Source organism: Mirounga leonina, unplaced genomic scaffold (assembly GCF_011800145.1).
Source record: "Mirounga leonina isolate KUSES-001 unplaced genomic scaffold, KU_Mleo_1.0 Mir_151, whole genome shotgun sequence".
Lineage (NCBI taxonomy): Eukaryota > Metazoa > Chordata > Mammalia > Carnivora > Phocidae > Mirounga > Mirounga leonina.
This window is the reverse complement of record NW_023270377.1, coordinates 29,151,261-29,223,349: the sequence shown is the minus strand read 5'-3', so window position 1 is coordinate 29,223,349 and position 72,089 is coordinate 29,151,261.

Here is a 72,089-nt window from a genome sequence, read left to right as displayed (position 1 = left end):
TACATTGAGGATGGTGCCTTATTTTGTGACTGAATTGAGAAGGCAGAATTCTAAAGTCCCCACCTCAGACCTACTCACCTCCTTTCTCCACTATCCCTGGAGGCAATGAATCTCTGTTAAATGCAAAGTCAAAGAAGGACCAACTGGTAGTGCTGGTGGCCACCATACTGTAGGGTGAGGGGTCTGAACAAAGAGCCACCAACTCATCTACCAGAGTCCTCTGGTAATTAGTCAGCTTCCACTGAGCCTGGGGTGAGCCACAGGAGTGACTCTGATTGGGTCCTCAGCTGGCAACCAGTCCTGCATTGATTCCCAGCAGCAGGAAAGTTGTCCCTTGTCATTTCTCTCTTCCCAGCAGTGCATACTGTGGACATTCCAGAACTGATTGGAACACAATAGGAGTAATAACACTACTAGGAATCTATTCCCAAGAAGTGCTTTCTAGATTTCTCTGTTTCAAATGGAGCACAGACCTCAAATGTAAAAGAATTTGGGGGAAAAAGCAATGAATGGGCCGAGAGCATTTTTAGGATTTACATAAGTATAATTAATATTTCTGCCCATGCATGTCTAGCAGGGTAGAATCCTGAAAGCCATTAAATAGTGGTAGTAACAGTAATATGAGCAAGCTGCCTGAATTTGAAAAACTTCAAAATGTCTTCAAAGAAGTTCTTAAGAGACAATTGACTTGAGTATGTTCTGCATAAAAATACCCTCCTGCGGACACCTGTGAAATGTTGAGGCTAATTGGGGCTTCTGATGCTGATTGTGAAGGAGTCTGGGGGTTGCTGTTTTTCCTCCATCAAATTCCATCTCTTTTTCTACTACTCCCTTTCATTGGGGCTGTTAGTGTATCAGATGTAAAGAGTATTAAATGGAAGCGTGCTTTTGTGTGGAAGTCATTACAGTGAACACCTGTTCACTGTTGAGTTTAATTGGACTACAGCTGGTGCTGATTGTGAGTGAAGGGGGGCTGCTCCTCTCGCCCGCCGAGGAGTTCACTGTCGGTGGTAACAGTGGGGAAGTCAACGCTAGGAAGTTGAACATGCCCATGCGAGAGCCAAGTACCCTGTGTCCTGTATGGCTAGTTGCCTCTGAGGTATCCTATGGTAAATTTAGCCAGACGAGAAGTAAAAAAAGGTATCTGTATCTCCGGTCTACTTTCTTATATCAGCTCAGCTCCATACATGAAAATTCAGGGACATATGGGGGAAGTGACTGATATAAATTTAGCATAATTATTTACAAAGGAAACAAAGAAATGGGAAGTTTGTTCAGAGTGATAGTCTTAGCAATATTAGCTGCTCGCCTATGTCCAGAGATAACAGGCGTTGAACACACATACAAATAGGAAGCCAATAACAAGTCAGGGGTAGGCAAATAGTGGCAAATTCAGATTACATTCCTGATTGAAGCAGAGAAAAACACCCTGTCTGTAGCCTTTAATAGTAATAATAAGTTCAAGGTGTTGACTTAAAAAGAACAGATGCTGACTTGCAGATTTGGGTAGTTTAGATGTAATTCACATTACTTATTCATTTAATATCAAAATGCATTGAAACAATAAAACACTGAGTCTACTTTATAAAGGCCTTTGCTTCATATTCATATTTATATTCATATTGTTAACTTCCATGTTTCTGAGGATGACCTCTGTGCCCCAGGGATGGTAATGATCTCCTAGAAACTATGAAATGTCCATGCTGAATCTATACATTCAGTGCAATCCCTACCAAAATACCAACACCATTTTTCACAGAACTAGAACAAACAATTCTAAAATGTGTAAGGAACCACAAAAGATCCTGAATAGCCAAAGCAATCTTGAAAAAGAAAAGTGAAGTTAGAGGCATCACAATTCTGGACTTCAAGTTATATTACAAAGCTGAAGTAATCAAAACAGTAGGGTACTGACACAAAAACAGACAGATCAATGGAACAGAATATAAAACCCAGAAATAAGCCCACAATTATATGGTCAATTAATCTTTAACAAAGCAGATTTCCTAGATCCAATGGGAAAAAGTCTCCTTAACAAATGGTGTTGGGAAAACTGGACAGCCACATACAAAAGAATGAAACTGGACCACTTTCTTAAGCCATACAAAAAAATAAATTCAAACTGGCTTAAAGATCTAAATGTGAGACTTGAAACCATAAAAATCCTAGAAGAGACCACAGGCAATAACTTCTCTGACATTGGCTGCAGCAACTTTTTTCTAGATAGGTCCCCTGAGGCACGGGAAACAAAAGCAAAAATAAACTACTGGGACTCCATCAAAATAAAAAGCTTTTGCACAGTGAAGGAAACAATCAGCAAAACTAAAAGGCAAACTTTGGAATGGAAGAAGATATTTTCAAATGACATATCTGATAAAGGGTTAGTATCCAAAATATATAAAGAACTTATAAAGCTCAATACCCCAAAAAAATCCAGTTAAAAAATGGGCAAAAGACATGACTAGACATTTTTTCAAAGAAGATACACAGGACGCCAACGGACACATGAAAAGATGCTCAACATCACTGATCCCCAGGGAAATGCAAATCAAAACTACAATGAGATATCGCCTCACACCTGTCAGAATGTTTAAAATCAACAACATAAGAAACAACAGTGTTGGCAAGAATGTGGAGAAAAAGGAACCCTATTGCACTGTTGGTGAGAATGCAAGCTGATACAGCCACTCTGGAAAACAGTATGGAGCTTCCTCAAAAAGTTAAAAATAGAGCTACCCTATAATCCAGCAATCACACTACTGGCTATTTAACCAGAGAATACAAAAACACTAATTTACCCCCCTATGTTTATAGCAGCATTATTTACATCAGCCAAATTATGGAAATGGCCCAAGTATCCATTGACTGATGAATGGATAAAGACAATGTGGTATGTATATACGATGGAATATTATGCAGCCATTAAAAAGAATGAAATCTTGCCTCTTGCAATGACATGGATGGAACTGGAGAGTATAATGCTAAGCGAAAGAAGTTAGTCAGAGGAAGACAGATACCATATGATTTCACTCATATGTGGAATTTAAGAAACAAAACAAATGGGCAAAGGAAAAAAGAGAGACAAACCAAGAAACAGACTCTTAACTATAGAGAACAAACTAATGGTTAGCAGAGGGGAAATGGGTGGGGGAAAGGGTGAAACAGATGATGGGGTTAAGGAGTACACTTACCGTGAGGAGCACTGGGTGATGTGTGGAATTCTTGAATCACTCTACCTGGAAATAATATAACATTGTATGCTAACTAACTGAAATTAAAATAAAAACTTAAAAAAATGAAACCTCCACACTAAAGCAAATCTGCTGATAGTTGTTTGTGCTGTTCAGTGGGGCTCATCCCTCTTTGTATGAACTAACAGGTACTGGGGGGCATGACCCACCTTTGGGGAGGTGAAACAGAATTGCTCCTGAGAGTAATGAGTCAGATGAGTGGTTGTATTTAAAAACTATTCCAGGAATCCATTTTTTGTTGTTTTGATATTTACACAATCCCTTTCCCCGTAGGATAAGAAAGCCCACTTGACCCTTTCTGCTTGCTGAGACAGATCCATGTCGCCACCCTCAGCCTGGGAGGGAAAACGAGGCTGAGAGTTTCCCTAGACCCCAAATCAGGGCAAGGAAAAAATACTTTACGTGTAAAAAAAAAACCACGTAAAATATTAACATCTCTTATGTCAAGTTCAACAGCCCCCCACCCCCAATCGCAGCTGCCTTGGTCCTCGAGATCCAGCTTCCCCGTGAACTTAACGAGGCCTCGTTGGAGTCAGAATCCAGCCCCACTCTGCCATTCTCTATCTGTGCGGTCTTGGATTAGTCACTCCACCCCTGTGGGTAGGATCAAATGAAAAAAACTCTGCAAAAATGCTTTGTCAACTGTGAAGAGCCTTACAAATATAGAGACGTTTATGACTCACGGGGCAGTTTTTCAGTCCAACTGAAAACAGATTTTTCTGCGTGAGAAACTGTTCCTGTGAAAGGCAACAGTGAGAGATTTAAGGGCGGGAAGCGTTTGCTCTCTCCTCTGTTCTCTTTTTGACTACTTTTGATGAATGATTCCTTTCAAGCCAACACCAAATACAGCATTACGGCTGATCAATAGATGGTCTTCCCCAATTGTTTGCTTTTGTTCTCTACTCTTCAGCCGAATATTACAGTTGTGCTTTTTGGGGAGACACACGCACACGCACGCACATGCACACACATCCTGTTCCCCAGCAGAGATGGTAAGCAGTTTGAGTTCGTATAAATGAGGTCACAGATTCTTCCTTGTATTTTGGTGTGGTCTTTCCATAGCTATGCTAATGCCCACCAACATCCTGAGTCGTTGGAAAACATGAGATGTCCTCCATCAGATGATGTGAGTGGATCCTGGTGTTCAGCAGAAAGGTCCTGAGGGCTTATCCACCTAACACCTTCAACCCTGGGCTGACTCAGAAGCCACTCGGGTATCATCCAAAGACTGGCCTGTGCTGGCTCAACTGTTTTTGCCTTTATGGGATCAGGCCAGAAAGAAAGTGATTGAGGGACATTTTCCTGAATTAAGAAATAGAGCCACACTCGGAGCATTTCCAAACTGGGACTCAAACTATAACACATGCAGTGACCCAGGCCTTAATGAAAATGCACATTCAACGGACCGCTGCTCGGAGCAAAGGCAGAAACTTGACTTGTGGGATGCATGGAGAGCACGTCGGCATCTGCCAAGAGCAGCACAATAAGGCCCCAGCCTACTTTTGGTTGGGGGGAGCATGCCTGCACCACCTTCAGGAGACTGTCCCAAATAGGGAACTAAATGAGAGCTGAGACCACCAGTGGGCCCAGGGCCACCCCACCATGGCAGCACCCAAGAAAATGCCTGCAGGATGTTGGACATTTAGACCCAGGCTGTGTGCCACGGAAGACACCAAGTCTCCAGGTTGGTATATCACGTCGGAGGTCAACCCTATCTGTAGAAAGTTAAAGACACCTCACTTTTGGCCACTGGACGTCACAAGCCTGGGGGAGTTCCCGGGGCCACACACTTGACACTTGCATGTTTCTATCTCCCCTCTCCCAGAACCACGGCCTGCAGTTAGCCCTGCCCATCCTGCTCGCCACGCCACTCCCACATAGCTGGTTCCAGCCCTCTTCCCCACTCCCCCCCACCCCCACTGAAGGCTGCACTCTTCCCTGACTTGGCAGAGCAGCCTGATGTCCCTCAGCCGGCGCCGCCTCTCTCTCCGTCACCACCAGCACGGCGATCTTTCTGGGCTGCCTGGCTCATCTGCTCTGCGCGCCTGGTCGGATTGCACACAGGGAAGGGGTGAGCCCGCATGCCTCCCGTGGCTCCCTCCCCGAGCAGAACCACATGTTCCCTCCCCAGCTGCTTGGCTTCACTCAACTAATTTGAAACAGTGATCTCGACACCAGAAAAATGCTCTAATCCTGCTCTGTGGCCCAGGCCGCTCCACCCATGGGAGGGAACTGCTCAGGGGCGGCAAAAAATTATCTACTTGATTTGCTCATTAGTCACAGCCTGTCCTGGGTTTGGTGGCTTGGTCTGTGTCCTGAGGGAGGTGACACTCTGGCAGGAAGACCTGCACACTTCTGTCATCTCCCTGCTCCAGCTGGCCCATCAAGCCAGTCTCCCACACCTTGTCCTGGGTTCTTCGTGTTTCCTCCTAAGCAAAAGGGAACTTTCACTCATTCTCTGAGATCAGTGGTGCTCGCATGTGATGTGCATTGGGAGATTTCGTTGGAAATGCAGGTTCTGGGGCTCCGGATCTAGAGATTCTAATTTAGTCGTCGGGGGCGAGTCCCAGGGATCTGCATTTTTTTAATTATTATTATTTTTTTTTTTGACAGAGAGAGACACAGCGAGAGTAGGAACACAAGCAGGGGGAGTGGGAGAGGGAGAAGCAGACTCCCCGCGGAGCGGGAAGCCCGATGCGGGGCTCGATCCCAAGACCCTGGGATCACGACCTGAGCCGAAGGCAGACGCTTAACCATCTGAGCCACCCAGGTGCCCCAGGGATCTGCATTTTTAATAGGTACCTACCCCAGGTGATTCCAGGACCTGCGTGTGGTCCATTCCAGTGTGATGATCCAAGACCACATCTTGAGAAACCACAGAAATTGGGAGCACCAGGAGGCCAGGGACCAGGGACCAGGGCCTGTGTCTTGTTTGCCACCATTCCCCCAGCGTCTGGCTGTGCCCAGTAGGTGCACAGCAAGCACCCATGCCGGATGAATGATGGAGTGATGGCAGCAAGAGAAATAGCCTGCTTCCCTGACAGCAGTGAGTATTGGGCCTGTCATCCTGAAATAATCTAGGAGCATGTAGATGGAGCAACAGAGTTTATACCATTGAACTTGGCACTTCCTTTTGGGAGGACTATGCATTAAAAGCATGATAGAGAAGGTTAACAAGTTGTTATTTACATGAAAGGAAATTTGGTATCTTGAGGCAGCATGCAATACATGAATGGCCAGGTTGTGATGTTTTCTCATGAAAGAGCCCTACCTGGGCACCAAAATGCAAGTGTGCGAGCCAGGTGTACATGAAATGATGCAAAATGAATGAAGCAGAGCCCCACACAGTCTGTTCCCCCAGTGCGAGCGTGTGCACAGACGAAGCTCGAATGTGCACATGGAGGGTTATGAGTGGTTAGCAGTTAATGTTCCTTTGGTTCTTTTTATGTGCAAAACAGCTCAAATTCATATGAACTAAATAAAAGCAAATGAGGCCGCTGCCACGTGGCTGGCCTAGAGCTCCTGGTAAACATCTGAAGAGACTGATGGCAAGAGGCAGAAAGCTGCGCTCGGAGTAAAAACATCTGAGACATGCATTGGTTCTGACAGACGGAGGAAATCATTCCCAGATGCCTGGATGTGGTCCTCCCCAGGTTCCTCCATCACGCTGCACCGGCAGAATCTGGACTGGGCTGGGGTCCTCCGTCCCCACCATCCCCTCCTGCCGGCATCCTCTCCACGACCCAGGGTCCCCTTGACCTAGTCGCAAGGGAACAACACAAGGCCTCTGTCCCCCAGAGGAGCTCCCATGCCCAGCCCTTCCCAGCCTGGCCCTTCCCAGGGTCCCTCAGACAAGCAGCTAGAGAAAGGAACAGGGAGAGAGTACTCGTAAGGGGTACCCTAACCTGACCACTTAGACCCTCCATGTTCCAAGCTGTTCTCTCCCCCACCACCTCCACTTTGGTCATTCTTCCCCAAATGTCTGTGGTTAAACAAGGTGACCTTACCAGAGGCGAACTGTCAGGGGGCTGTCTTGCTGTTGACCCCAGAGAAAGGCTGGCCAAAAAGGTACAGTCAGGGGAGTAAAGCAGGAAAAGCAAAGAGCAAGTGGTTTCTAGAAGACCAGACAGCCAGATCAAGCCAAACAGCATTAGCTTCAGCATCTCTCCCCAAAGCCAAAGAGAAAAGGAGCCAAAGGAACAGTGAATTTAAGCACCATCGCTTTGGCACGAGCGCTTTAGAAAACAAAACCAAAATGTAACAACATCTCAAAGCCAAAGGTCTGCTCACAGCACTAGGATTGACAGCATAGGAATAAAGTACCAGGCTTTCTCTTTTAGAATGAGGAGAGGGTAGAATGCTTCCAACATTGTCCCACAGGTCTCACGGTGATTCCTTTTAAGCATTCCTGGAGCAGAACAGTGAGGCAGCATGGAGGTACTGGACGCAGAGACCTGGCAGGTGCATCCGTGGACCACGGAAGAACAAAGACACAGGACGCTCTCACTCACCCCTGGGCCTCGGGCCTCGGCTTTCCCTCCGCCTACGCGGTGAGGTTGCTTTGCGGTTGCGGATTCTAGACTTTCTGCCATGCTTCGAAGGGGCTATCCTGCTCAACAAAATCCTATCCAACTTTTGAATGTCTCACTACACAGTCGTGTAGGAGAAAAACCTATTTATAATGTAGCTGAGCCTGGACCCTAACTTGGATTTACATATAGACATCCAGCATTTTTTGCATGGTTTTAGTATTCGCTGAATTCTGAAAATGCACTTAGCATGTAAATCTAGGGGAGATTGTACTATTTTTTTTTTGAGCTGAAATTCATATAACATAAATGAGCCATCTTCAAGTGTACAAATCCGCACACTAATGGTATAAATGTATGTTCACATTGTTGTCCCATAGAGTTGTATGATATCGTGATTTGTAATGAGAAATATATTTATATTTTTGGTCTTCCTCCCCACAGAGCTCCAAAAACCACTGGAATTTCCTAAGCAATTGACAGCAACAATGGTGTAATGTTAATGAGGTGACTTTGGGGCTGCACCTAGGTTAAGGGCAGGTTACCAGGAGAACCAACCATGTGATTAGAGTGTTGGAACTTTCAGTCCCACCCCCTGACCTCCAGGAGGGGAAAGAGGCTTGAGGTTGAATCAATTGCCAATGGCCAAAGATTTAATCAAGCATGCCTCTGAAATGAAGCCTCCATAAAAACCCAAAAAGATGGGGTTCAGAGAGCTTCCTGGCTGGTGAGCACATGGAGATTCAGGGAGAATGGCATGCTTTTTCAGAGGACAGGAAACTCCACACCCTCTTCCATTCTTTGCCCTCTGCATCTCTTCCAGCTGGCTATTCCTGAGTTATATATCCTTTTATAATAGGCCAGTCATATAGTAAGTAAAATATTTCTCCGAATTCTGTGAGCTGCTCCAGCAAATTAATTGAACCCAAGGAGGGGGTCGTGGAAGCTGCAGATTTACAACCAGTCTGTCAAAAGTACAGATAGCAACCTGGATGGGGACTATCATCTGACGTTCAAGGAGGGAGACAGCGGAACCTCCAGTCTCTAGCTGGTTGGTCCGAAACACAGGTGATAACCTGGACTTGTGCAGAGCATTGGAAGGTAGGGGGCAGGGGGAGGGTGCCGGGGGGGATAATCTTGTAGGACCAAACTCTTAACTTGTGGTGTCTAAGACTATCTCAGGTAGATAGGCATCAGAGTTGAATTTCAGACACTGGTAAGTGTCAGAAAATTCTTCATTGGTGTGGGGAAGCCCACAGGCACACACACACTGAATTGGGTCCAGGAACCCAAAAAGAAGTTCTTAAAGATTTTAGTCACCTCAAAAGAGAATTCCATATGCATTAAGCAGTCACTTTCTAATAGGACAAAGGCAGAGAACCTGGATAGACATTTTCCCAAAGAAGGCATGTTGATGGCCAACGGACACATGAAACAGACACTCATCATGAGGGAAATGCTAACTGAAACCACAATGAGATATCACTTCAAACCAGGCAGAATATCTATTATCAAAAGACAAGACATAACAAGCATCGGAGATAAAGGAACCCTCGTGCAGTGTTGGTGGGAATGTAAATGGTGCAGCCACTGTGGAAATCATTATGCAGTTTCCTCAAAAAGTTAAAAGGAGAAATATTACATGATCCTGTAATTCCACTTCTGGGTACTTACCTGAGGAAAATGAAAACACTAATTGGAAGAGATACATGCCTCCCCATGTTTATTGCAGCATTGTTCACAACAGCCAAGATAGGGAATGACCCAGTGTCCATCAATAGATGAATGGATAAAGAAGATGGGTATGTATACATACACAATGAAATATTACTCAGCCATAAAAAAGTATGAAATCTTGCCATTTGTGACAACATGAATGGACCTACAGGGTATTATGCTAAGTGAATAAGTCGGACAGAGAAAGACAAATACCATATGATTTCACTTGTATGTGGAAGCTAAAAAAAAAAAAAAAAGAAACAAATTCATAAATACAAAGAACAAACAACTAGTAGTCAGAGGGACATTGTCAGGGGGGAGGAAGGGAGAAGTAGGTGAAGGGGATTAAGAGGTACAAACTTCCAGTTATAAAATACGTAAGTCACAGGGATGAAAAGTACAACATCAAAAATACAGTCAATAGGGGCGCCTGGGTGGCTCAGTTGGTTAAGCCACTGCCTTCGGCTCAGGTCATGATCCTGGAGTCCCGGGATCGAGTCCCACGTCGGGTTCCCTGCTCAGCAGGGAGTCTGCTTCTCTCTCTGACCCTCCCCCCTTTCATGCTCTCTATCTCATTCTCTCTCTCAAATAAATAAATAAAATCTTTAAAAAAAATTAAAAAAAAATACAGTCAATAATATTGCAATAACTTTGCATGGTGACAGATGGTAACCACACTTAATGTGGTAAGCATTCAGTAATGTATCGTTGAATCACATCAGTGAAATGCCATCACTCTGCATGTGTGGAAACGAGATGACATTTGATACCAGAAGTACTGGCCAGGACTGAGTTGTTTACACATACGTGTTTTCCAGTAGAGCTCTGTGGTTTCCATACCTATAGCTTAAAAGTTACATGTGTAGTGGCCTTGAAATAATCGAGTACTAAATCCCGGCTAACATCCAGGGTGAGGGGTGAGGGTCTGGACCACACAGAATGGGACATAACATTGATTTTGCTCAGTCTTGGAGATATTTGCAGGGAGCCTCCTCCTAGAAGTAGTTCTCGTCCACCTGGGTAAGAACCCTCTCGCTAGCACACTATCTAGAGTGAAGCTGGTCACAGATGATAAAGCGGCAGAGAATTTTGAGAGGGTCAGCCTCCTTAAATGTCAGCTACATATCTGCAGAGCTGTAAAGTAGACAGGGAAGGATGGATGGAACTGTAAAATAGTTGATGAAAACACTATTCTTAAAATATCATCCTACTCACTAAATTCATAATAATGGTTGCCTCTGGGGTGTGGGGGAGGAAAATTTGACCAACTTTCTAATTGTTTTTTCCTTTATTTCCAAAAAAATTACAGAAAATTGATTAGCATGTTGATATTTGTCAATTCTAGGAAGTGAGAATAAGGATGTTGGTTATATATTCTCTGTAAACTGTATTTTTTTTCCTCAAAAAATACAGCAACTCTAGGCAAAAACTGAGAATTCTCAGAAGTTTATATAAAACCCTTAAATGTGACCAAGCTAGCCCAAACTAATGAAGATCACAGCAAAATAGATAGATGGGAGCAGCATGTTAGGAGAGTAGAGAAGGCCAAATCTGAGGCATTTCCCAGGATTCCTGCAGTTTGGAGAAAGTTTCTAGCAGTTCATCCATCATACAGGATGATGGGCCTTAACACCAGAGCCACATGCAATAGTAATTTTGTTTGTTGTGTTTATAACATTTAAACTACTGTTTTCCATTCTGTGTCTAGCTGGGTTGGTCATCTCAATTTTTTATGTTCTCTAAATGGCATCCTGAACTAAAAGAACTTTTCCAGGCATTGCTTAACATAAATCGGAGACCAGGTGGAACCCAACTGTCATTTCAGCTAAGAGTCTGACACCTGAGAGAGCCAATCAGTAAGATGCTTGTGGTAAATTAAAGATAACCACAAGTCCTTTGCTTCTGCTCCCGTCAAAAACGTGGAGTGTATTTCCTGGCCCTGGAACCTGAGCTGGCCGTCACTTGCTTAACCAATAGAATTCAGAGGCAGTGTTATTCTAGAACTTCCGAGGCTAGGTCATAGCAGCCTTGCAGCCCCCACCCTGACTCTTAGAACACTGGATCCGAGACAAGTCAGCTGCCATGACAGTCTGCCTCCTCTGGGACTGCTGTCCTGTGAGGTAGCACAGGTAGGTGAGCAAAGATGGCACCATGACTGGCCAATGCAACGTGCTTCCATGTGTCTCGGGCACCGGACACACATGGAAGTGAAGAAGCCATCTCGGACATGTCATCCCCAGCAGATGTGACATGGAGAAAAACTGGGAAGCCGGCTGACAGCTGAAATCACAGCCTCAGATATATGAACCCAGCTGAACTGGTCAAAAAGTTCCCAGCCATGTGAGCGATCCCAGTCATCACAGAACAGAGATGAGCTATTCTCACTGGGCCTTATCCTAATCCCTGACCCCCCAAAAATCCTAAGCATTATAATGTCATTTACTGCCACTTTGCCCCAGGGTTGTTTTTTCCTCAGAAACTGATAATCAGGGGCACGCCTGGGTGGCTCAGTCAGTTAAGCAGCTGCCTTTGGTTTAGGTCATGATCCCAGGGTCCTGGAATCAAGCCCTGCATCCGTCTCCGTGCTCAGCGGAGAACCTGCTTCTCCCTCTCCCTCTACTTGTGCTATCTCCCTGTCAAATAAATAAATAAAATCTTTAAAAAACAAAAAAAGAAATTGATAGCCAGAATACTACTTCTAGCTGAACAGTACCTCAAAGTCCTGGATGGACAGGAAATCATGGAGACCTTAAATACCCAACCCAAATCCAACATGAAAATAGATGTTTTCTTGACTTGCAGATGGTTACAGACTTTTGCTATTTATTTGTATCTTGTCTTAATGTGTTTATTTTATTTATGTATCTGAGGACAATGGCCAAAGTTTGTCCCAAGGACAGGTGTTCCTTGGGGTGAAGGAGAGCAGGAAAACTCCATGATAGAAAGAAAGAAATAAAGAATGAGAGAAAGAGAGAAAGGAAGAAAGAAAGAAAGAAAGAAAGAAAGAAAGAAAGAAAGAAAGAAAGAAAGAAAGAAAGAAAGAAAGAAAGAAAGAAAGAGAAAGGAAGGAAGGAAGGAAGAAAGAAAGAAAGAAGAAAGAAAAAAGAAAGAAAGAAGAAAGAAAGAAAGAGAAGAAAGAAAGAAAGAAAGAAGAAAGAAAGAAAGAAAGAAAGAAAGAAAGAAAGAAAGAAAGAAAGAAAGAAAGAAAGAAAGAAAGAAAGAAAAAAAGAAAGAAAGAAGAAAGGAAGAAAGAGGGAAATGCTGGTAAATCAAAGGATTTTATTCTTGCAAGATTTCTCAAAGCTATTAGCCCATAAATGTTCATTGTGGATGGGGCGCCTGGGTGGCTTAGATGGTTAAGTGTCTGCCTTCAGCTCAGGTCATGATCCCGGGGTCCTGGGATCGAGTCCCGCATCGGGCTCCCTGCTCTGCGGGAAGCCTGCTTCTCCCTCTGCCACTCCCCCTGTTCATGCTCGCTCGCTCTCTCTCTCTGTGTATCTCTGTGTCTCAAATGAATAAATAAAATCTTTTAAAAAAATGTTCATTGTGGATCACCAAGACAAAAACAGAGGATGAAGCATTTCCCCAAGTCTATTTGATCATGAAAAAGCATTTTTGGTCTCACGCACCGCCTTGCAGGATTCGTGTTTCGCGGAACACCCCTCAGGCCATAGCGACCGAGCCACTTGTCCATACCACTGTTGCCGTCTTGGTTTACAGCTGTTCAGTGGACAGTGTGCATGTGTCCTGGAAATACAGCACACAGCAGGGTGCTCTGGGACTCGCACACATAACATGAGGCTTTGAGAAAGAAGCCCAAAGACAATGCAGAGATGGCATACAGTGAGGCCCCATCCACGTTACACCCCACCTCTCTTCTGATTTGGCCCCACTGCCATACTGATGGTTATATATATATTTTACCAACCCCTCTGGGAATATAAAGAATGGGAGGAAAAACAAAATGAACAATAGTGGAAATGATCATGCCGCCCACTCTGTCATTGCTTAAAAAAAAAAAAATCATTTTGCCTTTGATTCTGGGAAGCACATGCCTGAGAATATTCCCCAAGCTCCTCACTTAACCCTAATGGAACTGTCCCTTTTATGCCACCAAATGAGCTTCGTGATTAGTCATGCCTGCTTCAGCTGGCAGGTACCCAAGCAGGGCCTGAGGCTGGTCCAAGTGTTTCTTCCACCAATTTGAGCTGTCAAATCCACTCATTTTCCTAGGTTAGTATAGCAGTTCAATCATTCTCAAAAGAGACATTTCCTAAGGGCCAAGGGTCACATGCTCCCTAGAATCACATCCGAGTTGGGCTCAGCGCTGCTCTAACACATGCTGGCTGGCCATGTTTCTCCAGGTTCCTCATTCCCAGGATTTAGATAAGCATGAGGAATGCTCCAACACTAGACATCAACTTTATAATTTGGGAGTTTCCATTTTAAATTTGGAGTGTTTTTTTTTTCATGGTTCAAGCCTCATATTTTACTTCCCCCCCTTCCTATTACAGGACTCAGGATATTGGGTTGTGACTACCCATCTACACATTTGTATGTTCCAGTAGAGCGCCACACTAGAAACCCTCTTGTTTACCCCAATATGCCCAGCACCTAGCAGAGCGCTACCATTTGGCTGCCTCACCCTGGGTATCTCATCTGTTTTCAGGCATAAAGAGGAAAAAGGAGCAAAGATAAGGAGAAAAAAAGGTATGCGCCAGCTAAGTTCACCCCCTTTTATCAGGAAAAAAAAATACTGTCAATTCTAAAATATCCACCCAGTAAGCTACCCTTACAGCAGCTCGTTGGCGAAAGCTGAGTCACTTAGCCATCCCCTGAGTAATGGAATCCATGTTGGAAAGGGGGAGATTTTTAACTAGGCACATGGTTGCCCCAAACAAAATAGGGTTCCTTAGTAAGGAAGAAGGACAGAATAGATGTTGGATCATTAACCGCAGTGCTTGACATTGATCAAAATGAAAAGACCAGTCTGTTTTTATTCATAGAAATAAATAAAGTTTTAAAAAGATGTGTTTGGGCATTTCTAACCACAGGTGAAGACATGACTTAATTTTGTTTACATAAGAACCTACAGAGAAATTCTCTTACTCCTCTGGCCAGTGGAAGTATCCAGTGGGGGAGGGAGAGTTCTTTTTCAATAAATCACTCAGCTGTCAGAAATTGAGCACCGCCCCTCCTCCTTTGGCTTCCTTCATGAATCACCAGACCACATTCCCTTCCATTTATTTGCATGTGTTGTGTTGCAAATTAACTTTTAAAAGACACTTTTTTCCCAAAGAAAATTTAAAGGATAGAGTCCCCCCACAGCCACCACCCAGGATAATGAACTATAGCTGCTGTCATCCCAAACACTTAATGACAGTGTTCGATGTGTGTGTGGACAGCCGAAGCTCCCTTCAAAGTTGCCTCTCTGAATGGGCTTCAAGATGTTTTGACTATTATCTGTTACAAAGAAACTCACTATTAATTGCATATTGTCATAGCTCTTAGTTCAACATAACTGTTAGCCCAACAAAGCATTCTCTCCTCAGGAGAAGGGGATGGGGACCTGGCCTAATCTTTTCCCACTGGTTAAGTGGTTCCTCCTAGTCCCTCTCAGCTCTCTGCCTTTAGTTTTCTTGGAGAAAATCAAGGGAAGGCTCTATTCATCTCTGTGCATGACCTCAACTCTTTTCCAGCCAGATGTCAGGACGACTCTCCATCATCCCAGAATCCACCAGGAAAATGCGACCACAGGAGCAGTATCTCTCAACAAGGTTCATGAAGGACAACCAGGGACGCAGAGGCATTAGGGCTACAGAAGTCTCAAGTAGCTCAGGCAGTGGGGGTGGCTGCTTCCTGGCACCTCTCCCATCTCCCATCCACCTTTATGTGTGATCTGATGCTGGAGAAAATGTAGTTTAGTAGGAGGCTGATGGGTATGGAGGTCAGGAAGGGAAGGGGCAAAAGTAGGATGGAAATGTTGAAAATTCTTAGTTGGAGGGATGTTAACTATTATTTATCCCCAAGAAGAGAGCAGTAATATCATTACTGTGCCAGGTTTGGGAGCTTCACTCCATCTTGGACAAATCCAGAGAGTTGAACCAACTGTACCCATAATCCATTCCTTACATGCTCCCATGGATTGATCTTTTAAAAAGATCCTCCCTCTCATGCTCTCTGTCTCTCATTCTCTCTGTCTCAAATAAATAAATAAAATCTTTAAAAAAAAAAAAAGAAATCTGTAAACAAAGAATCATTGAACTGAGACTCAGGTGATCCCGGACCTAGTAGCTTTATAGGTCCCAGTGTCCCTACCTAATAAATAAGAAAGGCATTTTCTGCTCTAATGTTCTATAAGTCAGTGACAGTCTAAACCATTGCCATCCAGTTGAATTTTCTGTAGGAATGGAAATGTTCTATAATTTGTTCTACCCAATAGAGTAACCATTAGTCACATGCCACTATTAAGTACTTGAAATGTGATTAGTGCAACTGAGGAACTAAATTTGGAATTTTATTTAGTTTTAAATTAATTTTAATTTTATATTTAAGTAGCTACATGTGGCTAGTGGCTACTATATTAGACAGCACAGGTGTAAACCACTGTGCACAACTCTACATGATACCTCAGGGTACTGCTACTTAACACCATCAAAGACGTTACTATGCAGGCTTGAACTGCACAAATTCTTCTTGTCTAGCCTATCACACCTACCTGGCCTGAATTCAACCCATTAGAATTATAAGAATCAGACTGGAGATGACCAATCAAAAATCAAAACCTACTGATGAATCTGAAAGTATGACCTCATACGTCTCCAATCCCCTTGCCCTGGTCCTCAAAGTTGTCACCCCACTGAGGGCAGGAATGACGTCATGATCATCATCCTATCTCTCATAACATCTAGAATCATGCCTGGCACTAAGCAAATGCTCATTAACATTTGCTGAATTAATTTACCAGGATTGCCAATGGGAAAGAGCATTTTAGCTATAGACTTGAACTCTAATGACCAACAACTGCACTCCCAAAAGCCTATCAGCCCATCCAAGGTGATCAGTCATAAAACCTCAGTCAATATTCAATAACAAACACATCTTAAATACCTGCTATGTGTCTAAACCTAAGCCTTTTACCATTTACTCAGGACCCAGGATACGGAATACTGAAGACAAAGTTCCTCCCTTCAAAGAAATCAGTTTAATGGTAAACAAAGAAACACACAATCAACTCTAATTCTAGAAGCCACTGACTCCAATAGAAGTGCATGAAAGAAGGCATACAATATCTCTTCATTTTCACAAGTTTAAGAATCTCTGGTCTTACCACAAGAAAAAAAAATTGTAACTATGTACAGAGACAGATATTTGCTAGACTTACTGTAGTGATCACTTAACAATGCATACAAATATCGAATCATTATTTTGTATACTTGAAACTAATTTAATGTTATATGCCAATCATACCTCAATAAAGGTATGATTAGGTACGATAAGGTATGAAAGGTATGATAAAGCTACTAGGTCTGGGATCACCTGGATTGGACATCGTGGTGGACATAGGGTTACACCTCCATCAATGAAGGACTTGTTGCCCCAGTACTAAATGCCATTGCAGACAGTCTCCATGTAACAGTCCCTCCTCATAGTCCTCATCAAATGACTGGACAATGCATAAGTATAGAGGCCCAGCCATCTAGTATCAGTTCTAGGTAAGTCTAAGAGCCATTTAGCTGCAGAGACTAACCAGAGTTCAGCTGAGACTGCCCTATGGCAGCATGGAAGCTTGATTTCTCCTTGCATACACATCTTTGTTCCACTCCCCTCCCAAGGGCCTCCCTTAATAAACCTCTTGCATGCTAAACTCAACCTCAGAGCCTCCTTTCCAAGGAAACCAACCTGCAAAAATTAGTAGAACCAGTGGTAAGAGAAAGCAGGGGATTCATTAGGGGCCTGGGTGGTACATCATTTCCCGCCTGGCTGGCAAAAAGACCCCGTCACTCACTGGCAGGATTTGGGGCACTGCTAACCCCTGGCACAACAGAGCAGTCCAGTCCCATTATAAAAACAGCCGCTGGGGGTGTATTAAGATGGAAACCAGTGGAAGGGGATCAGGTGTTTGAGAAATATGGTGGTAATAGTAATTATAAGGCCAATGTTGGCTATTATAAGACTTCACTGATACCCTGAAAAAATATAAGAAAAAAGCTGAGAGGACTAATCCCAACTGAAATCTAAGCATGAAAGCCAGAAGACCTCCTTGGTAGCAAATAAAAAGAACCTCATCTCATGTAGGGCAATGGCAGAAAAGGCTGAAGGCCAGAAACAGAACACAATGGTCAGAAGAGCTGAGCCCAAACTATAAATTTCCAGCCAAGGAAGATCTGTTCTGTCAAGGTCAGGGCTGTGGGTAGGATAAAATTTAAACCCTGACACAGAGGTGGGAATGGCCGAGTTATTTCCTCTCCCCTCCCCTTACCACAAACTTTGAATCCACGGATTCCCTAAACTTTCTGAGCCTACAGAAGTGGCCCACCCTTCCCAATAAGAAACAGTACTCCATCAGTGATTGGAGATTATGAGGGTCTTCACTCCTGCAAAGCCACAAATGTCCCACTCAAGATCTGCCCCCACTTCCCTTACTGATCACTAATCTTACAACTAGGTTTAGTTAAGTCATAACATAACTTTGCTGAGGACATGCCATGCCTGATAAGGAAAAAGCAGCTATACTTTTGTGTGTGTATATGTGTATGTGTGTTTTAAGGAGGCTCCATGCCCAGCATGGAGCCCTATATGGGGCTTGAACTCACAACCCTGAGATCAAGGCCTGAGTTGAAATCAAGAGTCGGATGCTCAACCAACTGAGCCACCCAGATGCTCCAAAGGAGCTATATTTTTAAGGAGCTCCAAGACCTAGCTAGCATGCACCAGCAAAAGCTGGGAGAGTATTCATGGAACTGTATTCTGGAGGTTCTTAATCAAGAAAATTGGCATATAAGATTGGATAAATAAGAGTTTGTCAATTTGAGATCCTCTCCCAGGATGAAAGATTTAACATGTTGGCAAGAACCCTGGAAGATGGTGTAAGCTTACAATGAGATGGCAGCTGGAAGAATGCAAAAAGCAATGCTCACATTAAGTGAGATTGAAATGCCAGAACTTCCAAGGCTGGTGGTGGAAGAAGGAAGTAGAAGACTCAGAAAAGTGGAGATGCTAGAATGGCTATACTAAGAAAGGCTGGAAAATCTACAAGATGATTATGTTCCCAGGGAAGACTCCAAAGAATGTACTAGTAGGAGGGTCACCAGTATCCCTAAGAACTGCAGTGGTAGCTCTCCTCTCTAGGCCTAGGCTAACAGTAGGAAAGGTCATGGTAGCATTAGACCCACTGATAATAAGGGGATGAAAGGACTCCAAAACAAGAGGGGCAAGTTGGCAACGCATAACCCTTAGGAGCTAGGTGAATTCATTTGTCATAATGAGCAGCAAGATTGCAGGGAGGCAGAGAGAGGGGATAGCCCTGCAAAGAGTTTCTGCTGATGGTTCATAAAACATGAAGCATCAGGGGCAAAAAAGACAGGCAGCCAACAAGGGTACTACTCAACTTGTACCAACTAAAGAAATCACACAGATGATTAGGAGACCAGGGGCAGTTATTTTAATATCATAATCTCTTGCCCAGTGTTATGACCCAGAGCCCAATGACTGAAAAAGAGGCCAGGTCCCCAAGGAAAACACCCCACAATACCACAGCAAGTACACACTCTTCTGATTCCGCCTCCCCTACCCCAGCCCTGTTCTTCAAAATGATCTTCTGCCACTTGGTCAGGTAACTATTCAGGTTAGAGAAGGGGGCATACCCAAACATTTTGAAGACTATTGAACGTAGGATCCAGATTGACAATGATACCCAGAGGCCTGTTATAGTAGGGGCCTGTGGAAACTAGGTAACAAATGGAATCTTGGCCAAAGTTGAACTCAAGAGTGGGTCCACTGAGTCTGCAAACTCATCTGGTGGTCATTTCTTCAGCTCCCAAATGTATAATCAGCACAGACATCCTCAGTGATGAGCACCACCCCTACCTTACATTTTGGGACTGAGAGATATGAGCTGTCGTAGTGGATAAACTTCTACCTGCCACCTCCCAGATAAGAAAATAAAATAAAATAAAAAGGGATATGCCAAAAAATGGGACCTCTCCTAAAGATCTAAAACTGCACTATCTTATTCTTATCCCTAAACACTTGTGGTTACTGAGGACTTAAAATGTTGTTAGTGCAACTAAGAGACTGAATTTTTTATTTTATTTCATTTTAATTAATAAAATTTTAAAACATACTCAAATCAGTTATTGGAAAATGTTTAAATATGTTTGGAAAAACTTGAGTATATGAGTCTACTTTTTCAACTGTAAATTTTATGAAACCTAAATATAGATCAAGTATTTCTGATGAAACCTTAACATCTGAATTGGAATGTACTGTAAATATAAAATACTCTTAGTAACAAAAAAGGACTGTAAAATATCTCAATGGTATTTTGTTTATTACATATTAAAATATTGTTAATAGATTGAGTTAAATAAAATATATTGCTCAAATTAATCTCACTGCCTTTTTTAATGTGGCTATTAAACATTTTTAAATTACATATGGCTCATATCATTTACACAGTGGAAAGCACTGGTCTAAACGATGCAGAGACTGTGGTTCCAATTATATCTCCATTTAACTCAGCAGTCTGGCTCCTGCAAAAAACAGACAGATCCTAGGGTTCTACAGACTACCACAAACTCAACAGGTAGAGACCCCAAATGCAGCCATCATGTCAGGTGTGATTTCTTTTCTAGAGGAGATTAATGGTGCCTTACATCCGTGTTATGCGACACTTGATTTGACAAATGTGTTCCTTCCCATCCCTATCAGAAGAGAGGCTCGGAGATAGTTCCCTTCACATGAAAGGGACAACAGTACACATTTCCAGCTTTGCCTCAATGGACTCTGAACTGGGTTCAAATTCCCCATGTCCCCCGACCCCTTGCCTTTAGCAAGAAGTTAACCTCCCCAAGCCTCACATTTTTTTCCTACATGTAGAGTTGGATTTATTATGGCCACCTCATAGGGTTGCTATGATGACCAACATGGGTTCATACGTACAGAGTGCCCGGCATAGAGTAAGCAGTCAGTAACCATAGGTCTCTCTTCCCCTCAGCATCCAGAGAGAAAAACCTCGGATGATAAGACACCTAGGATACATAAGTTCAGATCAGTAGACTATTACCTCCATGTTGTTGTGATACATACTGGTAGGTTCAGGGAAGGCTGCTTGCTTAGCCTATCCACAGGAATATATATTAGTGGCTCTCGACACTGGTTGCAACTGAGGCCACATAATGGAATTATCTTGGAGAGGTTTTTTTTTTTTTTAAGATTTTATTCATTTATTTGATGGAGAGAGAGAGAGCACAAGCAGGGGGAGTGGCAGGGGGCGAGGGAGAAGCAGGCTCCCCGGCTGAGCAAGGAGCCCCACGCAGGACTCGATCTGAGGACCCTGGGATCATGACCTGAGCCAAAGGCAGACGCTTAAGCAACTGAGCCACCCAGGCTCCCCTATCTTGGAGAGTTTTAATTCAGTTACTGGAAAAATTTTAAATATGTTTGGAACAACTGGTCTGGATAATATTCATGTATTTATTCATGTATGTTTTTAAGTTCCCCCAGGAGATTCTAATATGCTGCCAGGGTTTAAAGCCACTTTTCTATCTTGTCTTCAGTCTTGGATAAGTGATCTCCCCTCCTGGTCGCCTTTTTAAATTAAAACTGAATGCTCATCAGCCATAGGTAAAGATTAATGAGATAATGGCATCTGGTATGTTTGAGATCCTTGATAGGGGAGAGGAGCTGCAAGATACAATTAGGGCCATTGTCATTATTAGTGCTTAAGTTTAAAGGAAGGAATTAGAAGAAGGCAGACCCGTGCTTCTACTGTTCTGCCTTCCCTACCTACTCCTGGATTTATCATTCTGAGTGTGTTGTGGTGTTCACAGCCCGAAGAAGGTCCTAAAGCCTATTCATGTGGGAGGCCAGCCCAGGCCAGGTGTAAGCTGGAGTCTGATGCTGTTTGCCATTAAATGCACCAACCTCAGCGTCAGCGTATTTGCAACACATTTTGAGATTGGGTCAGGCGGCCAGGAGCTGATGATGGATTTATTTATTTATTTATTTATTTTGCTTACTGGCAAATTTGAGATTTGTAGGGTTCTCAAGCAGCCACTGTAAAATGGTCACATTACAGAGAACAGGCACCCGTGGAGAGGGAAAAAAATAAATTCTGGATCTGACAGCCGGTGTGGTCAGCTCATCCCCTCCAGATTTCCCTGTCCCGTGGTGGAGTGAGGCACCCGTGTTTGTCATTGGCCTGCCGACTGAGACATTGGCAAGGGGCCACCTCTGCAGTGAGCAGCAAATCAACTTCCCACTTTATGTTAATTGTTCAGCTGAGTTATCACAGCTGCCTGGCACCCCAGAGGGGTGTGGTCACTCCCAGGGCCTAGAATGACAGAGCACATTCTACCTTTCATTGCCAAGTCCTCCTCACTAAGCCCACGGATAGGGTTCGGGAAGGGAGCAAGACCTTCAAGGGCAAGGACCAACCTCCCACTGTTAATGTATGGTTAACATATGTTGCCCCCACTTTGGGGAAATGTTTAAGTCTCATTATTTCTAATCTCTATATGTTTTCACTGAAAATAGAAAATGCTACCAATTTTCACTAGAATCAGAAAATCTTGGCATAGGAAGCACCTGAGAGGTGAACTAGTCACACCTCCCATTGAACATCTTTCATGCCACCCTTTACCCCCCGTGAGACATCTGCCTGTCCCTGCTGGATGGTCCCCTGTGATGGGGGACTCCACTGATTGTCCAACGCCCATCCCCAAACTACCTCAAGTGAACGTCTTTACTGCAGCTCTGGAAGATAATGCACCAAAACCCTGTTCAGGGTCCTAGGGAGTGAAGGCAGACATTGAGTAGCCTGACTCTAGCAGGAGGACGCAGAGTGGCAAACGTAGGGTCCACCATACCTGGAACCCTTCAGCACTCGTACTTTTCAGTGAGCTGGAAAGTCACCTTGGAGTGCAGAGTAGCTAGCCCTTTGCTTTCTTCTTTTCCTAGGCACTTCTCTTACCCTCTTTTCTTGTTAACATTTGCAAATCTTTTTTTCTCCTCCCCCTCATCTGGCAGCCACTGCCAGTCAAATAGCATTAAAGCCTTTGAGGGCACCTGAACCCACAGTCCATCCTGCAGAGGCACCTTCTCCAAGCCCTGAGATGACACCACGTGCCCTCCGCTGAAGAGTATCTATAAAGACCACGAAGTTTGGCGCGACCAGGGCTAGACTCCAAATCTAAGCCTACCCACTTACAGCTTCAAGCCCTTGGGAAATGATTTAACCTCTTGCACCTCAATTTTCTCATCTGCAAAGGGAGGTTAATACTGATCTTTAAGAAGTTGGGAAAATGGGGGCGCCTGGGTGCTCAGATGGTTATCTGTCTTCAGCTCAGGTCATGATCTCAGGGTTGTGAGATCGAGCCCTGTGTCGGGCTGCCTGCTCAGTGGAGAGTCTGCTTCTCCCTCTCCCTCTGCCCCCCTGCCACCCCCCACCTGCTGGTGTGTGCACACATGTATACTCTCTCTCTCTCTCAAATAAATAAATATATAAGTCTTTTTTAAAAAGATTGAGAAAATGAAAAAAAAAAAGTATATGCAGAAAACAATACCATTTAATCACATTCACAAACCCAGGAAGAAAAAGCCTCCTAAGTAAGATGGAAAAATATTTTGACAAAATGTAACACCCATTCACCCATTCATAAAAAAAAAAGTACAATGACAAAAGAAAACATAGCGAAATATACATATATATTTTAAATGAACACCATTCATGATAAAGCGTAAAGGCAAACTAGGAATAGAAGTGGGTTTCTCTAACTGACAAAAGGTACCTGTAAAACATCTATAGGAAACACTGTCCTCAAGGGTGAAACGGTAAAAGCATGCCCATTATTACCGAGGTTATACAACACTGTGTTGGGAGTCTCAGCCAGAGCACTAAGGCAAGAAAAAGAATAAATACCTGAGTGAGAGAGGAAGAAATTTAACTGTCATCATTTGGTTAATATAATTGTCTACATAAAAACCCTCAAAAGATGTTATACATAAATTACTGAGATTTATTTATTGAAATAATTTATGTATTAAAATTATTAAAACAAGAAAATTTAACAGTGTTTCTGGACACACAAATCAAAATGCAAAAATCATTGTATTTCTTCATATCCAGAACAGAGAAAAAAATAGTTTGAATTTTAAATACCATTTAGGGGCGCCTGGGTGGCTCAGTCATTGGGCGTCTGCCTTCGGCTCAGGTCATGATCCCGGGGTCCTGGGATCGAGCCCCACATCGGGCTCCCTGCTTCACGGGGGGACTGCTTCTCCCTCTCCCACTCCCCCCGCTTGTGTTCCCTGTCTCTCGCTGTCTGTCCCTGTCAAATAAATAAAAATCTTTTAAAAAAATAAATAAATATCATTTAAAATAGAAGCAAATACACAAAGTATTTAGAAATAGATGTAGGTGTTCTTCATCCTCCTCCTGGGTTTGTTCATGGCCCCACCCATCTTACTCTGCAGCCGCAAGTCATGGAAGGTTCTGCGTAATTCCACCCACACACTGCAATTTGCTAATCATGGCCACGAGCTATGCTTGAGAAGGGACAAGAGAGACACATATTCACCATATCATGTTTCTGCTTCCTGGTTCCATTTCTCTATCATTCAGCTCTCTCTCCTCTCAGGTTGACACTATTTGAGCTCAACACAAGACCCAAGGTTTGGCCTGGCAAATTCTAGCAGGAAGGGAGGCCGGCAAGGTGGTTAAGAATAAGAATCAAACCCCCAAGGAAATTGGGTGCAGGCTGAAAAAATTAAAAAGAATATTAGACAAACGTGGATCCAATTTCCAGATTTGCCTTTTACCACCTCTGCAACCTAGGGCAATCTCTATAATGCCTCCTCCAAGACATAACGGAAGCGATACCTCCTAGTGCTTGACTCAAAGTAAATGTTCAATAAACATTAGCAATGAGGATGGTGCCCCCTAGGGGTTAAAAGTGGTGCAGACATGGCTTAAAAATAGATTCCATATCTAGAAATCGAAACTGAACCAATGAGATACTATTTTTTTTTATCTACTGCCACTGACAGACACTAATAAATGTCTAATTCCTAGTATTGCTGAGAAGAGGTCCTTTTGGACCTCCTTTGGACCTAGGAAAGCTGAGGGGACTCCATTTTAGAAAGGCTCCATCTCTGCTGTTTTGTGCCAGGCCCCATTTATTCATGGTCCACATTTTGCCTCTGAATAAGCCAAAGAAGCTATATTCCCACTTCAAGAAGGAAGCAGGAAAGTGAATCATTCTGCGAGGTTTGTTCTAGGCCCCAGATACTGGATAACAGCTAAGAAGAGCCAGATCGTGTTCCAGGACATCAGCTCCAAACAAACCTCGGCTGGCACTGACATCAATATCACCTACCTTTGGCAATTTATGGAATAACACCTATTGTTCACCGACACTCTCCTTTGATCGGACCCTACCCTGGATTCCTGAAGGAACGTGTACCCTAGACCCTTTCCCAATATAAAGCCCCGGCCCTAAGCAATGACGAGACTCGCTCTCCTTTCTTTTCTGAGTCTCCCAGACCCTCTGACTGCTCTTCTCTGTCACTCACCCCATTCAATAAACTCTGCTCTCACTTCCTCCGGCTCTCATTTGATTTCTATCCTGCAGGAAGCCACGGGCCCTCCTGGCTGGTCCTGTGGGACCCTCCCCTGGGTTCTTGGACGCAGCCTGTCTGCATAGCCTTCATACAAGGATAGGACCATACATTGATGCAAACTTTCGGAAGCAAATTAAGGCAACTCCTATTAATGACCTTCAAAGCATACATATCCTTTCACTTACAAGAAGGTACCTAAGGAAATAATTATGGACATGTGCCAAGACATACACCCAAGTATGTTAACAGCAACATTGTAAATAACTAGCAAAAACTGAAGAGAAGGGCGTCTAAATATCCAACAATGGGAATTAAAGAAGGGATGACAGGGGCGCCTGGGTGGCTCAGTTGGTTAAGCGACTGCCTTCGGCTCAGGTCATGATCCTGGAGTCCCGGGATCGAGTCCCGCATCGGGCTCCCTGCTCGGCAGGGAGTCTGCTTCTCCCTCTGACCCTCCTCCCTCTCATGCTCTCTGTCTCTCATTCTCTCTGTCTCAAAAAAAAAAAAAAAAATCTTATAAAAAAAAAATAAAAAATAAAGAAGGGATGACAGAATCCTCTGCAGTCATTGGCAATTAGGTCATAAGAACATCCACGAGACAAGGCTCACAACATATTTTAAAGTTTAAGAAGCTGGCTTCAGAACAGAGGGGAATTTTTAATATTCTATATAACAAAGATGCTGTAGATTTACTAAAATATATGAGCAGTCATCTCTGGGCAGTTGGGAAGAATAGCTACAATAATCTCTTGGTCAATAAATGTGATTTACATATTTTGAAATGGTGCCTTGAAAGAACTTAATGCCATTTTTCAGAATGGCTGAGCAACTTTTGGGAATAACTAAGAGGATAGGAAGGCTTTTCTTAGCACCCTGCTGCCAACCCGCTCCCTGGGGGCCTGCACCCTCCAAGCCTCTTCTCACCCCAGCGCGGGGCTCAGGCTCACGCCCACCTTTCCTTCTCTGCTTGCATTCCAGGCAGTCTAGAAGAAGGTCTTCTCTCTGTGAAGACGGATTCCGAGGAATGTGTATGCAACAACTCATGAAAATGCTTATAAAAAATTTTTTTTTTCAAATATGAGTGTACTTTATCAAATACAGCAAAGCAGGAAAGCATTATTTTTGGAAACAGATGGAATGTAATGAAACAAAATGAAAAACGTAGACTGTAGTGGTCAAAAACAAAAATGTTCCCATCTCTGTGCCCCCATGCCCTGTGACAACGTTTGCCAAGGAGGGAATATTTTTTTTCAGTCTCAGAAAATATCATTGGTGGGCAGAGTGACTTGTCTCAAGCGAGAGACTGGACTCCAAGCCCTAGGTCTGCACTCCAGCTAGAGAGGAGTTGGAGGCTTTTCTGTTATGTGGATCATCTTTGCTTAATGCCTTCTTGCTACACTCCCTGTTTTGGAGAAACTAAAGATGTTAAGCTGAAAAGAGTTGTAATTTATTTCCCTCTTTGTGCTTTTCGGTATTTTCCAAATTTTCTATAGTGGATATGAATTGCCTATGTGACCAGGTCATGACTCTCACTTTGAGGAGAGCCGTGAAGTCACACGGCTACCTCCACAGCACCATCTCAAGTGTCCCGGAAAGAGCTCCTGAGCCTCCTGAAGTCGCCAGAAACGCTTTGAACTAAGGATAGGAACATTCATTTCAATGAGATAAAGCTTAAGATGCAAAGTTCTGGACCAGAGGTGAGGGGGGACAAGTCTCCATTTTCACACCGTGGTGTAAACATCAAGGATCTTAGTGGGGTGCTCTGGGAGGGGGCTTTTCCATCGAGGGGTCCACTATTTAGTAGCTTAGTCCTCCTTCCTAAGTCCTGCCCCACAGACAACCCTCGGGGTCCCGTGGGTTGATTCCCTTGTCCCCTGTCTCCCCGCCGTCAGTCCCCCGCTGGGCGCCCGATGCCCTGCGCTCACAGGAATGGCGCTAGTATTCAGCACAGCTCTCTTAACTCCAACAAAGGCATCACCTGGATTCCCTCTGCGGCAGAGCCTCCGCAAGGAACCAAAGCCTTGGACTCACCTGGGTCCTCTTGGACCTTAACGTCCCACAGGAGCGACCCCAAATCTTCTTTGGGGAGCTGGCTGTTTATAGCTTCCTAGCCCTCTCTGATCCGCACATGAGATGCAGTCACGCCCCCATTCCCAGAAGAGGAGGAGAAGGAGGCAGGGAATGGGCTGAGTCAGGAAATCAGGATTTCCTGCTTGAAACAGGCCTCGACTGCAGGTGTGCGACCTACGTCAGAACCACCCTTTACCTTACTTTGCTCCAATCTGAAGGGGACTCCCAGACCTCCCGGGCCGGACTCACTGCCCAGGTCTGAGCACCAGCCTGGCCTCCCGGGTTGTTTCCAGAGCCACCCAGGGGACAGGCGTGGAAGCCGCAGAGACCTGGCATCAAATCCCAGCTGCACCCCCTTCTCGTCCAGGCCCCCCTGGCCAAGCCCTTCCCACTCACGGAGGCTCCTGTTCCTCACCTGGAGGGCGGGGACCACGGGAGAAGACAGTCACACGCTTCGCTCCATACACCCCAGCTGTGCTTTATGAATTAGTTCACCGCCTTATTTCCACCCACATGCAGATGTGCTTACAGCCCTTACTGTAATGAATCAAAGACCAAGAACCTACTGACTATTGGTTATATTTCTCATCTGTTTTCCCCTCAGCTCCACGGAGCCACAATAAACAAACAAACAAACAAACAAACAAATAAATAAATAACAAGCAACCAGGGACCTCACATAAGAGGGAAAAACTTAATCTCAGTTTTGTGTGTCTCTGTTCACAGAGGAAAAACGAATAAAGGAATACAAAGACATCAATTTTCCTACTTTTTAAAATTTTAGAAGGGCACCTAAAACTTACATTAGGTACACAAACAAGACTATACTATTTTTATAATAATGTCTTCTGTATGACAATATATTTTGATTATAGCCACTTAAGGATGAAAGGGGAAAGAAATCCACAGGAAGGAGGGACAAACGCCTAGAACAAAGAGATGGAGCCACAGATGGGGCCGGGCTGACCCTGCGGAGTCCCAGAGATACCCAAGAAAAAATGTGAGGGGTGGAGTCACTGAGAAAGAGGAGAAGCTTTGAGAAGGAAGAGAATGACAGAAAAGACAAACATGGCCCCCTGCCCACCCACGACCTCTGGCCACCTCGCCTCACCACGCGCTAAATCAGGGGGCCCTCGGGCCAGCGACGCCAGGACCCGCCCAAGTCCTTTGCGATGGAGGAGCAGCGCCATCTTGTGGGTCATTGAGTTACTGGCGCTGAAGATCTTTGGAGTCCCGTTGCTTTTTTACTACCAGGGACACACTTTTCTTTTCAGCAATTAAGAAAGAGGAATCTGAAGCGTCTTCGTTTTAGAAAACTTGGTGAGGATCAAACAGAATTAAGGAAAGGGCTGGCGATTTCCCTCACCAGCCTCATTCACCTGCTGCATCTACCACATCCAACAGAGAGGGTCGCCTGTAGCAATCCCAACCGCACACCCAACAGGATAAAAAGTGTTCATACTTGGGCAGAAAGAAGTTGGGGCAACCACTGGATTCATGCCCCAGAAGATGGTATTCATTTCAAAGACGGATTCAGATCTAGCCATACCTCCATGGCTTCTGGTGTTGCTGAAAACCGTCCTAGAAATGTACCTTCTTTGTGGCTTTATTTATTATACGGAAATTTTGGAAACAGACTAAAGGGACAATGGGAGTGAAGTGATCAAGTAAAGAGCCATGTCACCAATCAGTGGAATGGCACAGAGTCATTAAGAATGAAACTATCAAGCCATTTGCTTCTAATCTGTGTACTTTTCTGTGTTGATATGTTCTACTTACTTTAAACGGATTAATTTTAAAATGATGCTGTGGAATATTTAATGGAATAGGCAAATATTCTGGGTGCTATGTTAAATTTTTAAAATGCAAATCTGGGGTGCCTGGCTGGTTCAGTCGATAGGGCATGTGACTCTTAATCTCAGGGTCATGAGTTTGAGCCCCCTGTTGGGTGTAGAGATTACTTAAAAATAAATAAATAAATAAATCTTACCTAACAAAAATTTTCTTTAAAAATTACCAATCTGTATTATATACTTGAATCCACACTATATCATATACTGTATTATATACCTGAATGTTGCTAAGAGAGCAGATCTTAAATGTTCTCGCCACAAAAAAGAAGTCGTACTGCTATACTTGTCATCATTTGCAGTATATAAATGTATGAAATCAATGTGTTGTACATGATATTATGTCAATTATTATCTCAATAAAGCTGGAAAAAATACACATCTGAATATGTCATGTTACGGATTTTTCTTTCCTCGCCCCACTTTTAATTTGTGCTATCATGTCACATTTTGTGCATCCTTGTCAACCATGTTAAATCTTTGCTGGAAGAAAATAGAGAATAAATAAGGGAAATAATGTTTACAATAGATCCCTCATTCCAAAATTTATATATGCATGTGGAGAGAAAAAGAGAGAGAAGAGCAAGATACACAACAATCATAGACATTGGGACTACCTCTAGGTGAAGACTGCTGGTCATTTTTGTTTTATTTTATTTTATTTTTGCATTTTCTACACTGAATGGGTATTACTCCTTAAATCAGAAAAACAGTAAATTTTTTAAAGGAAATGAGTTTCTGCGCTAGCCCTGCCATCCCGCCTCCCCCCGCCCCCACACCCCCTTTCCAGCACATATCTCATGGGCCAGGTGGGCCAGGCAGACCCTGGAAAACCAAATCAGAGACATCCTGGGAAGTTCAAGCTGGTTGCAAAAAGTACCCCTCGTTTCCAAGAGCTTCCAGTGCCAGCGTTAGAACAACTCCCTAATGAACCAGCCCAGTCCCGCGGAGGAGGTGACATTAGAAGCTGTTACTAATCAATTAGATATTAATATAAATGTGTTTATCAGCAGAGTGTGATGGTTCTGGGCTGGGCCTGGAGTCAGGACGCTGAACAGACATCCTCACTCTGTGGTTTACTAATGTACGATTTAGAGCCAGTGACTCAACGTCTCCATTTCTTCATCTGTAAAGTGGAGATGTCATTATACTTCCCAAGATGGCGGAGAAATGAAATATGATGGCACGATATGACATTGCTGTTGATGCAGGTCAAAAATGGGCAAACACCGGCTATTTCTCGGGGTTCAACCTGTGCGTGGGAAGTGCTCAGCACAGTGCTGGCGGGTGGCCAGGGCTCCCTCAACCTCAAGGCGATTTTATCCCCATTTCACAGATAGGGCTATAATGGTGGAAAGTGGGGGAGCGGGGGCTGCAGGAAGGCATGGGGGCCTATGAGGGAGGCCGAGGTGGACTGAGATGAGAAGCCTCAGAATGGTGTTGAAGGCTCTTAAAACACAGCATGGCCAAAGGTTGGTCCCCGCCTCCCTTTTGTCATTTTAAAGCCACTTCCCGACATCTCCCCCACGCACACACACGCAGGACCCTTCTGACCTCACCAAATCACTTTCATAAGGCAGCACTTCTCCCCTGAATCTGAGCCCTGCAGGATTCACCTCTTGATCCCAGAGAGCTGACGTCAGGACAGGAACCCTGATCCCTCCCTTCAGCAGCTCACTCTGGACACAGGCTTGTAGGCAGGTGCCTCCCACTGAATGGAAGGCACAGAGCCTGCAATTTAAGCAGCCTGGTTGTGGTTCTTCCCTCGGTCCTAATTAACTCAGTTGCTCTAAGTTCCATTGCACTGGATATTGAGAGAGCCATGTCCAAAGAGTGGGGAGTCATGACGGTTGGGGAGGAGCAGAGGCAGAGAAGGAGAAAGCCACCTCTAGTCAACTTGTAGGGGAATTTCATGGGGGGTAATACGCAGTTGGGTATTTCCTTTAGATGTCAGATTCTGAATTAACTTTCATCTCAAACAAAAGGTCTGCCCTGCTCTAACCAGAGCTGCCAATGCCCCGTGCCTTTGATAAGGACTTTCAGTTTCCTCAATGCCATCTTTCAAACTCAGATGTGTGGGAACACACAGCTGGTGGCTTGGGGGGTACATGAGAAGGGAGTTGGGGAGGACAGGAGGAGGAGTGAAGGTGTTAGGAGCTCTTTTATCCTTGGGTTACTTACTCCAAGAATAACACCTACAATTCACATTAGAAGGATCGACAAGGCTTGTTCCATTTAATGCTCCAAACAGCCTTGTACGTAAGAGTTTTAAGTGAACACAGGGGCTCAGAAAAGCCCAGGGTCATGCCCAAGTTCACACAGGAAATACGTGAGAGAGCCAGGACCCAAACCCACATCCACTGTCTCAAATATCCATTCTCTTTCCAAATTGCCACAATCTGAAGGAGAATAATTGCTCTAGAATGGATATTCCCGAAGGAGGGAGTCAGAAACCCAGTTATGGCAAAGAATACAGACAAGTTATGGCAAGAAATCTAATTCAGATGGGACATCAAGCATGGTCCAAACACTTGGAAAGACAAAAGTATGACTGACTTACAGAATCATCCATTCATTCATCAGTCCAACTGCCATCCCACTATTTTTCAAACACCTGTAGATGTTAAGATGATTAAGATACAGTTCATTGTATTGTTGCTTTCTAGTGTTGCTTGGTTGCTGTGGTAACAAGCAACCCCCAAATGTCAGTGGCTTACAACAACCAACATGTATTTCTTACTCGGACTACCGGTGGGCTGCAGGTTGGTTGAGGCTGAGTTCTGCTCTGTTCCGGGTGTCTCCTCATTCTGGGAGTTGGGCTGAAGGAGCAGCCCCTGACTGTAACAAGCTGCAAGAGACCTAGTCAAGTTATACTGTCACATCTGGCGCAACTGTGGACTGCAAACATCCACAACCCTCACAGAAGGCACAGGAAGGGCAGGAATGTATAAGCCTCTTACGAGGGGACACCTGGGTGGTTCAGTCGGTTAAGCGTCGGCCTTCGGCTCAGGTCATGATCCCAGGGTCCTGGGATCGAGTCCTGAACCGGGCTCCTTGCTCAGTGGGGAGCATGCTTCTTCCTCTGCCTGCCGCTCCCCCACACTTGTGCTCGCTCTCTCTCTCTTTCTGACAAATAAATAAGAATGAAAATAAAATCTTTTTAAAAAAAATAAGCCTCGGGCGCCTGGGTGGCTCAGATGGTTAAGCGTCTGCCTTCGGCTCAGGTCATGATCCCAGCGTCCTGGGATCGAGTTCCGCATCGGGCTCCCTGCTCCTTGGGAGCCTGCTTCTCCCTCTGCCTCTCTCTCTCTGTCTCTCATGAATAAATAAATAAAATCTTAAAAAAAAAAAATAAGCCTCTTATGAGAAGGAACATCATGAACATGAATAGCAACCTACCACTTTGTAGACTTTCTCAATCGGCAAATACTAGAGGGAGATATAATAAGGAAAGTTTCAGAATTAAAATATTGGGAGGGTCCTGCTGAAGGAATAACTTGAAGTCTACTCCTAAAACCCCAATACTACCCTGCCCAAGCTCCATCAGCAATTTGTTACACGAACCAGAGGGGGAGCCAGGGTCTCCAAGATGGAATTCAATATTTAAATACTGGTTTTAAGGTTCTAAGGTCAAACTTCAGTTGTCTCCATTTGCATCTGCCCTGAGGAGCCTCTGAAGCGGCTTCAGATGATGGAAGTCCATGGGAAACGTCATTCACTGCCCACCCAAACAGGATGGTGCCAAATGACTTCTATTCGTCAACTCTGGGCAAGCATCTTATAGAAAACGGGCAGAATCTTGGGTATTTAACCATTCAAGACACAGTTAGATCTTGCTGACCATGTACAACGAGAGACAAAAGAGTAACAGTGATCATCAGAGAGCTTGCATTTGAGTAGCATCAGCTTCCCAGCCTCGTATGATGAGCAACACCAAGACTCTGAGGTTCCATGATTTGACCAAAGTTGTGCGCACCAAACGAATGACTGTAAAGGGACTAGAAATCGGGTGTCCTGACTTCCTAATCTCTTTTCTCTACCCACATGCTTCCTTGATTAATGTACTTTCCATTCAGTGCGCTGTTTTGTTTTAACTTTCCCTTCCCTACAAGGCAGTGTGGGGCCCACTCCTTGATAAGAAAAGAGAAGTTATAGGAAGAAACAATGTGCACCCAGAAAGCAGGTGTCAGCTGTCCATAACCCAGAGGCATCAAACAAGGGACAAGAATCCAGGCTTTTTTTTAAATTATGTAAATGATGAAAGCCACCTTTTGCTACATCCTTTCCGTCAGAACTCGTGGAGCATTTGTGGCTTTGATTAATGAGGTTATATCCAAGAATGATATTTATGTTACCCGATAAAGACACCATGGGGTTGTTCCGGGCTCAATTTTGGCAACTTGCTCAATAGTCAAGCTGGGCTTTTTTTTTTCCTTCTATCTTATCGACCAGGTACAAAAGGATGTTGTTTAAATGAGAAAATCTCTTCCTTCGTGTACTGTTCTAAACTCAGTGGGTTCTCTTTGCAGCCAGGTGAGAAAAAGTTGCAATTTCAATGCAGAGAGCCCTTCTGAATGCCTGCGGCCTGGGAGGTATAATGAACAAGCTTCAGTCTTGGATCGGTTCCCAGACCCACAACGCGAGAACGCTGTGGTGTCTAAACAGAAGTCCCTGGCTTTCTTTCAGTCCCTAGTCTTATTAGGTTTGACGCTTCTTTATTATGTTTTGTTCTGCATCTCTAAATCCCCCTTCTGAAGCATAATGCTGCAAACATGGGGTCTGCACGCCCAAGAGCATTGTCCCTCAGTCGCCATGGTAACCCAAGCGCATCCACCAAGCACTTTCCTCCAAATGAAATAGCGAGCTCGGGATCTGAGCATGCACCTTGCATGCACCCACCCCAGCCAGTGAATATCCCCACAGGGGTTTCTGTTTATGAGCGAGGGTTGGCAAGAGCCGAAAGGGCCAGCGCAACTGTGTTTTATCGACTTTATTAAAATACCTGGGATACACATTCAATTTCTATTTATTGTTGTTTCACCTGTGCCGAGACGGGAAGTACTGGCACTTGACAAATGGGCTGAAAGGCTGTCGAGTTTCACTCTGGAGTTGGTGGAGAACAGATGCCGAAATGTGGTTTCCTAAGAGCGTAATGAGACTTTGTACTTTTACAGTGCCTTTCATCAGTGACTCTCAAAGGCTCCCTCATTAGTCCCATAAGCCCCCTGGGAAGGAGGTAGGTGGTGAGCGGGTCCCCCCACAAGGCAAGCCCAAGGCAAGGGGAGGCCTCAAGCTAGTTGCCTAGACATAAACAGGACACGGATCCACAAACAGACCACTGGAGCCCCAGTCTGACGGGGCCGCTCTAATCATGTAATTACCCAGCAATCGTGCCCTTCATTTGCATTTTTAATTCCACTCATTAAACTCACGGCTTCTGTTTAGGGAGACTTGTCTCCACACATCTCAACCGTCTGAATGCCTGTGGCTGGCCCTTTTATGCAGTAACCAGGCATCCCCATAGAAAGGTTGAGGAAAACATTCGCTTGCGCCCGCCGCAAAATAGCCCACAAACTACCCACGCGGAATGGCCCAGGAAACGGTCGCCTCCATGGAAACACAAAGCAGTCCGTTCTGAACGTCCCCATGTGCCCAGCTGAGAAGCCCTCGGTAGGCCTAAGGCACCTAAAACCTTCCTCCCCATCCCAAACTACATCTCCACGTTGTTCAAAGTGGGTGGGGGCCTTGGATGGTATCTAACTCCCAGAAAGGCCAACTTCAGATGAAGAACTCGAGCCCCAGAGAGATTTGTCAGTTAACTCCAAGCCCCCCAGCGAGGCAGCGGCAGAGGGAAACCCAAATGGCCCACCCAGTGGTTCACCCGCCTTCCCTACGTTAGCTGGACGATCCCAAGACAAATTCACATGGAAAGCTTTGTCCTGCATGTGTTGCCCTTGAGTATTAGCAATATGAGCTCCATACTGACAGGGATTTTGTTTGTGTTGTTCTGCTGTATCCCTGAAAAGAGAGCCTACTATTTAACCAATTCTCCATAAATGTTTGTTGATGGTCAAACATCTGTGCTGATCCTACCCAACATGGTAACGTCTGAAGAACAAGGAACAAGGACTCAGAAAATCCATTTGAGCCTCAGCCTTTTCGTGTGTACGTTGAGGGACCATCTATGTCCCACCTGATTCGTGGGACGGTTGACCTTGCCATGCCCTCTGCCTAGACGTATTTCCTTCATGGAGAGCTCAGCTCGAAGGTTGCCTCCTCAGGGAGGCCTTCCTTGACCTGTGTGTTTATTGTTTATCTCCTTCATCCCAGTCACTCCTTTCCATTTTACTCTATTTTATGCCCTTTTTTGTTATTGCTGGTATGGCAGTTATGAATAGTTGAAACTCATTTTACAACTCTCTCCCCTGCTCTGATGTAATCTCCATGAGGTCAAGGATTTTTGTCTGTCTCATTCACCACACTATTCCCAGGACCTGGACCAGTGCCTGACACATGGAAGATGCTCAATAAATGTTTGTTGAACTAATAAATATAGAATGAAAAAACAATGAAAGAGAACGTGCTAACGATCATAAAATCCAAAGTATTTGTTTCAAAACTAGAAGTGTTTAGTGTTCTGGTGTTACTCATATTTATCAACATTAGCAGCAACTTGGAGCTTCATTAACCCTCTTAGGACTTGAACAAATTTCCAGAGTTGATGTGTGTGTACAAAACACATCCATACAACATATCATTATCTTCCTGGTTCCAAGTGATCCCACAGTTGGTGTTCTCACTATTTGTCTCAGCCTCTGGGGCTTCATTAATGTAATTATAGACACAAGTCACCAGTTGGGTATATAATTGGGATTATCTATATAGAGCTAATCACTGAAAGGCAAAGCCAGAGTCACCCAGGAAATCAACTGGTCCAACTGGTCCATTTTACAGATGTAGAAACTGAGGCCCTGGCAAGTTGAGGTACCGGTAAGAATCAACCTGAAGAAAAACCATCCCCAAAGGGGACAAGTCACATAGTGTCATCCAAAAGGAACTCAGGAACAGCAGCAAACATTGCATTAAACGTCCCATGCACACTCAGAGCCCTTCCCACTCTGTCACACTGAAGAACTACCCTGCAACGGTCCTTCGCTAATAATCTCTCTTTACTGTAAACAAACACACAAAAAAATAGAAGCGTCACTGGGCCGATCAAAAGGGCACCATCAGTATTTCTTGGGTTTGGGAACAAAAAGCCAATACACTACTCAATTATGATGTATCTGTCTTCTGTTAGAGGCATTCTCTGTAATTTCCCCCTTTCTCGGCCACCTCACACCCCAGGCAAGGCCCAGGCCCCACAGGGCCTTGATATGCATCTGGTTTTCTCTTCCTGGCTGGCCATATGAACCTGCTCCCATCAGCCCGCACGCACCCCTCTCTGTGGGAGGACTCCGGACACCGGCCCACTGCGCTCAGCGGCTATGTGCGTTGCTAAGAGGCAGCGTAATGCAGCCGGTGGGTGAGAGCCTTCCTTGGCCTCAAGCCAAGAGTCGGTGTGATTCCTTGACTGCTCTCCACACCGCATCTCTCTCAGTCGAATGTCCGTCTGACAATTTTCTCAAAACTAGCTGCCCCTTTCCTAAATATTCCTGACACGTGCAGCTTGCTGGTGCCTTCCTGGGTGGCGTCGGACAGCTCCAAGATGTGCCTCACTATCCAGTGGCTTTGTCCCATGAGGATACACTGGGCTAGACCCTCAGTTTACCACTGAACTGATAGCTTGGAAAACTGCTCTTATGAATGTTCCATCACGTTTCCGTTACTTGGCATTTTTGAAAGCACAAAGTTAGCCCCGAAAGACTGATTAATTCCTCTATGGCATTCTGAGCACTCACAGGGTCTCCGAACCCAGTGGCCATCACCAGTGACTTAGGTGCTGTGGGCTGGACAGAGAGCTGTCCCCAGGCAAGCAAACAGCTCTTGATTGTCCCTGTGGCTCATGCGCCTGTCTCCTGCTGCGACATGTGTGAGTCCCTCGAGGACGGGGACCACGTCTTACTTGCCTTTCTATTTCCCAAACCGAGAGCAGCGTCTGGTCCATAGTGGGTATCTCTCTGTGAAATGAAATGCAGAGTCTCATTTTTGTTATCTGTTATTATGGTAAAATACACAGAACCTAAAACTGATCAGCTTAACCGTTTTAAAGTGTGCAATTCAGGGCATTAGGTACATACACAGTGTTGTGCGGTCACACTTTTTTAATTTTAAAATCTCTTCTTAATAAAATAACTTTAAATAGGTTAACAGCTTTTCCTAAGAAATGAATAAACAAAAAATAAAATAAAATATGGAGACTGATTTAAAGGGAATCTAGGCAACAAGGTATGAATATTGTCTCCTACTAAGTACAACTGTCCTCGCTGCTCAGCTCTTCCGTGACCAGCACTGAGGACACGTTCGGGACGCAGCTGTATTGAGCACTCTGCTGGACACTGGGAATAAGTAGATGGAAAGCCATGGCCATTGCCCGAGAGGGGCTTAAAGGCCAGGAAAAGACAGCTGCTTCTTTCTAATTCCACACACCATCATGCAAACCTCACAAGGCCAGGGATACTTGTCAGTTTTTTCCCTCCATACCGAACAGTGTCTGGCATCATTTTAGGCACTTAACGAATATTTGTTGAATGAATAAATAATGAAAGTCTTTCTGGAGAAGTCGGGGAAAGCTTCATAGAAGACATTAGATTGAACTTAGTCTTGAAGGAATTGTTTCTTGAAGAAAGTACAAACATCCCTCGTGGGAGAAGAGGGTCTGCTTGGAATGCTGGGGGAGCAGGCAGGTGGTGTGACTGGATGCTACAGGGAAGGCCATGTAAGCAGAGACTGGGTCGTGAAGGGCCCTGTATGCCATGTCGAGGAAGCTGGAGTTTTCATTTTTGTCTTGCAGGTGAAGAACTTTGAGCAAAATGTTTGCATTTTGGAAAAGTCCCTGGATAGTGTACCACATTAGCAGCGCTTGCCAAGGCTCACCATTCGGATCCCTTCCCCGTGGGGAGCCTTCAATCATGTGATATGCCCAGAGAGCCCTTCAATCATGTGATATGCCCAGAGAGCCCTTCGTATTCCCACCCTGTCAACCCGATCCCTGATGGGAAGCTCCCCTGGCCTCTCCATCCCAGCCTTCCCACTGAACTCCCTGCTCCCTGAACCATGTTTTTCTCCTGGTGAAGAGAAACACAATGAAGAGATACCAGCACGAAGCCATTGGGGGGCTCTTCCCCATAGGATTACTCTTTCAATCAGCTTTTAAATTCTTCCCATCCACCCCGAGTTTAGGTTCTCTTGGAAGCAGACGCTGGGACAAGGACTTGAGAGGGAAGGGGTTCTGGGGAATGATGCCGAGATGAACAAGTGAGCCAGTGGAGAACGTGGGGACACATGCAATAAAGAGCCAGCTGGTGAGTGAGCTACCCTGGGAGGACTCTGGAGCTTGAACTCACCATAGAACTGTAGAGAGTACATCTTGCAGTTGTCTCTGGGGAGGCCAAGGAAGTTGGAGTCTTTATCCACCAATTCCTAACCCTTTGGCTAAGAATGTCCCCGGAGGGCAGTAAATCTGGGACACCTGGGGTCTGCGCTGTGCTTGGGTTGACAGAGCCTCAGACAGAGAAGCAAGACCAGGGCATGTGAGTGTGGAGGCCTTAGTGTGCACGGGCACTGCCTCTCCCCTGCAGGGGAACACGGAGGTGGCCAAGGGCCCGGGAGCCAGGCATCAGCAGCATATCACCTGCCCCACTGGAGGCAAGCTTCCCTTTGAAAAGACTGTGGCAGAGCCAAGGCTCTGTGCTCGCCATACCATCTCTCCTCAAGCACACAGGAAGACCACACGTCCCCAGCTCCCTTGTCGTTAAGCCATCTCATTCACAATTAAGTTGGGGAAGGGGTTACCACTGGACTAAGTTCTGCCCAGGAGAATATAGAAAGAAGTGACCTAAGTCCCTTCCAGCCTGGCCCTTCAAAACATCCGGGGTGGTCCACCAGTTCTCGTTTTGCCTTCCTCGACTACCTTGGAGGCCATGTGTTTTAAATGGCATGTTGTGACTTTGTTAAATTAACGTGTCAGGTGGAGCACAGGGCGCCGGATGGGGAGCTGCAGTTCGACCACAGATCATAAGAGAAACTGACATAGAGATGTTCATATTCACATTTCCTGAAGGAAGTACATGGCGCACCTTGAGGGGCCACACGGGGAGGTCAAGGCAGAGGGGAGACAGAAAGGGAGCAAGGGCACCTGGGGCACATTCCTTCACGAGGGCCCACAGGTAGAGTGCTTTGGGGTTCCCCAGCCGGACCCAGATCGGTCAACTCAAATCAAAAAGTCGGGTTTTAGTAAGCGTAAGGCAAGCAGATGCTGGGGGTAGGGAGACCGCCGATCACAAGGACGGTCGAGGAATTCACAGCAGAAACTTAACGTGTGTTTGTGACACTCGGGCTACTGTCCGGGCTCGTGCTTGCAGAAGGGATTAGCGGCAGGTTAAGGTTCCTGCGGGTCACTGGGCCAAATAAAATGGATGGCAAGGCAGCAATACCGTGGAGTAGCTGAGCTAAACTCTCGACATGCTAGGAACACAAACTAGGAAGAGTGTTTATCCCTGAGTCCCTGCATGGAGGAGCCTACCAAGGAAAGCCACTCAGATCACACCAGACTGAGAAATAAACAGTTGAAACAAGTTGCTTGGGTGGGGAGATGTATTTGTTACTGCCGTAGGGCCCAGCCTAGCCTGACTAACACAGGGTACATGTGGACTCCGCCTTAGCGGAGTCTCTGCATGCCTTAGCAATATGCTCCTTTCCCCCTCCTTCCTTCAGAACTTGAAAAGAATAGTTTAATGCAATTTTAGGACTTGAAACAAAATGCTTAAGTTTCAAAGAACAAATATGCTCAGTTGAGTGATTGATATTCTCGCAGTCTGCAACGAACCTACGAAACCCAGCTGCTATAATGTATTTGCTAGCTTCTCTCCAGGCCCCCTGCCCACTGGAAGACCTCAATTTCAGCAGCAAGGTTCTGCCTCCCACCCCCTCCACTTAACAGATCTAGAGAAACTACCAATTACTACTCAACAGCCTTGTGTGGAGCAGCCCTCGGGGTCAGAGGACGACATCCTGGAGGGCCATTTGCAATGATTATGTAATTAATATTATCATGATATATAATTGCATATAATGGTTTTCAGAGCTGGAGACCTTTTCTTCCTTGGCTATCCTTCAGAACAAGGAGGTTCCTTGTTCTACCTGTATGACATTCAGGAGCATCCTTCGGCAGCCTGGTTTATAAGTTTTACTGTACATCTTGAAGTCCTTTCTTGAAAACCCACAGATCCTGGAAAGTTTTGAACTAGGTCGCGTGGCTCTCCATCACCTTCACAGTCTTTAAAGGCATCAGTCTACACAAATGCTTGATTGTGGCCATTGACTCCTCCCAAAGTCAACACTTATTTATTGACTGAGAAAGACATAACTGACCAAAACTTCACCCAGCTCAATATTTGCCTAGAGACAATAAATCTCAACACTGGCCAGAACTGAAAGTCGATGGCTATGTATTGTTACCTACTTTCTTTTGGCAAGAGCAATCAATTGGGTATAGATTTTGAAATAATTTCATTTTGATTGGAGTGTGGGACTAGCCTGACTGTGCAGGCAGATAATGAAGGGTGGAAAGTATGATAGGAACAGTTGCTCCTTGTAGTCCCGTGGTTAAATGTAGTGCTGTGAGCAGCACTTAAATAAGAAAAAAAGACCCCTGTCATCTATCAAGCATCCAGAAGGGCTGCTTTATGTGAGATGATGTCATCATAATGGCAAAGTGTGTTAAGCCCTCTGTGAATCCCCACCGGGTATTTGTCCTGCATGAGAATCAATTACAGAAAAGATAAATGGTACATTAGAAGTGTCTTTTGGCATATATTTCACTTCTGATATATGTTGTTCTGCTGAGCAACAAACGATTTAGATAAACCTCAAGGTCATGTTTGGACCAGAGAGATGTTTTTCATTAGCCAGAGAGTGACCATCCTGATAACAGAAAAAGCAGCTTATGGAAAACTGTAGAACACCCACCTCCTCGGGGGCAGCCCCAGAGGCCTCCGTGGGCTGCCCGGATCGTGCTGAATGCCCTGGATGCTGCCACACTTGGAGGAGGGACCGTGGACTGTGCATCCCCCCAGCTCAACTGCTCGTCAATGACAGATCTAAAAACCGGCTGAGTTGTGACTTCTTTCCCCCACGACAGCCTATGGTCCGTGTTATCACAGTTGATTTCCTATTTTGGCCAAGCCTCTTGTTTTTTCCTGTGACTTTTTCACAATTCCACTTGGGAGAAGGGAGTGTGTGTTCATGCCTCCTTTGGGTCACCTGGGCGTCCATCTCCTTGTCACGAGGTCTCAGATCCATTGCACTGGGATGTTTGTACTGCCTGTCCTACCCTACGGGTCCAGCCTCAGTGGGCTGCAGCATAGTCACCCTAGGTCATTCGGTCCAGTACCCGCGGTGGGCCCTACCTGAAGGGCCCATCCTCCCAGGACTTGGCTGCATCCTCAAAGGCCGGTGAACGCCACTCTGCTCCATGTCTTTGTTCCAAGTTCTTAAGTGTTACTAGGGGACTCAGTTGCTTTCCTTGTAAAAGGTTGCCCATCATATTTTCATAAAGAAAAATTTAAGGGGTGCCTGGGTGGCTCAGTTGGTTAAGCAGCTGCTTTCAGTTCAGGTCATGATCCCAGGGTCCTGGGATCGAGCCCCGTGTCGGGCTCCCTGCTCAGCGGGGAGCCTGCTTCTCCCTCTCCCTCTGCCTGCCTCTCTGCCTACTTGTGCTCTCCCTATCTCTCTGTCAAATAAATAAATAAAATATTTTTTAAAAAAAAGAAAGAAAGAAAAATTTATTTTCTCAGAGTCATACACTAAGAAATTCCCTCCGACTCCTCAAATCTCGGGTGTCTTCTCCATTCTTCCCTAGCCCTCTCTAGATACAAAGAGCCCATATTGTAATCCCCTGGTTATTTTTTTGTCATCTCAGTAGCCTTAAGCATTAAGCACCATGAGAGACCCTGTCCATCTTATTTGCCACCTTACTGCTGATTATAAGCCTGGATGTTGGCACATAATATATACTCAACAAAGATTTTTGAAATAAATGAAAAAGTCTTAGGACATCAAAAGTCTGTGCCCATAGTTTTCTACCAGGGTCTGTTACAGCAGGACCAAGAACTCCAGAGGTTAACCCTCTGTTTTCCTCATTCCTCAGACTATGAGCAACGGAGGCTCAGCGAAACGAAGGGACTACATAAGGCCCAGCACTGCAGGCCTGTTCACTCTCTCAGGAGCGTATGGGCTGTCAGTGGGTACGAACCAGTTAGAAGGGAACAGACCATAAGGGTCACTACTGGTTCCGAGCCAACGAGCACTGCTTCCTGGCTTGTGAATTTTTTCCCTTCTTTCCATGGAGAATGTGGACCTGGCCAGAGACAACAGTGAGTTCAGCAAGGGGAAAACGATCCTAAATCACAGGCACACTAGTGTGTGTGAGCTCACCCTCTGTCCCCACAAAGCTGCATTGGAGGTGCCTCTCTGCCCACGGTGGCTCTGCCCCAGCCCTCCCCACACTGCATTATGACCTCCTGGTTATTTCTCTGATCCTTGCTTTCCCCCATGTGTAAGCCGCTGATCTTCTAAAGCTAAGGTTGGGATTTTTTTAATAGCTTGATTGAGTTATAACTGACATACGATGTCACACGTGTTTGAAGTGTACAATTTTGGTAAACAGATACTTTTTTTTTCATCCACAAAACCATCACCACAATCAAGACAGTGAACATATTCATTAGCTCCCAAAGTTTCCCCACTCTCCTGCGTTAGCCGCCGACCCCCTTCTCCCAGCCTATTTCTCAGGCAACCACTGATCTTCTTTCTATTACTATAGATTAATTCTCATTTTCTAAAATTTTATATTGGAATGATACCACATGTACTCTTGTTCGCTGACTTCTTTCACCCAGCTTCATTATTCTGAGCTCCATACATGTCACACGTGTTAATAGTTTATTTAAGGCTAAGAGTTTTTAAATTCTTATCTTGAAAGTTTGAGGGCATCCTAAAAATTGGAAAAGATTGGGTTCTTATAATATATTATAACACAGACTGTCTAGATTTGTTCTAGAATTAGCAACACTGATATCAACAGGAAACCCACCATAAGGAAAGATTCAGAACCGGAAAGGAACAAATCACAAGTGGAGATAAACAGCTAAGAGAACAGAGAAAAAGAGCTGGAAATAGCTCCTGAATTTCCTTCTGTCTCTAACTCTCTCCCCCACTGTGCTTCCCCAAGACCCACTGTCACCAATTCATCTTCATCTATCACTGCAAGTACTTACTTTGCTCTTCTTCCAAATATCTCACCTCCACTATAAATAAAGCCTTTTTTTTTTTATCACCTACCTTCGGCTGAGCAAGAAAGAGTGAAATTACCTCCCACTCAAACATCTCACTGGAAACCCCACCGATTCTGGGTTTAGAATTTTGAATCCACTGTGACTTGAGACAAATGTTTCCTTTTCAGGGTTCCCACATAAGGGTCCCAATGCCTGGCTTCATCTGCCTCCCCCACCACATCTCTGAGACCTCAACCCAACCAGGGGACGTTACCCACTGATTATAATGCAAGCTGATTTCAATACGTTATCCAGGTAGCCCAGGACCGATGCCTTTTCAAGTGGGAGGCTACTTCCATGTCTTATTCTCTATAATGAAAGGACTATACAGGTATACTTCTCTTTGCTAAAACAGCTGAGCTCCAGGGGCAAGCACCGTGTCAGCTCGTAGGCTGCTGCTTTTCCAGACTCAATCCTTTCAGCCCAGAATAGCTGGCTCTCATGCCCCAGTCGCCTCTTTGAAACCGTTAAATGTGTAATGCCTTCCCTCCTTGACTTCTGCACGTGCAAGCGCCTAAATCCCAGAAGGCTGACTGCGGTGAGAAGTCCAACCTGCCGCTAGCCCTTTGAGAGACACTGGGTTTGCTATTTGCTTGGTAAAAAGTCTATCTATCCTCCATGTGTTTTTCCAGAACTCCTAGCATAAAACTTACCTAGTTAATGGTCAGAGTTTCATGCATTAAACAGCACAAATTCTAAAGCTATGGCTGAAGGCAGGGCAAAATGATTCCCTTGCAGATAAAGAAGGCGCCATTCCAATGACTGTAAACCTGGCCACAAATTGCCAGCCCCAGAGCAATCCTTTATCCAGACTGGTGGGGAATGTCTGGCCATTCCTTAGCCCGACACTTTACAAGTGGAAGACTCTTTTTCCCCTCCCACTCCACGAGCAACCTATGCCAAGAATTTGCTCATGCTTCCAGCCAGAGGTTTAATTACTTGGGACTTCATCAGTCATGCTGTTGTTATGTAGAGCTGCACATATTCTGAGTCTTCAAAGACCCTTCCCTACCAGGCCTGACCTGTCTTACCTGCCTGACCTCCTCTGTCCCTCGATACATCCTTCCAGACCATGACCACATCCTGGGCTTTTTGTCACTCAGACCCCTTTTCCACAGTGTCTCCTTTACCTAGATGGTCTCTGGAGGCCCCACCTCACCGATCTTTGCCTGCCCATCCTCCAAGTCTAGACCTAAATGCCCCTTGTCCTTAATGCTTCCATTAATCCCCCAACCAAAAGTGATCTCTTTCCCTTTCTTTTCTTAAAGCACTTTATTCAGTCCATAAATATGGAAGATGTCCGATTCTGCCTTGACTGTAGCTCAAGCAATCTAGAGAGCCATCAAGCCATCACTGACGTCTGACATTGGAGATAACTTCGGGACAGACACTCTGCTTCCACATGGATCAGTGCACTTAATCTTCAAAGAACTGTCTAAGTCCCAAAGAAGTTATTTAACTTTTCTAAGATCACAAAGCTCGTAAGTCACAGATTTGCACATAAGTTCGAGAGACCCTTGCATTTAACCAAGGCGCTAGACGGAAGGTCCTAAGGAGAACAGCTCCCCAAGTCCTCACAGCGTGCCTGCCTACAGTCACAAACACAACCCACACACAGACACCCAGTCTTTTGTAAAGATTTCTTTTTATTTCTATTAATATTTATATTCATATTTATGTTTGTATTCACACCTACATATGTAGAGCTGTATCTCACATAAATGCAATGAACGAATAGGGTTTCCTGTGGCTGCGGGAGCAAATCACCACAACGTTGGTGGCTCAAAACAACTGAAATTTCTTCTTTCACAGTTCTGGAGGCCAGGGGTCTGAAGCCATTGTCACTAGGCCAAAATTAAGGTGTCGGCCGCTCCCGCTAGAGGCTCTGGGAAAGAATCCATTCTTTGCCTCTTCCAGCTGAAGAGCTGGTGTCTGCCCACTTTCCTTGGTTTGTGAGTGCCTCACTCCAATCTCTGCCTCCACCTCCACATTGCCTTTTCCAGGTTTGTTGGCCTCTCTCTTACAGGACACTGGTGATGACTTTTAGGGTCCACCCAGATAATCCAGGATAATGTCACCGGTCAACATCCTTCACTTAATCACATCTGCAAAGACCCTTTTGCCAAATAGGCACAAGGGACTAGAACCTGCTCTTCCTGGGCCATTGTTCAGTCAACTCCAACAACCAACCTTGACTTTTACTCCTAAGACACGGGCGTCCACTGTCAGCTGATTTTATAAATTAACACATTCTAAACAGTGAGATAAGACTCTGTAGGAACCACTTCCTCAGTCCCTGATAAAGAAGTGACCAGAATTTCACAGAAGACTTCTTTTAGAAGCTGGGTTCAAACATGAAGAGTATGTTCTTCAATAGAAAAAAGAAACAGAGCTCATTCCCCTCAACATATTGCAGGTCAATTTTTATGGCTGAATCAACAAAATGCTCTCCATAAACTACAATTTTGTGCAACACAAACTGTTTCAGGAACACTCCTGCTGCCAAGATGAGAAGTAGATGTGGCTCGTTCCTTACCCTGGTGTCTCTGAAAATTCTTTCCCACGTATCTCGAGGTTGCCTGTGCTAACAACAGGGATAGTATATCACCCTCCAGCGACCAGCCAGCTACCCCTCCGTTAGGGGCCCAGGGACTCTCAGAGCACAGAGCATGAAACACTTCAAGATTCTGTGGTAGAAACCCCAGACAGCTGTTGTCAGAGGAAGTTACATAAGCATATTAACAAGGGCCAATGTGAAATCACACGCTTATGTCGAGCCCACCGACTCTGACAACTTCGATGGGTGAGTCTTTGCTAACAATTCTCCGTTAGGGAAACAGCCTCGCTAGACGATGCTCAGATGTGGAGAATGCCCAGAAGGCCTTTGGTCAATATGATTTTATGGTTTGTTTAAAAACGGTTAAATAGCTATTAAGCTTCCCTCTCTCTGGCCTGCCTCCCTGCCTGCATATAAGTCATGCGTGCGTTTGCTCTCCCTCTAAATCTCCGAGACACATAAACGCACACACTCTCTGTAACTTGATTGCTCCATTATGGGGAGGAGACATCATGATTTTTCCACCCCTGTTGAAGGTTAAGAATGCAGTCACAACCATGAACGTGAGCTCACCAGCCTTCAGTGACAGGCTCGGTCACTTATGAGTCACAAGAGTTCTCTCTGCCCTGAGACGCAGCCAAGGGTGGGGGTGTTGGCGGTGGGTGGGGGGTGGGTGGGGGGCTTTCTGATCCATTCTCTGTTTCAAACAGCTCAATACAATTGATAGAATTAGACAGCTTTCTTTTCCTGGTGATAGTTCAGCCTACCCTGTTTTATTTCTGCTGGGTTGGCACTAACCAGCCAGCCAGGTTGTTAACCACGTTTATTACTCAAAGCCAGAGAGCCCACAGCACGTGCTCCCTCAGGACCCTCTGGGTCAGGCAGGAAGTCCCCTCCAGAAGCAGATTTCAGTGGCTGCCAGTTGGATGGCCATTTTGATCAGGAGCCAGGCCCAGTTTCTCTTCCAATGTCACACTTGGGAGAGGCTCAGCAGCCGTGAAGCCTCTCCTGGGACTCTCATCCAACTGTTACACAGAACATGGATTTGCCTGACAAGCCCCAAACAGCACAAGCTATTTTCCCCAGCCCTTTATCTATGCATCCCAAGAAGGATTCGGTTAGGATAGAGCTATATTTTATACCACTCGGCATGTTGGCAGTTCTCTCCTTCCCTAACATGTGATTTAGAATAACAGTATGTAAGGATCCGGGGTTAATACAATAATGAAATCTAATCTTAGCACAGAACAAGGGAGAACAGAGATGAACATGGTCTATGCTATGGAAACTCCCAAATTCACCAAATGTTTACCTTTTGATTCACAGAACAAATCCTTACTATAAGCTAAACAGATCGTAAGAACAAAGGTGATATTCTCTGCAGTTTAAAAATATGACATGAAATTCAGAGCTGAATTCAAAAATTAACATTAATTTCTTCACTCACTGGAACTGGAGGAAACAGGGCTTCATCCATCCCTTGGAGAACTTGAAACCTCAGTCCCTTCTTGATCGCATCTGTTCATCGTGGAAATAAAGGAGGCTTCCGTTTCACCAAGAGTGGAAGATGGCCGTGCTAACCCTGCCACAATATTCCTTCAGGGACTCCCAGGAAAGAAGAGAAGGGAGAGAGGGATGGAAAAGCAACAGCCGGAGCCAAAAGAAGAAAAGATCCAAAGTCTCCAGGAAGCTATGGACATAAACACATTGCCTTTGTTGGAGAATTTTTCTCATCCTACGTTTTTGCACATGTCTACAGAGAACACACCCTTTTAAGGCTAGGACACAGGCCTTGTCTTCTAGACAGCATTTGGTAGCCTCGAAGAAATGCAGAAAAGGAAGGTCTGCCCCTCAAAAACAAAACAAAACAAGACAAAACCTCCCCATGATGCATCAATTCACCTCTGTGTGTTGAGAATGGCCTTTCCCCACACGTTCCTCCTAGAAGAAGGTATATGGCGAGTCCCTTGCTCATTAGCATGGGTAATACTTGCAAATTCTTCAGCAAAGGAGAAATCAAGAAGATTTAAGGATGCAATATGAACTAAGAGCAACAGAAATGGAGGTCGGGAGTGGGGTCCCTGCTGCTCTGTGTGGAGGCTCTACCCAGATTTGGACAGGTGCTCAGGCCACAGTCCAGGGAGCTGCACTGGGAGACCAGAAGGCAATTTTGTGGAATGGGGAGAAGCACGCCTTCCTCCTGGCAAACTCAGAGCCACAGCAGGGCGTTCAGCTTGGCCATCAGCTCCCACTCTTCTCCTCCGCCAGGCCCCGTTTAGGGGTACGCAAGCTGCACAGCCATGGGCAGGGGCTCTGGCAAGAAGACAAAACCTCAACTTCACAGTTTCATGTGGGGACTGACCCTGAAGAAGAACTTTCATCAAGAGACAAAAGGAAAAAAGACCTTTGGGCCATTTTTATTATTACTTGAATTCATGCTCCCAGATATTACTCCAAGTACCCCACGTGTCTTCAATCCTCTAATGGCTGAGAGACACTGGCGTGTGCACTCACCATAACTGTCTCGAAATGTTCTCTACACCTTTTCTGTTTCTGTACCCAGAATCTACCATTTTCCCCATCCCTATCTCCCCCATTGTTTCCCTGTTCTCCTGACATAAATAAGAAACAAAATGACGGATGGGTTTGTGGCATTTGCATTGCTGAATTACCGTTCAAGAAATCATTCATGAGCTTAGACCATTCTAGACCTAGAGCATGCTCTCTGCCTACATCTTCAAAATCCTGGCAATCCCAGAAAGTCTAGCCTCATGTATAAATCTTTACACTTACTTCCATGAACGGAGGGCAGAATCAAATATGTGTACCTCTCATGCCCAGGAATCTACAGGTAGAAAGTGGAGGGGCTGGGATTGGAACACAGGAGCCCCAGGGTTCATGACCACCATGCCCGCACAGGATCCCAGGGAGGGTACAGTGAAGCTGGGGATGTCTAGGAATGCTCCTCCTGATTTAGATTCTGCCTTTCAGATTTGGTATCTGATTTCTTGCTCTGCACCCTACTAACATGTCTTCCAAATGGAGATGGTGCCCATGAGCAACCGGGCAGGGCCTGAGTAATAAGCCCCTAGGTACGCTGCCATTCAACCAGCACCAAATATTACTGAACAAACGGGATTCACTCTAGGTTGGCCAGAGGCTCCCTCAGACTGGATTCACATTTCATGGCCAAAAGGATAAGCCCTCAGGCTAAGGAGGACAACCATAAGCAGCTTACGGGTCTCCTTGCTAAACACGGTAACTACGGACTGGGAGACAGGAGACGGAACAACAAGTATCTTTTACTTCCATTATCAGTAGGGGCTACCTCATTAGTGTTTTCTGTTGATAAAAGTAATGGACTTTAACTCAAATCATTGTTGCTATACTTGGAAATGTTCATATATTAGAAATATTTGCAAAATTCTTATAGGTTTAAAGAAGATTCTCTCAACTCTTAGCTAAATTACTAAATGAGGAGGCAGATCATGGGAAGGACCAATATATTTCCCCTCTAAGTCATGGTCTATATTTGATTTTCCTCTTTCATGTCATTAAATTAATACCTTGAATTTTTATTATATTATTTAAATAGTTGTAAAAGATATGTTTTCCAGTATATTAGAAGCATACTTTAAATATGTTTTAATCATAATCTTGGAGCTAAGAATTTAAGTCCAATTTGTGGAAAATGTCTCTCACCTAAACTGTTTAGAAAAACTAAATCTTATTGTCAAACCAATTATCAAGTCAAACTCACTGTAAGTCAGAAAAAAGTCTAATTTTACCTTGTTAACTCAAACAAATGTGTTAATACAGGATCCCATGACTATTTCCTTTGTTCTGGATCTAATTCCAAAATGGATGCATGGTGGGTAGATGAATAGATTAGAGCCCTACGGTGAGTTTATCACCTGGATGAAATAAGGTGTCCTCTCCCTCAATATTTCTTTTTTTTTTTTAATTGTGGCAAACAGCACATTACATAAAATTTACCACCTTAACCATTTTTTATTCTTTTTTTTATTATGTTATGTTAGTCACCATACATTACATCATTAGTTTTTGATGTAGTGTTCCATGATTCATTGTTTGCCTATAACACCAAGTGCTCCATTCAATACGTGCCTTCTTTTTGTGTGTGTGTGTTTTCATCTATTCATTTTTTATTATTATGTTATGTTACATTATGTTATGTTATATTACATTACATCATTAGTTTTTGGTGTAGTGTTCCATGATTCATTGTTTGCGTATAACACCCAGTGCTCCATTCAATACGTGCCCTCTTTAATACCCATCTGGAACAACGTGGATAGAACTGGTGGGTATTATGCTGAGTGAAATAAGTCAATCAGAGAAAGACATGTATCACATGATCCCTCAGTTTGTTTCCTGAGAGTTGCTGGAGTGGTGGGGGGTGGGAGGGATGGGGTGGCTGGGTGATAGACATTGGGGAGGGTATGTGCTATGGTGAGCGCTGTGAATTGTGTAGGACTGTTGAATCACAGACCTGTAGCACCTTAACCATTTTTAAGTGTACAGTTGTATACTTAACCACATTCACATTGTTACACAACGGATCTCTAGAAATTTTTCATCTTGCAAAACTGAAACTCTCTACTGAGCGAATAACAACTCCCTGTTTCCCCTCCCCCCTGCCTCTGACAACCATAATTCTACTCTTTTTCTATAAGTCTGACTACTTCAGGTCCCTCATATAAGTGGAATCATGCAGTATTTATCAATTTGTGGCTGGTGTATTTCACTTAGCATAACGTCCTCAAGTTTCATCCATGTTGTAGCCTGTGACAATAGTTCCTTCTTTTTTAAGACTGAATAATATCCCATTGTATGTATATACCACATTTTCTTTACCCATGCATCCACTGATGAACATTCGAGTTCCTTCTACCTCTCGGCAATTGTAAATAATGCTACAATGAATGTGGGTGTGCAAATATTCCTTCAATATTTCTTTTTTTAAAAGATTTTATTTATTTATTTATTAAAGATTTTATTTCTTTATTTGACAGAGAGAGACACAGCAAGAAAGGGAACACAAGCAGGGGGAGTGGGAGAGGGAGAAGCAGGCTTCCCGCAGAGCAGGGAGCCCCATGCGGGGCTCGATCCCAGGACCCTGGGATCATGACCTGAGCCGAAGGCAGACGCTTAATGGCTGAGCCGCCCAGGCACCCCAGCTTCAATATTTTCTTAAGAAAACTCTTTTTTGCATTGGTCTCATGAGAGCCTACGCTCAACAGCAATACGCTACTAAATTTTCTGTTTTAAGGGTTGTCCTAGGGGTATTCTATCCCCCGAGAAAATACACCATCATAAAATCTAAGATTGGTGAGAGGAATTCTTTTCTTTTATAATGTGGGGAGAAGGTGATTAGAAAAAGAAAGTCAAGAACCTGGCAGAGCACAGACAGACTTCGTAGAGCTGGGTTAGCACGGAGGATTATGGAACTTGGGTTCCAGAATTCTAGGCCCTTACAGCTATCCCTGCCCCTCTAAAGTTTCCACAGACTCCCAGAGGCATACATATCCCAGTTGAAAGACAGCTGATGACCTCACACAGTCCCTGGAACCCAGTACAAACCCCCCAAATGTTAGGTTTCAGTGTTGCCTAGCCCTAGAGAATGCATTCCTACAAATATACCTACACCTTCATTCCACTCCTCCCCCCACTGCCAAAAAAAAAAAAACCTAGGTAAAAAGACTAGAACATGACCAGGTAACAGGTGCAGTGAAAAAATATACTGAGCTGAAGGAAATAGATGTATTTTAACCCCCTAGCAGGGAAGGTGCTCATTCCCTGCTCCTTGCATGCCTTATTAATGATGATGACTGTTTAATCACATCCCCCGGTGGTGGGGGAAACATCTTGTTCCCATTCGTTAGGTCACAATAACTTTTTTGTTCATCCAAAGTGCTTAGGATAAGGTTCAGTGCCTAATGTCACTGACAACACTTCTAATTGAAATCCCATCTGAAACACTGCATCTACATAATGGAGACCAGCCACATAATTCCATGCCTTTCAGAATGTCTTCTTCCTGCTCCTGCGCTAAGCTCTTGTACCTAATTCAACGGCAAGCCCATTTTTTGAAGTGTTTAGACTGCTCAGCAATTGAGTGCCACTGTAACCCAACATCTGCAGTGCAAAAGGAAATGTTTGTTGAATGAATGCATACCGGCATGCATGAATGAATGGATGAACAAATGAATCGAGAGTGTAAGGCCACAAAGGATTTGATTCCGTGGTGCCAAAGAAAATCAGGAGCACACTCCTCAAGTGTTTTCATCCTTCTTGCTAAGCACAGCCTTGACTCGGTTGACACTAATTAAGTCCTCAGCAACAGCTAACGAACTGTTCAATAAAACTAACCAACCTTACATCCTGACCCCAGAAAAGGTCAAATGAGTCAATGACCCAACTCCAGAGCCAGGTAGCAAGGTCCTGCGAGATTTCCTTCAGATGTCCCTCAACCGGAAGGCTCTGCCACACAGCGCCCCTACTTCAGGCTCGGCGATCACTTGGATCCATTGCTTTCCCACCCTGTGGATGGACGCACACACCCATTTTCCAAACCATGCCATCCTTGGGGAGTCTGATCTACTGAGCCTTCACTGAGGGTCCTTCCACTCTGCCAGGTCCTTCTCTTTGCTCAAGGAAATTCCCCAAACCCCACACTTTGACCTCCCAGCAACACAGTGATTCACTGATTTTGACAATTAATCTCATCTTAAACATAAAGAGTAAGCAGGTGCCAATGAGAAATAAACATGGTAAAACTTTCTGTACATTGTAGAGAACCACGATTCTCTCAGAAAGGTTTTGTCTCTGCCCCCTCTGTCCCTGGCTGTGAAAGTGCATCATTTACTCCCCTTATCTTAGGATACAACCCAGGCAAGCAAGTCATTCTGCAATCAACCAACTTTCAGCAAACTCGGAAATGTGGACTGTGTCTGGAGATTGCGCTAGTTTAGTTATTTTTTAGCACTTTGGCCTGTCATAAAAACATTCTCTCAAATCCCGGTATTTTTCCTACACTCCCATAATAACTTCGAAATGTATTATTGCTGAGAAACCGCATTCTCCCTGCCAACAAGTCCCCAGAGGGAAAGCTCTAGCAGAAGAAAAGAAGTTTTTACAATCATTTCATGAGAGAACGTCGCTCATCCCCTGGACCTAATCAAGTTTTCCAAGACATGGGCCACAGCTGACACCCAGAGCTGCACTCTTTGTGTGTGTGCTTTTTTTTCTTTTCCTTTCCTTTAAAAAGAAATGGCCAAAAAACGTATGCTTTTTCTTCCACAGCAAACATAATGGGCAAAACGAGCAACTACTGTTCTGGGAGCGCTAATAGAGATTCTGGCCTGTAACTAAAAGACTTAGCGGGACCAGAGGACTAATTAACAGGTCAGCCAGTAATTCACTCACGCAGGAGGAAATGTGTATTTAAAAACCCAGGCTGAATGTGGCCCCGTGGAAGAGCGTTAGCATGGGGTGGGGAAGGGGGGCGCCTTCAGTCCCAGCCCCGATTAATGCGCCCGTCTCCTCCATAAATCAAGGGATACGTATGAAAGGGAAGCCCTTTCAGAGGCCTGTTTTTGGAAATGGGGATCTGCTTCTTGAAAGTTTGATGGACACTTGAATGAGCATCTCTGCCACTTGGTGGCTTTGTCTCAAGAGACACAGGAGATGATGAGCTTGGCTTCCCAGAGCTTGGGCTCCAAGGCAAGGGACCCAGTGGCCACTTTCTCTGTGTGTTTGTCACTCTTGCGTGGAAGGTTGAATCAGGGGCATGCGTCGGCTCGGCTGGCATCCCTTCAAAAAGAAACTTCTGTGAGCTGGCAGGCTTGCTCCACTGGCTATCAATGCTCTTAAGGGGGATCCAGGGACATCTAGAACCTGCCAGTGCCTTCTAAATTAGCAAAGAAATATTACCAGTGGGCTTGTTTGAGTATTATGTATTTCACTGAAGCTCAAGACATCAGAGGACCCACCCCATTTTTCAGTGGAAGTAATTCGGACTTTACAGGGAGGGCATATGTAAATGACTGACGTCAACATTCTCAGTGAGGGGCCTGAGCAAAACAGTGAGCTCATGAAAGTGTGTGCGCGTGTGCATGCACGCACGTGTACGCGTGTATTCGTTTCCTTTTACCACTGTAACAAATTACCACAAAAGTGCTTCAAAACATGTGGATTTATTATCTTACAGCTGTGGAGGTCAGAAGACTAACATGGGTCTCTCTGGGCTAAAAGGGAGGTGCTAGTCAGCAGGGCCACATTACTTTCTGGAGGCTCTACAGGACATGCCATTTCCTTGCCTTCTAACTTCTAGAGCTTGCCTGCGTTCCTTGGCTCATGGCCCCTTCCCCCATCTTCAAAGCCAGCAGCATAGTGTCTCCCAATCCCTCTCTTACCCTGACCTTCAGCCTCCCTCCTCCACACTTAAAGGACCTTTGTGACTGCCTTGGGCCCATCTTTATAATCGAAGATAATCTCCTTATTGAAAGGTCAGCTGATGAGCAACCTTAATTCCTCATTGCCAGGTAACATAGTATATTCAGAGATTCCAGGGATTAGGACGTGGACATCTTTGAGGTGCCATTATTCTGCCAACCGTGGTGTGTCTGTAACGGCCCCTTTCTTCCCTCTGTTCCCTCCTTGGCAGCATTTCCTCCTGCCATCAGGGATACTGGTTATTCGCATTTGGAGAGTGCAACAGTTTGCCCTACTTGATGGTTATATCACAGGGCTCCTGACTTCGCCTTCATTTCCTCTTTGTCTTTAATGGAAATTCAATTTACCATATATGCTTGCTTTTTATTCTACCATCCATTCCATCCATTTTATCAGCCGAACTGTTTCTTCGTTCCTTCTCTACTCTTAACTCCATGACTTCTTTCATGGAACCCATGGAACACTAAACTAAACTGTGTACAAAGAAAAGACCCTACAAAAGAGGTCCCCCCAGCTGCCCGCAGGGGCGGCCACATGTGGGACCCAAGTAGGACTCGGCACAAGCCATCTGACCACAACCTTGGAACTGACAGCCCAGAGGAAAAAAAAAAAAAGAAGAGGTCCCCTCACCCCCAGACCTGTTCCTCAGCCCAGTGGAGGAGGGCTCACCTGTTGGAAATGGTGGCCTGGGACCTGCCACTGACTTTCTCCATCTGAAGAGTGAATCTCTCTTTGATGGACTTTCTCCCAAAAGCCTGTCCTGGACGCACACAGTACCAATACTTACTATCACCAGTCATCTCGTTGAAGATTTCAGAATAAAAGGCATTCATGTCTACAAGGCCAGCCTTTAGAATTGCTGGGGCAATTTTAAGGTTTTGTTGCCTGAAATAATACTTCTTTCACTGAAGAGTGCCTAAAATTCACTTCTAAGATTCACTTATTAGAGAGGCATTCCTGTAAGGTGAGGCTTCCTTCGGAAATTAAAATGAAAGATGCTGTGGCTGGGTTTATGCATGAATACGATCGATTGTATCTCAGTGTGAATGAGTGTGGGTCGGGCCTCAGCGAGCATCTGAGAGGAAGCGGAGGGAAAGAGTCTGAATATGGATGGAGATTCTCATACCAGACTTCGACCCAAGTCCACTTCCTCAGAGTTAAGTCAAGTGGCCCGTGGTTCAGCAGGACCCTGGTCCTGTTACAGGCACCAGTTCACTTAGCCAAACACCTCCCATGGAAAAGCGGGACACCTTCTAAAGCACCTTCTTAAGACCTTCTTCCCCCACATGCTTCAAACTGCTTAAAACTCTCAAGGCTCTTCTGCCAAAATCCACCGATCCGGCATCTCAGAAGCGTGACACGTGGTGGAGATGTCCTGTGGGACATTATTGCATACAGGCCCAGGGCATTTTCCTCAGGAGTAACCTGGAATAGTAAGCACCTCCCAGTTGGTGAGGACTAAGTTAGAATTGCACAGAAGGTGGTGCTCCTAGGGGGCCTCCATCCACAGGAAAGGGGGGAGGTGAATGGGGTCAAGAGAAGGAACAAGAAGTTAGCTTCACAGCTTTTCCCCAGTCTTTGAAATGGAGCGCCACCAAGTCCCAAGCACAGAGCCACCTGCTTCTACGGATATCACCTCATTTCATCCTGACGACGGCCATTTTTCTAGGGGAGGGCATGAGGCTGAGGGAGGTGATGTGACTTGCCAAACTGGCAGGGAAGTCAGTGGTAGAACTGGGACTCCTGACTCTTACTTCCGAGTCTGTCTCTCCCCTTGAATACATCAGCCCGGTTCCAGAGTAATAAGTAAACACCTCTTTGGGTCTGCCTATTATTGCCATTTTGATAGCAAGTGAATATTAAGAAGTATCCTTGCAATGTGCCAAGCCCTCTGCTAAGCACATACCACACTAAATACTCACAACCACCCAGTGAAATAATATCAGTCCCACATGGCAGATGAAGAACTTAATTCTCAGGGAGGTTAAGCAAGTGTCTCAAGATCACACAGCCAGTAAAAAGGAAGAGTTCTAGGATTTCAACCCAGGTTGGTCCAATTTCAAGTAACTGTACATTTAGATTGATTGGGGTAAAGATAAAAGGAATAATCCCCCACCACCAGCACTGGGTTTGTTTTTTCTAAATTCACCATAACGCAGCATGTAAAAAATTAAGGAAAACACTTTTAGAAAGGGACTTAAAATTGTAGAAGACTCTCAGTTTAGAGGAAAATCCAGACACCAGATTTGAAAGGGCTATGATATTTAGAAATGATATTTAGGAATGAACAAGCAGTTTTTCAGGGCAATTCAATTTATTTAATTTTTAAAAAGAAAGAAAAAGATTAAAAGAGAAAGGAAGTTAAGGGTTTTTTTGTGTTTTGTTGTGTTGTGTTGTGTTTTGTTTTGTTTTGTTTGAAGAGCAAAGTACCCAACCAGGGAATGTTCTCTGCCCCACACAACATCCATCATGTAATGCTGCAGACTTTCTGAAACCAACTGTGTATGTGTGTGGAATTATTCCCTCAAGGAGAGTGGCCGAAACTCTGTTACATGAGACTCCGGTAGTTACGGGAGTTACAGTGCTGGACAGAAATGAACAAAGACACTCTGGAGAATACTCTGCCCAGTGGGAGGGGAGACCAGATGACCCAAGAGTGCTGAGACCTGCAAGCCAGCCACATGTCTCATGTTCACATTCACAATCAGCACACAGCAGCAGGGGGGAGAAACGCCTTGCAGCCGGCAGGTGCACAAAGAAGGAGCCCGAGCGCACATGAGCCCCAGGGACTGGGCATCACTTAACGGCATCCCTGGCTTCTCATCAGCCTGGCAGGCCCTGCTGACTGAGCCTGGTGAGGCAACACAGGCTTCTGCCCGGCACAGCCAAGCCCACCCATCCTGGCCACCGTCATGCTCAGAGCCCTTCCCTCGGCAGGCTGCCCGAGCTGATAGATTGCATCCTGTCAGGATATTGATCTTGGTGAACCAGGGGACCCTTGGTTGTGATTAAAAGAACCTGAGCATAAAGAAAAGTCTTGAACTATAGATGATACCAGGCCACGTGGGAGACATTGCCAGAAAATCAACTCCGAATGGAATGTGATTGAGACTATACGCATCTAGGGAGTGGGGCAAGAGAAAGTTCTACACAGCCAAAAGGTCCTAGTCTCTTGTTCTACAAATGTTGTGGCCATGTGCCTCGGTGTGGAAACCAGACCTCCCACCAACCTTTCTGCATGATGACCTTGCAAGAACAAATCAGCCCCCATAGAGCCAAGGGTCCAAGAGTGGAAGGGGCCCGTGGCCGCCATGCAGCTCTGATCACAGACTCGCCAGCACCTCTTCCATCCCAAGTCCACAGCTGGACAGAAAGGGTACCTGCAGGTCCAAGTCTCTCCATATCTCCCACCTGTCTCCAGGTTCAAAGTCTCCACGGAGTTTATGAGCTTCCTTTCTACTTTTGTGCTCTTTTCTGCCGAAGTCATCTGCTAACCACGTTGGGTGTTCCTGAGCAAAGCAATCTGGGCCACTTCAAGTAAATGAAGGCACTTGTGTCCTTTGAGAGCCGAGGCTGAGCCATAAGAAACAGAAGGGCCCCTCAGTGGCTCCCAGGCACGAAACAGATGTGAGCGGAGGTAAACAGGAAAGCGGGTACCATGATGCAGCTCTGCAGCAGGATCTGAAAATCTGAGTAAGAGCCGAGTCAACCATTCACTGCATTTGGGTGTTGGTTTTCGAGATGTGTTCCCACTGAGGGCAGTTCCATGTCTAATTCGTCTTTCTGTCCCTCGCATCAGGTACCCCACCTGACAACAGTAGGCTTTCAGTTGAACTGTGTTTCATGGTTGGCAGGGTCCTTCCCCTCCAGTCATTCTCTGCACCTTCAGCCAACAGCCTCTGAGCACCTAGTGTGTGCCTGGCACTGTTCCAGACCATGGGAATGAACGACATCAGAGCCCCTACACTACCCAAGCCGTGAGAAAGAAAAACTGGAAAACAGCGTGATAGATACAGTGACAGAAGAGCCCCTTCTCCATACCCGGAAGGAGACAGAGGTCGGTTGAGGAAGCATCCTGGTGATGGTGACCCTGAGCCCAGTTGTGAGGGCCAGCGTGTGACTGTGAGTCAGCGAGGAGAGCTGAGCTCAGAGGAGTCAGGTCGCTGCTGAAGAGTGGTGGGGCAAGGTCAGCAGGGGTTGGAGTTCACAAGACTTGTGCTCCAGGCAAGGAGCTCATTTTTATCACAAAGATCACAGCAGGATAGCATCCACAGTTGAGAAAGGTCTTTCTGACTGCAGTGGGGGAGGGGTGGAAGGGTGGCAGGGAGCAAGGAGGCTGGAGGCAGGGAAAGCAGGTGGAGAATTCGGGGGAGGGGGGAGAGGGGCCACACCCTGAGTGGCTGGAGGGAGCTGGTGAAGGGTTACAGATGGAGAGCGGGTTAGGAAAATCAACAGATCTTGGTGACCCATGGCCAATGGGAGTGAAAGAGAAGGAGTGGAGCATGATTCCCAGGGTCTGCCTTAGAAGCCTGGTAGAAATGATGTCATTTGGAAAGGTGGAAATTCGGGAGCAGGGGCAAAGAGTCAGAGAAGGAAGTGGCCATCAAGTCAGGTTGGGGCACGTGGAATACCCTCGGGAGGTCCGTGTGGACAGGTGCAGTGGTGCTGACCTCTGGCTCTGGAGCCTGGACACGGGCTAGAAGAGTTGCTGGGGATCCAGGAATTCACAGGGCAAGCAAAATCCTGGTGGGCGATGTTACCCAAGGAAAGCACACAGGATTGTTTAAAACAACCACCACAACTGCAAAAAATGGGCATGGACAGAACCCAGGAGACACCAATATTGAAGAAACTATAGAAAGGGAGAAAATCCAAAGAAGACTTTCAAAGCTTGTGAAAGAGAAGAAAAATCAGGAGAGTTCTATGTCAATGATATCTCATTTAAAGTAAGAAAATGAAAAAATCAGGAGAGGATGGTGTCATGAAAACAAAGGAAGGAGACAAGGAGGCCCCGAGGACACAAGAGTCCGATTTGTCCTCCCCTGCAGCATTACTGTTCCCATCTTACAGAGAAGACAGCTGAGGTTCAGAGACTCAGGGAGATTAAGCAACCTGTTCAAGGCTTTTAGTTTGGAGAACAGGCTCAAATACAAGTCTTTGGGGTCAGCGCAGCTCAGGCCTTACTCCCCCACGGCTGCCGTCCACAGAGCAGGCTCTTAGGTTCGTTCATTCATTCATTCATTCATTCATTCATTCATTCATTCATAAAAACTGTAATACTTCTTACTGTCAAACTAAGTCTTTGGAGGTGGAGTGAGTGTTCCACACTAACAACGTTGATAAAGGAACTGAAGAGGGGTTCTTCAGGTGCGGAGCAAGACCGACATTTGCTGACATGCTTCCTGCCAGCTTCAGCCCATGCGTTCCTCAGTCCTGCAGGGTTCCTGGCAGGTCCGCATGGCTGAGGGTATGAGAAAAGGCGGTGGGAAGAAGCTGGCACCTGAGACACCCAGACACGGAGTGTGGGGCTTGCAGCGACGGTGGTGGGGTCGGGGCTGGGCACAGCTGCCCCGCGGGCCAGCCGTCCTCCCTCCGGTGCGCGAGCCTGGAGCGCCCCCTAGTGCACGTCACAGGCACACACACGTCACGGGCACACACACACACACACACACACCCGCGGAGGGCGGCTGGAGACCCAAGCGGGGCTGTGGCGGTATTCTTCAGGAGAGACCCGGGGACATTCTCCAACCCTGGTTTCTCCCAGATCTTCAGGTCCAGTATGGCCAGTTCAGATGATCTGAACAGGTTTCCCAAAGACGTCTTCGGTGGCCTGAACACGTTCGCCAGCACTGTGGTTGACGACGAGCAAAATAACTACTGCAAGAGTTATAAAAACCCTTAAAAGGCTGAAACCATTGGACAGCCCCCGAAGAGAAACCCGACGTTTCAGGAAGAGCGAGGCAAAGTGGATAAAGAGAGAGAAATGTAAACCTTGGAACCCAGCTACTCTGAGCACACCATTAATGCCAACCATACTAAATGATACATCCGATGAACAAAATTATTTTCCCGTGGGGGAAAAAAAGGAAAGAAAAGGGAGAGGAGAGGAAAGAAAAAAGATACATGTGTGCCCATGAAGGATTTTTTTAAAAGGGCAACAACAATACGTGAAAGAGAAAAATGCAGCCTCCTTTGTAGCAACAGGGAGGAGGCCGCCTGATTTGGGATTCACTTGATGTGGGAATGATGGAATTTCCCTCTGCACCCAGCTTAAGAGTAAATCAGTCTTGAAATGTACCAGAGAAACCAACAAACAAAACGTTCCCTTCTCCCTTATCTCTCATGCAAAGTGTCCCAAAGAGGCTCCGCAGAATGGAATTGAGCCGAGTTCTGCAATGAGAAAGCACATACGCTATAAAGGAACATTCTATATAGAAGCAATCAATCCAAGGTGATTCATGCAATCAGTCAGTCAGAGGTGTAAATCCCTCGGGGCGCATGAGGTATGCCGCAGGCCTGGATGCCTACTTTCTGGGGGCAATGAATGAATGGATTTCTCCCTCCTTCCCAGGCTCCAATGCTTTTAGCAATTGGCACTGTGGCAGGATTTATACTACGGTTCTTGTAAATTGTACCTTCTCTCTCTTCTTTTCAAAGGTTTCTTTCAATAAAATGCAGATGGAATTGTTGTAGAGCTGCTTTTCATGTGTTTATAGGTTACTTCTGCTCTGCTGCTTATGCAGGTGCGTGTCTCTAGGCCTCTTTGTTTTTTATTTTCTCTGCCTATTAGGGAAATGGAAACATATGGATTCCTTGTTTGGGCCCAGCGGACCTTATAGAATGGTATCCCTGTTGCTTTCCTCACACATCTTCCTGTAATCACAGGGCTCTGAATTAGCCTCTTAATCCGCAGTGGAAAAGCCATAATACGGGGAAATTCAATAAAAGGTATATGTGGTGTGAATGCCAAAGCATTTACAAAAATAGATGGGAACGTGGTCATTTATACACCTGCGTTAGGAGAGCCTTAGCGGGCATTGGTGAGAAGGCACAGTGTGTTGAGAAGCAGACATTCAAGATGGCAGACGTGAGCCTGGTGTTCAGGCAAGCTAAAATTTTAAAATCTACTTGGGAAAAACAAATAGTACTCAAGTGCAAAGAAATTGGAGGCTTGATTTTGGATCTGAACCTCCAACATAAATATTTCCAGGTTACATGAGCAGTTTAATGCAGAGATGCTTTACCTGGAAGATGGAGTCCAGAAACATATGCAGAGTGTTCCCAGAGATAAATGGCAAAGCCGGGCTATAGGCAATATTCCCATGTTATCATTTTCATCGTAAATAAATAACTCATTTACCGAAGCCTGCATATGTTTTGTTAAAAGGTCCCACAATAGTCCTTTAGGAAGAGGAAATATGTAAATGTCCACTATCCCCAGCAGAGTGTTTATTAAGACTAATGGGAATACAGAGGGTCTATGATGTGGGAAACAGGCAAAAGAAAAATTAAATTTCCTTACTACCTACAGCCCATCGACAAGTCCTTGAAACAGGCCGAGTGACATTCCTCCAGGAACTCAGCTGCCTTAACTGTTATACTTTGCTAAGGGCAAAAGGTAATCTTAGCCCGACCCCTAGGATGCTGGAAGTCTACTTTAACATATAAAAAATGCCTTTGGAAACTTCCTTTATCTCCATCCCACAAGATATGTGTTGGCAGTCATCCCCCAAGCATATGACCCACCGATATACGTCTGAAGGGTCTCATGACTAAGGTTTTATTAGACAGTAATAAATGACCTTTTCCTAAAAATAGCCAGCCCCCTCAGGATCTTGGAAACCTTGCTTCAAAGTTCCTTAGAGACTTACGCTGTCCCTAACCCCCTCCCAAAGTGTACAATCGCCACTCCTCATGACCCCGGTGCAGTTCTTTCTGAACTCCCCCGCCCCCGGTCCTGTCCCCGTACATTCATAAAACCACCTTCTTGCACCAAAGACGTCTCAAGAATTCTTTCTTGGCCATCAGCTCCAAACCCTAACATCTTTCCTACATCATCTACACTGCTCAAGGCATCAAGTTTGCAACACTTTGCAACCGGGGGCTCCAAAATGACTGGCGGAGGTTCAGGCCAAATGTGGCTGGATTCCACGGGCTTCCCTGAGCCTTTGGGGAACACTGCCCAAGTTGCTGTCCTGAAGGAGTCACACCGCAGAGCCCTGACCGCCTTCCTGACACAACAGGCGGGAAACCTGCTCTTCTAAACGGACCCATTCCACTTGGGTGGGACAGAGGCATAAAAACCTTCACCAGCCGTTCCCCGGACCCACTCGGGAGTTTGGAGAGAAGGCTGCCTGAGGAAGGACATGGAGATCTTCTCCCCCTGGTGGAGAATCACTGTATGTAAGGAATGATATCTGTGGTGGAGCCCCTTGCTGGGTGAACAGAGTGAAAGCAGAAAAGGGAGTCACTGAGAAGGAACTGCTTGTAACATTCTTGCAATGACCCTCATGACTTGAATTTGATTTTTTTTCTCCTTTCAAATTCCTGAGTCCAATTCCACAGTAGCTTTTTCTTTAAAGAAAATAATTGGGGGCGCCTGGGTGGCTCAGTCATTGGGCGTCTGCCTTCGGCACAGGTCATGATCCCAGGGTCCTGGGATCGAGCCCCGCATCGGGCTCCCTGCTCTGCGGGGAGCCTGCTTCTCCCTCTCCCACTCCCCCGCTTGTGTTCCTGCTCTTGCTATCTCTCTTTGTCAAATAAATAAATAAAATCTTTTAAATAAATAAATAAATAAAATAATGGAAGGCCTAGCAGTGGGGTCCCTGATCTGGGCTTGCCATACACCCCCGAGTAGTCCCAGTTCTTCCTCAAATGTATAACCTCGGGCAGAGTGTATGACATCCTGAGACTCACTTTCTAAATCTGCAAAATGAGCAGTTTGGACAAGATGATTTTTTTTTTTTTTTAAAGATTTTATTTATTTATCTGACAGAGAGAGAGCGCGTGAGAGAGCACAAGCAGCGGGGAGCAGCAGAGGGAGAAGGAGAAGCAGACTCGATCCCGGGACCCTGAGATCATGACCTGAGCCGAAGGCAGATGCTTAACCGACTGAGCCACCCAGGCGCCCCAGACAAGATGATTTCTAAACTCATCTCCAGGGCGCCTGGGTGGCTCAGTTGGTTAAGCGACTGCCTTCGGCTCAGGTCATGATCCTGGAGTCCCGGGATCGAGTCCCGCATCGGGCTCCCTGCTCGGCAGGGAGTCTGCTTCTCCCTCTGACCCTCCCCCCTCTCATGTGCTCTCTCTCATTCTCTCTCAAATAAATAAATAAAATCTTTAAAAAAAAAAAAAACTCATCTCCAGCCTTAACTTCTAGAACTCTACATATTAAGTGTTCACAATTAAATATTAAAATGTGCTACCCATACCATGCAAATACGATGATGCTTGTGACTTAGGTAAGCCCAGCAGGGATCCCTCAACAGGGCCGAATCGGTCCCTCCACTCTCATGTGGACTCCCCTTCTGCCCATCAGCCCTCATGCAAGAGATGGCTGGTCAGAAGAAAAGGACTGTATGGGTTTTGTCACAGGAATTTTCTCACTTGGCGCATTGCCAGTAGGAAGACGTAATAAATACTAATTAAAATAACCTGATGCAGCATCTTTCGTCCTGACAAATACCTCCACCCCCATCTTTACATAAACAAATCTAAAAAACCATCTATGGATCTAGAGAGAGTGAAAGAACAGGAGTCACACCTCCTCGCACACTGTATATGCACAAGTTCCAGTGTGAGCCTGTGAATGTAGCTATTTCAAATGTAATTACTTCAGTCACCCCCCACTGGGCAGGGACTCTTAAGGTCCGCTCAGCTTCTAGTGCATGGTTGCTGCTCAATAAATGACAAATGCAATTATAATAATTAATAATTCATATATTAATAATGCAATCCCTTTCCCCATGCTCAGTAATTGCCCGCCGACATGCGGTGCATACACGCAAGAACGGAGGCTGCCAGGCGTCCCAGAATTTCTCCACACTTCCCTAAAGCTGTGTCCAAAGGTCACCTTGGAGGAGGCCATCTGAGCCATGTGTGAGTCTAAAAACGATGGCCGCCTTCAGTATTTCATTTTCTTTCTCTCTCCTTCCCATTTCAAAGATTTGGGACTGTCTTCGAGGCCCAGGCCTGAGAAAGAAATGCCATGCAGGAGAGCTGCGTGGGACCCGCCTCGTGCCCACTCCCACCCCCACCTACCCCCCCGGAGGCCCGGCAGACACGATGCCTCGCTCATCTCCAGAGCCGCCTTCCTCATCCAAAAACTGCACAGAGCTCGGGCCAAGGAAATGTCCATCCAGACCCTCCCCCGTCAGGGCCTATCCTGGGAGCAGAGAGCCTTGAGGCGTGCGGAGCTCCTTATCTGGGGTGAATTGGTGAACTCGGTTTGCAAATCCTTACCCCACAGTGAACAGATTGTTCATTTCGGAGGCAGTCACAAAAATCAAAAGCTCCAGCAGGTTATTAATATCCTAGCAAGTCTTCCCAGAAGAGGGCTAATGTTGATCTCTTTATCTCATCTGTGTTTTCTTTTTTCCTGGCATTCTTTGATTTTTCACAATGCAGGTAATTCTACTGTTTGATCAGAACTCACTCAAGTTGTCTAATGAATTTCAATTGCCCGTTTATTTAGTTTTCCAACTGGCCTCTCCTCCCCGGACATTCCAAGCGATTTCCAAACTAGGATTAAAACCCGGTGGTTCTAACCCCCACCCCACCCTAACCCCACCCCCACTCCCCTTTGGCTCCCCCCACCCGTCTGCGAGCTCTTCCCCCAGACCTGGCTGCTTTCTGCTTTCTGTAATATTAAGGCCTCTGTCAGCAGGAAGCTGAGAGGCTGACGTCATCAGACAACTCTGTAATCCTTCTGGAGCCCAGAAATGACTGACCTTTTGTTATGCATAAAATCTACTCCTACACCCTAACTCCTAGGGGCTGGAAAGCAAAGGAGTCCTTTAAACTGATCACTTTGGTTCTTACAAATTGCTTTCCCTCATTGCTTTTTTAGCTTTACTTTTTTCCAGGCTCCAAGTAAAACCAACTAAAACACAGCTTCTGGCTTCACCTTCAGAGGATAAAGTACCTATGACACGAACTTTCAGATTTACTGTTCTGGGTGTTGATGAGATCTCATCCATCAAGATCGTGTTGAATTAGAGAGCTCTATTAAGCACAGCATTGGCACCAAACCCGCCTCACCAGCTGCTGCTGCTGAGACCAGGCTCCCAGTTCCCACATCTGCATGACTGGGGCTCACATCGGTCTCGTCTTCCCGGAGAAAGTGCTCTGCGTAGGTTTTTGGTTCACTTTATGCCTCAGAGCGGGCTGAGAGGGAAGCCCTTTGATATCAGGTTTTCTCTCTCCCATGCTTCTAGTTCCGACCAGAGCCAAAAGTATCTGTCTCCGTGTTAACACTCTCCTTCCAGACCATTAAAAATATCTTTGCCTTCAGTTCAGCTCTTTGTTCTACTGAATTTGAGATTTCTCATTAAACAAATACATCGCTCACTTATCTGTAAACCCATCTAGAAGAGAAACCCAACATAGCAAACCCATCACCTTTCCCTATAAATCTGTTCTTCTTCTCATATCCTTTATACTTAATTCGAGGACACCACCACTCCCCTAATCCAAGGGTTGGCAAACTTGTTCTGTGAAGGTCCAGATAATAAACACTGTAGGTCTTAGGCAGTATGGTCTCTGTCACAACAACTCAGTTCTGTGGTAATATGAGAACAGCCATCAACAGTACCTAAGGAATAGTGTGACAGTGTTCCAATTAAACTCTATTTACAAAAACAGGTGATTCCCCAGATTTGGTCCTTGGGTCATAATTTGTCAACTCTTTTGACCAGAAACCTGGGAACCATCATGTCTCCTTCTCTCTTTAACCCCATACATTCAGTCAATAGATGAGTGCCAATCTCGCCTCCTAGGTATTTCTGCAATTCTGCTCTTCCTAACCAGCTTTACGTTCTTACTTCACTTTAAAGAAGCTGCAACTGCAAACTATAGAAGATGCAAAAAAGATGATGCCTGGCTGGCTCAGTCAGCGGAGCATGCAACTCCTAATCTCGGGGTTGTAGGTTCAAGCCCCACACGGGGCATAGAGATTACTTTAAAAAAAAAAAATCTTGAAAAAAAAAAAGAAGAAGAAGATGGGAGGAAGACAATAGGGCACACCAACCTATGTTCAAAGGAAATTGTTCATGAAATAGAAGATTGGAGAACAAATTTATGTTCACTGTATTTCATGGAATCTAAGATACCATTGATTTTATTTTATGCAAACTACTAAGAAAGAAAAACTATAGCCAAAACTATAACCAAAGCTTTCTTATCATTTAGAATGTTTATTTTATACTTCTTGAAAAAATTATTTTAGAGAAGACATTGATTTTTGTTATTTATCAGTCTTGTGCCTATAAAATATACATACATATGAAAAGAAATTAGTTAAACTTCTTGACATGCAGAGCCTGATACATACATCATTTTCTTTCTAGAGTCAAGGAAGTCTATATCTTTCAACTCAGTACCTTCCCCTACGCCATCATATTCACACATATTCAGCCAACTTCAATGCTGTCCCTCCCTTGATCTTACTAGAAGGTGTCAAAGGAATGTTTGCCAACAACAGCCAGGACTCCCGTTCCTTCTTCAAAGGGCCCTTAAATGGTTTGTGGCTCAGAACATAGAGGATCTGCATTGTCCAGTGGTGGCACCAGGAATAGCAGACTAATATGTTTATGCTGGCAACGAAAAGGACATCCTAGGGCGCCTGGGTGGCTCAGTTGGTTAAGCGGCTGCCTTTGGCTCAGGTCATGATCCTAGAGTCCCTGGATCGAGTCCCTGGATCGAGTCCCACATTGGGCTCCCTGATCGGCAGGGAGTTTGCTTCTCCCTCTGACCCTCCCCCCTCTCATGTGCTCTCTCTCATTCTCTCTCTAAGACTAAATAAAGTCTTTAAAAAAAAAAAAAAGAAAGAAAAGGACATCCTGAATTTTGCCTGGCAGACAGTAATTACAAAACAATCCTGATTTCAGAGACACTAATGTAATAACATGTGCATCTTAGCATCCGTGAAATGTGGTATATATTTTAAGTTAGAACAAATGTTTTATGGCATGTATGTAACATTTTTATGATCCCCCCACTTCAACTAGTTTTTTAGGTGAACTACCATTGTTACCTATAAAATAATAAGAACGCTTCGGCTGTACATGCCAAACGGTAATTTTTTTAAAGATTTGTTTTACTTATTTGAGAGAGAGAGCATGCATGCATGCACAGAAGGAGAGGGAGAAGCAGAGTCCTTGCTGAGCAGAGAGCCCGATGTGGGGCTCGATCCCAGGACCCTGAGATCATGACCTGAGCCGAAGGCAGACGCTTAACCGACTGAGCCACCCAGGCGCCCCTGCCAAACAGTAAGTTGACAAGATCAGTCTCTATCAGAGACAAGGTTTGGAGCTTCAATAACGTTCTTTGGATGGTATGTCACTAGTGCCTAGACTGTCACTGGCAATACTGGTAAAAATTAGGAAAAAAAGATATTAGTTGGGGCGCCTGGGTGGCTCAGTCGGTTAAGCGTCTGCCTTCGGCTCAGGTCATGATCCCAGGGTCCTGGGATTGAGCCCCGCATCGGGCTCCCTGCTCCGCGGGAGGCCTGCTTCTCCCTCTCCCACTCCCCCTACTTGTGTTCCCTCTCTCGCTGTGTCTCTCTCTGTCAAATAAATAAATAAAATCTTTAAAAAAAAAAAAAAAAAGAAATTAGTTTTTTCCCCCAAAACTCCTCCCAGTGGGCTTGAACAATTCTTATTTCCCTACTGATTTGGTATGAAAAAACTCAGCCATGGTGACAGAATGAGCAATAAGATTCTTGGGCCACAGTCTTCTAGTACAAGATTATACCGTGACCTCAAATTTGTGAAGTCTTGTGGGACTCACAAGATACAAAAGGAAGGAGCTAAGTTTCCCAGGGAAAGCTCTCTGACCCTGAGAGTTTGGATCATTCTTCCAGACTCATCCCTTGGAAGGCATGTGCACCCATGAAGGAAAAGTGTCTGGGGCATTCGGGCTTATATAGGACAGCTCCCCATCAGGAACTTGGGCTGGCTCCAACTTCCCCATAGAATGAGTTGCTAGCTCAGCTTTTGATTCCAGAAACAGTGCCACTTATCAAATTGGAGAGCTAGATGGGATCTTGAAAAGACACACCCCTAAGATTCCATCTGGGAAGAAAAGTGGGGGGAAAATGGATCTGCCTGTGGGACCACCCCTGGTCCAGGGCAGAGTGTCCAAATCCTTTAGCCAGCGTTCTACTCCCACATCTTGCCAGCAAATTCCTTAAAATCTCCAGACAGAAGCTACCGGTAAGACAATTTTTGGATTATTAGCATAAAATGCCACCCAGCCCAAGCCCCACGATCAGAAATAATCTTTTCTTCCCTTTGAAATGTGAATGAGAAGGATACTGCCAAAAATCCTGTAAGACCTCTTCTTTTAAGCTTTAAATGGAATCAATTAAAGCACTTGGGGAAAAAAAAAAATACTATCGTTTGATTTTCTTGTGAGGTTTTCCAAAGAAAGGCAGCATGGCGAGGAGAACGCACCCAGGCCATGGCTGGATGAAGCAAGAGAGTTTCCACTCCTGACATCCAGCATCTGAACTGCTCCTGATAAAACAAAACAAACGAAGTTAAGCATGAGCGCTGAGCCCACACCACCCTTCTTCCTGCGCCTGGATAACCCTGAGCGGAACCCCCTGGGTATGCCTGGGAGACTGGCCGATAGGTGTGAAGTGATGGGGGTGAGCCAGAGGCAAAGAGGAAGGTGGGGTCACTTTTCTCTGTCTTATTTCAGCTGTAAATTTTCTGGGCAATATGACCGTGACAATTGATTTATTTTTCATTTAATACAGATTTATTCTGTGAAGGTTTGAATACTCGCTGACTCAGAATGGAGAATTTTCAGTTTAGCAAAGCAAACGCTCAATAAACATTATTGGATATGAAATTTGTTAATCCACACTTGCCCTGTTTGGAAATAACCATATTTTCTGCTGCCCCACTTGACAGATCTCCAACCCCTAGCATCTCAATGTTAATCTGAAATGATAAGTGATCAAGGCTCATCACCTATTTTCTTTTCAGACAAGACTGACATTTTTGTTTTTTTAAATCACCTTCTTAAAATCGCCCAAAGAACAAGTCAGGAATCCCTAGGGAATCTAATCAGCTCTATTATGCTAACTATGAAGACACTCCTGCCCCCAAGCCCTCAAGAAAGGATCTTAAGGAAGTAGAAATTAAATTGCCAAGCCTAATGGATTCCCTGTGTGACTAAATCACTGTATTATTTCTCATGTTTGAGGAGATACACAGATTTCACGGGCAGGCCCACTCCCAGCTTAGATAGTCCTGCTTCCACAGCTGTTGCCCTGCACTGTGTCTAAGGTCAGGTTCATCATTGGTGGAGCCCAGCGTTCCTACTCAAGTGGGCTGAAAGCATGAAAGAGTTTTCTGTTGACTTTACTCCCATGCTTCCAGGAGACCCCTCCCCACTCTGTCCCAGGGAAGATCCCACCTCTCCTCCTTATGATGGGAGGTGACAGCGATTAAAGGAAGGGGGGTAGCTGAAAGTGCTTTCATCTGAGTCTGAATAGCACAGGACGGGTGGGGTCGCCCAGCTGTCCCACAGAGGCCCTGCCCCTGGTGGCCTCCATCTTTCATCTTTAGCTGCAACAACTTGCTTCTTCTTGGTCCCCATTTCTTACGCAAACTCCAGAGAGAAAACTAAATCAACCATCTTAAATCTTTTGGGGGAAAGGCTTGGTATAAATACATTCGACAAAGAATACTAACAAACGTTTGACTTCTCCTTTTGATCAGCCTGTTTTCCGGAGCAACCCCAATAGTAAAATCTAAAATAGCCCTAAAGCCTGTGCATCAAGACAGCTCTTTACCCTCACTTCCACATACTGCATTCACATTTTAATATGGTTTAGATTTTACATACATTGGAAATCACCATTTAGGATATACTGAATAACGAAATGAACATAATCGTACAGTTCCCTACTAGCACACGTGTTTGTATGCATAATCTGAGTAGTACAACATGGAATATCATTTTTTTCAAATGGGTTACAAATAAGGTTAATATCTTTTTTAGCTCGATAGTGGGCCTCTTTATCCAAACTCAGACAGGAAGCATATCCTTTTTACAAATCCTAAGCTTAGCAAACATGAAAAATAAGGCGATGCCTAAAGTTTAAAGTTAGCTCCTCAGGGAGTCCTTTGCTCTGATCATTTTTAGCAGTTTCTATCCAATGATTTCCCTTCTCCAACATCAGTTTTAGTTATGCTTAAATAGGACCTTCCCGGGCGCCTGGGTGGCTCAGTCATTAAGCAACTGCCTTCAGCTCAGATCATGGTCCCAGGGTCCTGGGATCGAGTCCCACATCGGGCTCCCTGCTCAGCGGGAAGCCTGCTTCTCCCTCTCCCACTCCCCTCTGCTTGTGTTTCCTCTCTCACTGTGTCTCTCTCTGTCAAATAAACAAATAAAATCTTAAAAAAAAAAATTAAATAAAAATAAATAAATAAATAAATAAATAAATAGGACCTTCCCCCCAAAGTGTATCTCCCTATTAGAGAAAGAAAATCAGAAAACACTGCGACTACTTATCAAACTTCCTCTTTCGGTTGTCACTGGAAACGGGCAAAGGGAGGAGCTTAAGGGGGTTCGTTATACCTCCTCGGGAGGCAGGAGGCCTGTGCTCAGGAGGGCAGGGAGCACTGGCCCGCACTCAATGGCAGGGGGGTGCCCCCGAGCCCTGACCGGGACCCACGAACACAGACAAGGCACCAGACAAAGAAGGTGGAGAGAGAAGAGAAGAAAGCACTTCCAAACTTTCATGCATGCATTCACAAAAAGGCTAAGAGCGTGTGCATCAAACGTGGAGGAGCTTGACTCCAGGAGGCGCCTAGGACCTCCCTAGTCCGCCCCCTGAGTGCTCTGCTGTGCCCAGCTGCGTTTGCTCAGGGTATCCATTTATTTATTTATTTATGCATGGAGCCCAACCGGGGCTTGAACCCACGACCCTGAGTTTGAGACCTGAGATCAAGAGTTGGGCACTTTACCGCCTGAGCCACCCAGGAATCCTTGGTGTCTCTTCTTATGAGGTTACTAATCCCATCAGACCAGGGCCCCACCCTGATGACCTCACCCAATCCTAA